Below are 72,089 nucleotides of genomic sequence, written 5' to 3'. Positions count from 1 at the left end.
ATTATTCCGCAGTACCCAGTTGTCCCAGACATCTCTTCCCTATTAACGGCCATTGATTCTGAAGCCACGTTCTTCACTGTCATAGACCTCAAGAACGCATTTTTCAGTGTTCCTATTCATCCAGACAGCCAGTTTCTTTTCGGATTTTGTTTAAATGGAAGGAGCTATATGTTTACACGAGCTCCTCAAGGTTTCACAGAAAGTCCTAGTATTTACAGTCAAGCACTCAAGAGACAACTAGACAACATTCACATGCCAACTGACACTGCCCTGCTCCAGTATGTCGATGATCTACTGATCACAGCCCGTTCTGAACGTGCTTGCGAGCGAGCATCCCTTACAGTCTTGTATTTCCTGGCCGAGATGGGGCACAAGGTGTCCCCTTCTAAGCTTCAATTCTGTGTCCAGCAAGTGGTCTACTTAGGACACTTGCTGTCCAAGAGGGGTAGGCAGTTGACACCAGACCGTATCCAGTTAATAGCGAGTCTTCCTCAGCCCAAGACCCAGAAGGAGGTACGTGCTTTTATTGGCCTTACTTCTTACTGCAGACAATGGATTCCTCAGTATGCATTTCTAGCTAAACCACTGATACAGTTAACGACACAGGAGGCAGCCGTATCGACTGTTCTCCCTTGGACATCTGAACATACACTTAGTTTCAATAAGTTAAAGAAAGTTTTATGCCAAGCTCCAGTTCTAGCGACACCGAACTACAGTAAGCCTTTTACACTTTTCGTTACTGAACGTGAAGGTACAGCATTATCTGTTCTCACACAAGATCAAGCAGGACAATACAAGCCCTGTGCTTATTTTTCGAGCACATTAGATCCTGTAGCCCAGGCTCTGCCTGCGTGCCTCAAGTCAGTTGCAGCCACAGCCCTAGCTATCAGACAAAGTGATTCCATAGTCTTAGGACACTCCTTGACAGTACAAGTTCCACATTCCGTGGAAGTTCTTTTAAACCGAACACAAACTCAGCACTTGACAATTGCACGTTTAACAGGTTATGAATTGACACTGTTCCAGCCACACATAGAAATCAGACGCTGCAACATCCTTAATCCTGCTACATTGTTACCATCAGTTAATTCAAATCCAGCCACGCATGACTGTGTGGAAGTAGTTAACATTACGACAAAGCCAAGACAAGATCTGACAGATACTCCGTTACCAGACCCCGACCTGACACTTTATGTGGATGGTTCATGTATGAGAACTAGTACAGGAGAACTAGTCGCCGCGTATGCAGTGACTACTGACACTGAAGTTATTGAAACACACCGTATTGATACCCTGTCCGCTCAAGCAGCAGAGCTAGTTGCTCTGACACAAGCCTGCATACACGCCAAGAACTTGAAAGTTAATGTTTACACAGATTCACGTTACGCATTTGGAGTTGTACACGACTTCGGAGTGCTCTGGCAGGAGAGAGGTTTCATGACTTCTCATGGAACCAAGATTCAGCATGGTCTCCTTATTCAAGCTCTGTTAGACGCAATACATTTACCGACATCTATTGCTATCATGAAATGCAAAGCACATACAAAAGTTACTGACACTATTTCCCAAGGTAATGATCTAGCAGATCGCACAGCCAAGCTTACAGCACAGACTCCAGACTTTCAAGTTAATCCGACACAGACACATACTCCAGATCCGACTACATGTATGACAGTTAAGGACCCTACACAAGATGTCATAGACATACAGTTACATGCTACTCCCGAAGAAATCAAGAAATGGTCCGAACAAGGAGGGGTCCAGACAGATCAAGGATGGTTAACGAAGGGTAGAGCCACATGGTTTCTCCCCGACTCTATGGTTCAAGTCATTATTAATACCGCACATAGTCCAGCACATTTAGGAGAAAAAGCTATGTTAGACAGTATCCAGAACATTTGGTTCAACAAGCATTTACGAGCTGCAGCCAAGCAGAAAGTCCGTACTTGTATGATATGTTGTCAGTTTAATCCAGGTAAAAGTGTCCCGGTGGAACAAGGTGGATTCCAGCCCCCTGACCACCCTTTTGAAGTCCTCCAGATGGATTATATTCAGATGGAGCGATGTCGAGGTTTCAAGTATGTCCTTGTAGTTGTATGCGCTTTGTCCAGGTGGACAGAAGCATATCCAGTCCCAGATTACACAGCCGCGACCACTGCCAAGCAGTTGGTTCGTGAGTTCTTCCCCCGTTATGGACTCCCTAGAGTCGTATATTCTGATAACGGCCAGCCATTCTCATCTGAACTCATGAAGCATGTTTCCCTTTTGCTAGGGTACCAGTGGAAGTTTCATTGTGTACGCCATCCTGAAGCAGCCGGTCTCGTAGAGAGACATAATCAGACTCTAAAAATCCGTATTGCAAAAGTGTGTAAAGAAAAAGGTGTGGACTGGCTAGTAGCTCTGCCAGTCGCTTTATTTTATATGCGCATGGTCGCACATTCCAGATCAGGTCTGTCCCCGTATGAGGTCGTTTTCGGCCGCCCCCCTAATATGTGGGGTACTCCTAGACCCCGAAGTATTACCGATGTTTCAAGTAATATGCTGACAGATTACCTAGCTTCCTTGATGTCTGCCCTCAACTCATGTCGTTCACAGGTTGCTGCCGCATTTCCAGACAATACCGAGGTGGCACCGCATGAAATCGTTCCAGGATCCATGGTGATGGTCCGCAACTTTGACAGATCAAGTCCGCTGGAGCCTCGTTGGAAAGAGCCCCGACAGGTCCTCCTCACCACCCGTACAGCCGTGAAGTTGGAAGGACGCAAAGGCTGGGTGCACCTTTCTCATATTAAACTTTTTAATGGACTGAAACCCGTCTTAAAGAACATTTCCCAGGATTTGAAGGATTGCCAAAGCATTGTTCTCAAGGACTGTCCCGCAAAAGACATTGCTACAACCCCTCCCCTGTTAGAGAAAACTCCACAACAGGAGTACAAGCTAAAACTCCGGTCTAGTAAAATAAGTCAGTCAGTTTGATTGTCTAAGTCCTCCCCTAGGTGAAACGGTTAGACTGTTTCTGACATGTATAAAATAGACCCCCATAGTGAGAGAGTTAGTCAAAACTCAATCCGATGTATCGTTTTTCTATGTTTCATATTATTTCTCAGCCTTATGATTTCCTGCACCAGTTATGCATTTTTCTTGTATTTCCCAGTTCTTCATGTAAATAAGTCTGCTAATGCTACAGTAGAGCACACGTTTAGTGATCTGCCTCCTCATGAACTCTCTTACCGCCTCGCTATGCGAAATAACTCATTTATCCGTATGTTACATTACTCACACCAGACCAGCAATGCCACTAATTGTTGGGTGTGTGGTCGACTCCCCCCTTTCCAGACGTCGAAGGGAGTTCTGCCACTTTTTCCTTATCCATTCTCACATAATGGTTCGTGTGGAGCATGGTCCACGTTAACGTCATCCTCAACAGATATGTCTTTTCTTAACAGTACATGTTTTCCAGACAAGCAAGGTCTTCCCCACAGAACAGGTTTAGATCTAGAAAATGAAGTGTATAATTTAGGTAACTATTCTTCGAATTTTATGGTCCTGAATGTTCAGTCTGATACTACTCCAGACTTACCTGCTATTTCAGTACTACCAGTCAAAGGCGAATTATGTGTCCGAAATAAGGGTTCCGTACACGTAGGACATAGTGATTGTATTACTATTGTCAAGTATAGTGACAGTGGGAAATCTATTTTTAAAGCTTCACGTCATTCCTATTTTATTTGTGGTCAAACCGCATATGTTCGTCTGCCCCTCGATTGGGAGGGAACCTGTTACATTGCCTTCCTACTGCCACCAGTTTTTCTAGCCCCACCTGATTATCATAGAAACACACATCTAGTACACATTAGACATAGAAGGGAGTCCCCAATTGTCGATTATACTGAAACTGCTCTAGAACAGTATACAGATTTCAACAGAGGTTTCTTTTTCTTTATAGGACCTATCCAGAATAGTAAACTGATCCGTAGGTTAACCAGAACCCTCGAAGCTGTAGTAAATGAGACTGCCTCTGCTCTAGGTAACTTAACCGAAGAGCAATCTGCTATGAGATTTGTCGTTTTACAGAATCGTCTCGTCCTTGACGTCATACTGGCCGATAGGGGCGGGGCCTGTAGAGTCATCGGATCTAGTTGCTGCATTTTCATTCCAAATAACGCGCCGTCTGTTTATTCAGCTATAACCAGACTCCATAAAATTGCCCATCTGATACACCAAGATCCAGGCACCTGGACATGGTCCGGTTGGTTCTGGAATATAATTTCCGCATGGGGATGGAAAATATTGTCCTTTCTAGGTATTGCAGTAGCGATCATATTCAGCTGCTGCCTCTGTATACAATGTGGCCCTGCGATTTGCGGCATTTGTGCTACCTCTTGTATTCCTAGTCCCAAGCCCCGTTCTAAATCCCGTTCCAGGATAATTCGAGACGAGCAAATGATACTGTATGAAATGATAGATGGTATCATGAATATCGATGTTTCCTGATGGAAACGTAGTGACAAGGAGGGAATGTGGAAAAGTAAATTTTGCCATGTTCTGTGTCCCTACGCCTCATCCATCATATGTTATGTGTGCATGATTAAATATGCATATGCATTCCCCATGTCCGATTAATGACGCAATTACAGTTGTGTCCACCTCTAGTATGCCAGTTTCTAGTCCTCGTGAATACTACGAATATCAGGCCTATGTAAAGCTACGTTGCCACGTTTCTCAGTGTGCACGTTATTCTATTATAAAGTCCCCGTTTCTAGGCCTCAAAAGGGCCTGGACACCAGATTCAGCTCCTGTCTCCTGAAGCCTCGCTGAGGAGCGATACAGCCCCCACCTGTATCCTCGACCCTTCACTTACTTCCTGTCTCGCAGTGCCCGGCTCACCCTGGCTCAGTCTCTGAGTCTGCCAAGAATATGTTATGATTCCAGTTATCAGTTCAGTCCTCCTTCTCTGCATTCCTAAGCTACTGAACTGCATCAATAGTTTCCGTCATTGTCTAGCCTTCACGTCTCCACGTTAGAGAAATACTGCATTTAATGGTCATTTAATATTCTTCATCACGCACTACATGTAGAATAATGCATGGTCCAGTCTTAGAATCAAGTTAGCTTTTCCCCTCCTAACTTCTAGTTTATATCAACATGTTCTCTAAACATCAGATACTAGATACTGCTTAGGTACATGTCGCCCTGACTCTCCAGACTTCAGTCTCTGCTCCTAGCACAGAGTTCATAGCCCCCAGCTTCTCCTAGTGATACGTCATTGCTAGTTTACGCGCACCATCAGGTTAGAGGTCCCGGCTCCTCAGGTAGCCCCCTCCATGGTTTCCGCCCCATTCATGACATATTCTGTTACGTTTGCATCACATGTCTATGTATACGCCCAGTTACACCTACTTTCGCCCTTATCTTTCGCGACTGCTACGCGTCACACCTTCTGCTCCACCCACTGCTACGCCTACTGCAATGTAATGCTATGTGTTTGCGTTATGTATATATGCTCATGTATTGTTATTAAAAGTCAGCGCACTCATCCCAGATCCGGCCCCAGCAGCTGCTGGGCCCTGCTATCCTATTCCTATGCAGGTTGTCCTGTTCCTGTCCTTTATGCTGTAATAAACCTGCAAAACTCCTACTACCTCGAATCTTGACTCTTATTTATTGAGCTATCTGTTATGATATATGTCTAGTCAAAAAGAGAGGTATTATTTATTTATTTACCACAGCTCTGCGCATCTTTTTCGCGCAGGCGAAAACCTGATGAGAACTGTAGTGTGGGTTTGGGTCGGCCCTCGTCATTCATTGGCTGGCTCCATAAATGGAGCCTAGCCATTGGACGAGGGGCCTGTCCGTCAATGCCGGACCAGATTCGGGGGCGTTCGAGAGATTCTTTGGCTTTTGCCGACGTCACGCGACGTCAGCCGAAAGCCGGGAACGCCCCCGAATCTGGTCCGGCATTGCCCCGTAGGCTGAATGAGATGCTGTTAAACACACTTCTGATATTAAAATTGCTTCCACGAGTCCTAGGCTGAATGAGATGCTGTTAAACACACTTCTGATATTAAAATTGCTAAATTACATTGATCGTCTTTGAGACATTAAGTATGGCGGGTCCTGCTGGGTCTCAGATCTGGCAATAATTAAAAGCTGAATTTAACAAGATTCCCTGTCTGGCTTTATATTCTTGTCTTTAACTTTATTAGCAAAAACACAGATCAGTTTCAAGACATAAGATAGTCATTTTTGCCCGTGAGCTAAGGGAGCCCACTCCTCGGGAAACTTCGCCGCCCGCCTGCCTGAGCTAGAGACGGGCCGCCGCGCTGCCCGTGGCGACCCGGAAGTGACTAGCCGGCCGGCCAATCCTAGCGCGGCCGGCCGGAAGTGCCCCCCCCCCCCGCAGCCCACGCTTCAAGTAACCGCTCTGGTGCATTGTAGGTGGCGAGAAGCATACCGGCGGCGGAAGGGAATCTGGCAGCGATGCCTTGAAGCATTATATGAGGAGATCTACCTGGTAAGTCGCATCTCTGTCTGGGGTATTTTAAAGGGCAGGGTGAACTGTAGGTGGAAAATGTACTTCTTTGTGGTTCGCTGCGGGAGACTGTTAGGCACCCGCTAATTATCATTTCACATACAACAACCTGTTTGCAGTGGCTGCTGTCGACATGCACGCTAGCATCTCTTGTCACCTCGAGCTGAGGGATAGCTGTGGCGGATTACTTTCCGTAGCTAGCCAGTTCCACCAACAGTAATGGGAAGTGTTGTACTCTGTTGTACTGACAGAGGCAGCCCTCACTGGTTGTGCAGCTTTTTCATGGCTCTAGAGGGAGAGACGGTGGTAGAGTCCAGGGTATGACAGATTTAGCAATCCTCGTCCTCTTCATCACTCGATATAGCTGCCACCATGCTGCTTTAGTTTTCCCCTACACGTGTCACATAGGTCTTATGAGGGAGAATCCGATTTTGCTCATCTCACTGACGTGCCGTTACTCTGGAACAGCAGGTCTTTCAAATTGTTCTACTTGGTTACGTCCCTTCCCTTTTTGTCCAGCCCTCCACATGTATCACCAGTAGGTGATCAGACATTGGTAGAGCATGCCAGCATTCTCATCAGAAACGTTTGGGTGCCAGTTGTGCGATCAAATTTGACCCAAGGCAGCACGGGGCGCAAGATGCTACTATCAATACTTCTTTGGGGGCCAGGTGGGAGAAGTGAGCTGTGAGGAGTGAAGCCAATACTGGTTCTCAAGACAAGTTCAAATCCTTTCTGCCTTGGATTCCCAAGATCAAATGGTGTCCTTGACCTTGCAGGACATGCACTTTAACGTGTTGATTCTGCAGTCCGATTCTCCCTCCAGTTTGTTGTGGGGCTGGAGTACTTAAGTTTACTGTCTTACCCTTCTGTCCTCCCAGGTATTTACAAAAGTGCAATTAGTTGTTGTGGCTCAATTTTTCCATACCTCGTTAACTGGCTGTTAAAGGCTGTCCTATGCCACTTGAAAGCAACAGTTTCATTGCTGTCCACCCTAGGATCTCCTGTCTTCAACCTGTATGGAGGAGTACCTTTATAGGGACCATCCTGGACATGGTGCCTTTGAAGGCTTTTCCATCTTCGCAATAAGTCGGGGAACATTTCTAGCTCATGCCTTGCTTCTGACTCAGATTGTCCTGAGGCTTCTTGGTCTTGTGCATAATCCTTGAGCATCGTACTCGCTGGCACATGTGGGCTCCGCAGTGGAACCTTCAACTTCAATGAACCAAACACTGTGGATGCCTCTTGGACAACAACCACATATCAGACGTTGCAGCCCTTCTATTGTGGGTGACAGATGCTAGCCTGACCTGCGGCATACCATTCTTCCTGTCCTATCCAGAGCTCACCGTATTAATGAACACATCTTCTGAGGGCCGGTGAAGTAACCTGGATGGCGTGGAGAACAGAGATTTCTTATGTAGCACCATCAACATACAACACCCTGCCTGTATGTAAAATCTCTGAGGCTGTGTTTTGTGGCTGCTCAGCGGCATATACCACTGTTATCCATGACAAATTGGTGCTTCAGACTTGAACGTCATTTCTCGCATTCTTCTCTCCCCCACATCTCATTATGGAAGAGGAGAGGCTTCACCATTTGGAGCCTAAATGAGGCCATAGTTATAACAAAGACACGACTGAGAAGCACCTAGAGGACAATCAACTTTCTGTTGTCACCCAGCCTGCCCTCTCTCAGCCTGCCCTCTCCCAGCCTGCCCTCTCCCAGCCTGCCCTCTCCCAGCCTGCCCTCTCCCAGCCTGTCCTCTCCCAGCCTGTCCTCTCGCAGCCCCTCTCACCTTTCGGCCTGGTACCACTGCACCAGCCGCACTACTTCCCTACTGACCGTTCTCCACTTCAGCCCCGTCTAAATTACAAATTCCTGCTCGTGACCCTTTTGCCTGCTTGTGCTTGTTTTCGTGACCCTGTTGCCTGCTTGTGCCTCCGTGTGCCCCTGTTGCCTGCTTGTGCCTCTGTGTGCCCCTGTTGCCTGCTTGTGCCTCCATTTTCGTGCCCCTGTTGCCTGCTTGTGCCTCCATTTTCGTGCCCCTGTCGCCTGCTTGTGCCTCAGTTTTCGTGCCCCTGTTGCCTGCTTCTGCCTCCGTTTTCGTGCCCCTGTTGCCTGCTTGTGCCTCCGTGTGCCCCTGTTGCCTGCTTGTGCCTCCGTGTGCCCCTGTTGCCTGCTTGTGCCTCCGTGTGCCCCTGTTGCCTGCTTGTGCCTCCGTGTGCCCCTGTTGCCTGCTTGTGCCTCCGTTTTCGTGCCCCTGTCGCCTGCTTGTGCCTCAGTTTTCGTGCCCCTGTTGCCTGCTTGTGCCTCCGTGTGCCCCTGTTGCCTGCTTGTACCTCCGTGTGCCCCTGTTGCCTGCTTGTGCCTCCGTGTGCCCCTGTTGCCTGCTTGTGCCTCCGTTTTCGTGCCCCTGTTGCCTGCTTGTGCTTCCGTGTGCCCCTGTTGCCTGCTTGTGCCTCCGTGTGCCCCTGTTGCCTGCTTGTGCCTCCGTGTGCCCCTGTTGCCTGCTTGTGCTGTGTGGGTGTGTGTGGAAGGCTCTGTGTGGGTGTGTGGAAGGCTCTGTGTGGGTGTGTGGGGGGCTTTGTGTGGCTGTGTGTGTGGGGGGCTTTGTGTGGCTGTGTGTGTGGGGGGCTCTGTGTGGCTGTGTGTGTGGGGGGGCTCTGTGTGGCTATGTGTGTGGGGGGCTCTGTGTGGGTGTGTGTGTGTGGGGGCTCGGTGTGTGTTTGTGTGTGCCATTTGCGAGAGATAAAGCTAGTGGCGTTGTAAATGACAATGCCATTTATTTATGTTAAAAAAAACATAAATAAAAATAATGTCAAGAGCAATGCCAATAGCTCTAACTTTAACAAAGGCAAAACCATTGCATTGTAAATGCTTGTTTTCTTGGTCCCTGCTCGACAGATCACCCCAAAACATTCCAGGAAGAAGCTGAGGTGGATGAACTTTTTGGGGGAGAAACTTTTGTGAAGACTTTTCAAATAGGGCCAAAGTTATTATTAAACCAAAGCTTTTTCTATGGAAAAGTAGACTTAACTATAACTCCTTAGTGGCGACCACCACTGGGTAATATGTGTGTGTGTATCTATGCGAAATATATTATTAAACTGTTACATTTTATCATTGAAAGTTTGGTTCAACAATTTTGTTTACATTTCATTAAACAGTAATAACTGTTTCTTCTAAATAATTAATTGTCTCTGGTCCTTTTAGACTTTAGGATGATCCCTTGTTAACAATCCATATTTTTGCCTGGCCTATATGAGCATCACTAAGTGTCGCAGACATGACGCCACCCAAAACTTGTTTCCAGACACATTTAACTTTCTAAAAGTCACCTTTAATCCCTTACCTATCCTGCACTGCTTCTGCGAACACGCTCCAAGCCCTGCTCTTATTCCGGTTTTTCAGGAATCGGTTGGCCCCAATGGGTGTGTGTGCTCTTGTCCATAAGTATACCCTGAAGGTTGCTGCGCGTACTTTTATGCATTTAAAGTGTGTGTCACAGCTGCCTAATTCCACAAAGATTAATTACTCATGTACGTAAGTTCCCCCCCCCCCCACCCCCTTGATGGTGGGATGTCATTTGAGAAGCATTGGAGAGGTTCCAAGTTCAGTAAGGTATCTCTGTGGTTGACGCACTTGCTGCCTGGGAATGTGTGAGTGGGCATGTCACACGTGGGTCACAGTTTCTAACAGAAGTACGACTGCAGAGGTTTAATGCACCTGCTCCAGTGGTGTGTTTGTCAGGGCTTTAAGTGGGATAAAAAACTAGTGGGTCTCTCAAAGGGGCGTGACCGATGTCATTAAGGGCATGGCTTAAAAAGAAGCTAAAAATATGTGCTTAGCATAGAGCGCCATCCGACTGGAATTTTGCTGCTGCTGTCATTGCATCCAGCTATATATTACAACAATTGAGATTCCTCCCACAGCAAGCCAGGACTATTGGCTTTGCCAATGGTTGTTAGTTGCATAAGGTAAATAAGCAACAACTATGGCTTTGGTGTCACATTGAAAATGCTTCAGTTCTGAAATGATGAGATTGTGAAAGAACTATAACGAGTCTCTTCGAAGTTGCATCAAATGCAGGGAATGCGCTTTTCTTTCACCCCGAGAGTGCAGGCAAAAATGGAGAGTCCAATAGGGACCTGTCTCAGCCCCTGCTTTTTCCGGCAGGACCCGGCCCACTTAAAGCCCTGGAGTTTGTGTATGTGTGTGACTTTGTGGTGACGGTTTCCGATCCACGTGAAATAGCTCAATTGGTTAATCACCTTATCCACAGGTCTGTTATTCCAGGCCAATGAGGATTTGCGTTTCCAGTTTCCAAGCTCTATAAAAGGCGCATCACTCAGTTATGCTAAAGCAGAGCTACAGAGAGGGCAGGTTGTGGAAAAAGCGCTGTGTGAAAAGATGTATAATTATTACGAAAAGGCGTTGAGAGTTTACGACTTCAGAAAGGTTGAGGGAAGCATGAACGGAGCCACATGCAAATTAGTCCTCTTAGCGAAAGAGCTCCAGCCGCTAATTATATTTACGATGACGTAAATACCTCCGCGATCTGCTTTTCTAAGCTTTGATTGGGTATTAATTCGTAACTCCGCCCCTTCCCCCATGTTTACCATGCGGACAGAATTACTTGGCTTCCTCTGGAATGCACACCTATGGCGGAACTTTAATGACAACAAAATCCCCACCAAAGCATAGCCCCATTATAGGCACAACACCCCACCCACAGTACAACAGAGTAGGCAGGCATGAATAAATACACAACACAACTTTTGTTTGGAGAAAATATTGCTGCAGGTTTATTCCATACAAAAGTATGCAAATATGGTGGGTTATTTTACGGGCGATCCAAGGGCAGGCAGCTGTACCAACCTATACTGCCCTGCCCGCCTAATGAGCCAAGCACTGTGGAGAACCCAATCAGCGCTACCCTTATAGGCGTGATCCTCTTACTGGATCACATGACACATTGGTCCCTTATTACTCACGCCCCTTTCAGGGCGTAGCGTAGCAAGGCAAGCCCCCGGTTGTTCTGGCCCACAACCGCCAGTAGGACTAACGGGGCGCCGACGTAATTGTTCCAAGACCCTTCCATGAGGGTCCTGAGATTTGGCTCTGGCACCCCTGTTGTGCTCTTGCAGAGGTATCCTTCTGTACTCATATGCTTCCAGATTGCCCTGTAACTCTGCCTGCAACGACAAAGAAAAACATTACAACGTCCTCTGCAGTTCTCCTGCCTGTCCCATTCCGGGTACGCAGTAGGGTGGGAGATGGCATGCCAGGCAGCAAAGAGGACTCAAAAGGGAGTGGGGAGGCCTAAATACCCTCCCCTCCCCACGGATCCCGGAAATGACGTGTCTGGCGCGCCCTGTAAGGGGACTCCTCTTGGAGTCCAGCAGTAGTGAGTGGGGGTGGGGAAGGGCCCAAATGGATCTAAAAGAGCCGCCCTCTTAGGGTCGCCCCCTGTGGGGGCCATGGGCAGCCGCATTACATTTCCTAACTTCTCCTACGAGAAAAAGAATCCACTGTGTAGGTCCCTCCTTCCAGCTTTAGCTCTGTGCTACGATAGATCTTGAGTTGCGTGCCGCCTACTACTACCCTCACTGGACCCATATGGAACTTCATCAAATACAGTGGTACACCAGGTTTAAGGAATATAGCAAAGTTTATACCTATGTGGTGTGCAACATTGTAGTTTTTGTGAAATTTTGGGTAAATTGCGGTAATTACCCGAAATGTGGTTTAGTGCTATCTAACTTGAAAATTTCTCCCGAGGAAATACCTTGTAGAAAAAAAAAAGTCACACTGTACCGCAGGACCAATGGCGATAGCTGATATCCAACCAGAAATGTTTTGGCCTTTAATTGGATGTCTGGTGTAATCTAGTTTGACAGGTGACCCTTGTGTTTACATCTGGACTGCAGCTCTTGCACCCTTATTTGCTCGCAGCCTACCAAACTGCACAGCTGTCTGGTTTGCTAACAAAATCTGGGGACAATCAGAAAGCTTCCCTGGGAATGTGTTCCCCCCATTGGTTACCATTGGCTTTGTGCTTTGTAATTCACGTTTGCTTGCTTTCTATTTGCTGGCTCAATTTGTTTTAGGCTGTCCAGTTTAAGTTTGTTCCTTCCGTTGCCCAAACCCTATTTACTGTATTCTTCTACCAGTACTGGATTTCTGTAAACAGCTCTTGAAATCTTGTTCTTACCTTGTCACATTTGCTGTGCCTTCAAAGAAAGAGGTCAAATGTCATGCTCTTTCATTCAGGGAGTTTTGTCTTTACTTTTTTTTCTCTGACTACAAAGTGAGAGGGTTTATGTGACAGTCATGGCAGGCTAAAGGGGATGTGCCGGAGAAAGGCTAGATATATTTTTCTTTCAGGCACCCTGTGAGAAGTTGGCCTGGCATATGATGTCCACTATTCTAGTGGGCACCTTGCACCATTCCAAACGACCCTTATTGATGGTAGGTTTAAGACAATCTTTAAAGAAAGCTATCCTAGTGGTAGCTGTGGAGAGTAGCCTTCAGGTTAAGTCTTGAAGGAATGTAAAGCAGCTTGTTTTACCAGTCTATAATCTCTTGAATAATCAAATGAAAGAGCACCACACCAGGTATACATATAAAATATATGTATTTATTCTAAAACACACCCCTCTAGTCTCTTTATGAGGCTAGAGGCAAAAGTACAATACAAGAACTTAAATAGCACATAGTAATTAGCACAGTATACGTTTTGCCCTAGGGGCCTCACAAAGCATATACTAAAATAGTGGTATAAGACCACATGAGGGATAGAATTTAGGCCTAGGCCCTGTAGAACCGCTGGGGCAACCAGGAACCACCCAAGGTAGGGACAGAGGAGACCCACGGAGGACGCGTGCAGTGTCTAAACACAGCGGGGAAGCACCTTTGACTTCCATGGCGAAAGTTAAAGTTACAAAGTTAAAGATTAGGGACACTTAGGAGTGGACTATGGTGGAACCCCACGACAACAAAGGGAGAGATAGGGAAAAGAAGACACTCTCTCAGTCCCCAACCAATTATGCATAAACAAGAAAAGAGAGGTCAGATCAATCTCTGGTCAATCTTTCAGAGATCTCTAAAGACCACAAACAATGGAGTCAAATTAAGGTTAACACACCCGATTTGGGTGGTAAAGAAAGCCCTCACACACCGACCTAGTCAGTGTCATGCTTCATCATCGGGCCCCACCAAAGAGGCCGAGTGCCTCTTTGGTGTGCTACGACGCCAGAAAGACTGCGGAGCTGGTTGTGTGGGGAGGGCGTGCTCTAAATTACAGTGAAAATTTTAAAAGTGCCTTAAAAAAGGGTATCAAAAACAAATTTTATTGAGTGATCCCTAAGGCACAGAACAAAGAGTATTAAGTGTCTGGATTTAGTTGCCAAGGTTCAGGGTTGGTTAAATACAGAATATACTCAATCTTTAGTCAACATGTTTCAGCCATAAGGGTGGTTGTTATTTACCAAGGCATTCGTCAGGACTAAACCCCGGCGGTATGGGCTCTCTAATCACCCACCCTAACCTGGGGACGTGAAAGTGAAAATTTAAAAAAAGTGAAAAAGTGCTTAAAAATGGGGGAAGAGTGAATTACTCATTCCAAAAATACTCCTTAAATTGTGGAGTGTTACAGCACCTGTAAAGTGAAGGACACAGACAAACAGAAGACAAACATAAACATTATTAATATGAGCCTTTCTGAATTATCATAGTGCTCCATGAAATGTGGCTTTAAGTGGTATTCCCAAAGTAAACACTGATTTTAAGCACCATCCAGATAGCCCCTAGAGGATGATAGCGAATAACTCTGGGAAGTGAAGTGCTAAGGGTGTACTATTTACAAGAAACGTACTAGAGTGGGGGGATTATTAAAAACAAATGCGTGTACTCCTTATGAAGGGATCAATGGACCTAAAAGGTCTGTGCCCCTCAAGGTGGTATCTCAAGGTAGGACTCTCACTTTATAAAGGGGCGCTACTAGCACCATGGGTCTCGGGAGGGGATCGGAGCGAACCTGGCACATCCTAGAAGAAAGAGAAGAACAATTGCAGTGGCATGTGCACGAGTGGACACTTAGCTCTTATTGCAGAAGAAACCAGCGACCTCGGTAGCGGCGTCTATTCACGCCCTCAGTGCTCTCGATCCGCCTTGAACCTCGTTGTGGCCTCAATACCGGACCCCGAAGATGGAAAGCCGGGGCCGGCAATGTGGTTCTTAAGGACAATCAGTCGCGTGTGCGCCCTGTTTCCGGGTGGGCGTGTCCCGCCGAAAACGAGGCTTGGGACGCACCCGCCCACCCCGGAGGGCTCGGTCTGTAATGAGAACGAGGCATGGTTGCCGTCATTCTCTATTGGAAAGGACCCTTCGATTTAGTAATATTACAGGGGCGGTGTTGTAAAATAAGATTAAATAGCAGCGCTAGTGCCAAAATTAGAGGATGTAAAAAAGCGCTGGTTTTAAAAATAAACCCAAAAATAATCTGGATTGGAGCTGGAATTTTACCGCTACATTGGTCAAAGTGCCAAATATAGAGAATATAAAAGCACTGATTGTAAAAATTAACCCAATATTAATCTGGATTTTAGCTGGAAATTTACCGCTATATTAATCAATGGGCAGTGGTGCAAATAAGCCAATCGTCATAGGAAGGCTTAATATTCACCCTGGGAGCAGACCTAGATTGTCGGACAATCTAGGTCTGCTCCCAGGGTGAATATTAAGCCTTCCTATGACGATTGGCTTATTTGCACCACTGCCCATTGATTAATATAGCGGTAAATTTCCAGCTAAAATCCAGATTAATATTGGGTTAATTTTTACAATCAGTGCTTTTATATTCTCTATATTTGGCACTTTGACCAATGTAGCGGTAAAATTCCAGCTCCAATCCAGATTATTTTGGGTTTATTTTTAAAACCAGCGCTTTTTTACATCCTCTAATTTTGGCACTAGCGCTGCTATTTAATCTTATTTTACAACACCGCCCCTGTAATATTACTAAATCGAAGGGTCCTTTCCAATAGAGAATGACGGCAACCATGCCTCGTTCTCATTACAGACCGAGCCCTCCGGGGTGGGCGGGTGCGTCCCAAGCCTCGTTTTCGGCGGGACACGCCCACCCGGAAACAGGGCGCACACGCGACTGATTGTCCTTAAGAACCACATTGCCGGCCCCGGCTTTCCATCTTCGGGGTCCGGTATTGAGGCCACAACGAGGTTCAAGGCGGATCGAGAGCACTGAGGGCGTGAATAGACGCCGCTACCGAGGTCGCTGGTTTCTTCTGCAATAAGAGCTAAGTGTCCACTCGTGCACATGCCACTGCAATTGTTCTTCTCTTTCTTCTAGGATGTGCCAGGTTCGCTCCGATCCCCTCCCGAGACCCATGGTGCTAGTAGCGCCCCTTTATAAAGTGAGAGTTCTACCTTGAGATACCACCTTGAGGGGCACAGACCTTTTAGGTCCATTGATCCCTTCATAAGGAGTACACGCATTTGTTTTTAATAATCCCCCCACTCTAGTACGTTTCTTGTAAATAGTACACCCTTAGCACTTCACTTCCCAGAGTTATTCGCTATCATCCTCTAGGGGCTATCTGGATGGTGCTTAAAATCAGTGTTTACTTTGGGAATACCACTTAAAGCCACATTTCATGGAGCACTATGATAATTCAGAAAGGCTCATATTAATAATGTTTATGTTTGTCTTCTGTTTGTCTGTGTCCTTCACTTTACAGGTGCTGTAACACTCCACAATTTAAGGAGTATTTTTGGAATGAGTAATTCACTCTTCCCCCATTTTTAAGCACTTTTTCACTTTTTTTAAATTTTCACTTTCACGTCCCCAGGTTAGGGTGGGTGATTAGAGAGCCCGTACCGCCGGGGTTTAGTCCTGACGAATGCCTTGGTAAATAACAACCACCCTTATGGCTGAAACATGTTGACTAAAGATTGAGTATATTCTGTATTTAACCAACCCTGAACCTTGGCAACTAAATCCAGACACTTAATACTCTTTGTTCTGTGCCTTAGGGATCACTCATTAAAATTTGTTTTTGATACCCTTTTTTAAGGCACTTTTAAAATTTTCACTGTAATTTAGAGCACGCCCTCCCCACACAACCAGCTCCGCAGTCTTTCTGGCGTTGTAGCACACCAAAGAGGCACTCGGCCTCTTTGGTGGGGCCCGATGATGAAGCATGACACTGACTAGGTCGGTGTGTGAGGGCTTTCTTTACCACCCAAATCGGGTGTGTTAACCTTAATTTGACTCCATTGTTTGTGGTCTTTAGAGATCTCTGAAAGATTGACCAGAGATTGATCTGACCTCTCTTTTATGGTGGAACCCCTTCAGTACTGGACACTGCGAGAGTCCAGACCCACGGGAGCACCGAAGTACTCGTGTTACCTCACCCAGGGAAGCCGGGTGCATAGGTGTCTTTTCGCGTCGGGTTTCGTCGTCGTTTTCAACGGTGAGCTGCAAAGAAGTGCTACAGGCGACCAGAGGAAATGTGTCCGGATGGATCCCAGGGTGGATCGGAGATCTGAAGAACCTGAAAGCAGAGGGGACAGAGTCTGGGTCACTAGCCAGTGACCAGGGTGGCGACAAAAAGATGCTAGCCAATGTCGGGTGCTTTAAGGTGATGTAGGTGAAGCTTGACTCTTCAGCCACGAGGACCAGGAGGCGTCAACGACAACCAGAAGCTGGATTTGACCTGTTCCATGTCGGATGTCAAGTGCTGCAGCGTCCGTATCCAAATAGGACCCAACAAGCCTTGGCATCAGCAACCCATGCCGAATGCAAAGATTGGCTTCGGTGCAGACCAGCAAGGTCTGAGGGACTCACCCTTCAGAGGGGAGTCAGGGCACGTCTGGAGCAATCAGGAAAGCCCAAGAAGCAAAGGTTCGTCCTTCATGGGGACCCACTAGCCAATGGACTAGAGATCGCGAAGGAGGCTCGAGCTGCGGTGAAGAAAGCGGGCCCACGGAACACTCGTGGAGTGTAGGCCTCTCAGCTTCGGTGCAAAAGGCGCTTGGGACAAGGGCAACAAATAGCCCAATGCACAGCTTCGGGAAACTTTGGGAAGTAGGTGCACTTGCAAACTTGCAAGATGTCCAGGAGTTCCAGTCCCACGTCACTCGTGATGGCTACAGGTCTCAGCTTCACTGGCGACTCGTGTCAGCCTCGGAGATGTCTGGAAGTCCATGTCCTGTGTCACAGATTCTTCAGGATCCGGCGGGAGCCTCAAAAATGCAGAGTGGCAAGATGCTTCTTTGGTGCCTGTTTGAACAGGGGGGTCACTCCTTGACCCCAAGGGAGAGTTCTTCCGTCTTCCAGTCGATATGGAATGTCGAAGGTCAAAGATTTCGTCTTCAGAGTTTCGTCCAGGGTAATCTAAAGTCCTAGCGACTGGGGTCAAATCCTTATACTAAGTTTAGGGGTTGGACTAACTCTAGGGTCTCACCTATGGGAGGACCTGGGGAGGGGGTGGTTCCAACCCTTCCCCTTTGTCCAGTATCGCGCCAGAGCTGGGGTGTTGAGTACCCCAGCAACCTGTTTGAACTGGGAAATGCATGGAGCACCTTGTGTGCCCCAGGCAGTGTGTGAAAAGCATTCACTGAATGCAACCCACCCTGCCCCAATACACTAAAGCCTGTCTGGGGAGGTGCTGGCAGCTCCCTGGACAGGAAACCTATTGTCCACGCCTCCCCTGCCAGAGTTTCATCCAGCAGCAGGAGGTCAGACGCGTGTCTGTGGCAGCAGCATCCATTTTGTGATGCTGAGGCTCTTTTAAACTATTACCAGGAAAGTAAGTGTGTACATGTCTTCTCCCTTTAAAAGGGTGGAATGCTACCCCCGTCGCCAGAACTAGTGAGGGGGGAGGTAGTATTCCAAAGTGTTTGACACCAAACACAACATGTTTTGATAAAGCCAAATCAAAGTTGCCATTAACCGCGAGGATTATAATGCACTTAAGAGTATATAGTATGGCCATATCACAGAACAGCTATAATGAACGGATTCCAAAAGCTGCAGAGGGGCTCAGCTCATGCTAGGGCACCCTCTCACACAGAACCAAGCACTCTGCCATCAGGATTGTCAAAGCCTGCCATAGGAGTGACTTATAGATTAATATGAGTCTGTTTTAAATGGTGGATATAGGTATACTATATCCCAGTAAGGGGTGCTTACACCACCTTACACAGACTGCAAGTGCAGACCTGTGGTGCCATTTTGGAAGGCTTCCCAGGGGTGGCATAATACATGCTTCAGCCCCTGGTAGGCCTCTGGGGTACCTATGCCCTTGGTACCTAAGGTACCTAAGGTACCATATACTAGGGACTCACAAGGGTAACCCAGTAACCAATTTGGAGTGTACCTAATGTACATGCAATCAATTTAGAGAGAGAACCGCTAGGCTGTGGTCCTGATTAGCAGGGCCACAGCCAGACTAAAGTCGAAAAACCAGTGAAACACAGCAAAAAGTGGGGGTAACCATAGGACACAGATCCTACTCTCCTACACACCCAACAAAATGTAAATGTCTGTAAATGAAATGTGCAGATATTTCAGAATATATCAGAATTAGATAGACACATTTTATGGTAATTCTGAAGTGTGGTGGAAACAAATATTTTAATACAGTGAAAACACATCAGTGCAGTAGGTGATGACATTTCCACACATAATCGTTTGTGCGCTGTATACTTTTATCAGTAAAACTGTATGTCTGTGCAAATGTATTGGTCATTTCAATTGAAGATGTGTTGCCTGAAATGGCAGTGCACTGTCACACCATGCATACTTCACTTTAACCCACTTCATTCTACTCTGTACAAGTCCACACCACTGCATTTCACTTTGCTCTATCCCACTGCACTCTACACCACTCCACGCCACTTCACTCTATGCCACTCTACTCTGCAACACTGCACTGTACACCACCATACTATATGCCAATGCACTCTACTCTGTACCACTCCAATCCAGTGCACTCAATGCCACTGTACTCTACCATGCACAACCCCACTGTAACACAATCTACTCTGTTGTAGTTCTATCTAGGACCCTAGATTCGATAGTCCTGATTTATGCCCTTATGTGGTTATAATAAATAATATCCGTATAAAGGCATAAGAATCATATCCATATTTAGTCATGGCCCATGCTGCCCAAATTAAGCAAGGCTACTTCCCCAGGCTCCTAGAAAGTACAACGAGTTCTGTAAACAAACCAAACCTCCAGCAACCTGGGAATTCCCTATTGCTTCTGTTTTGATTTCGTCCTAGAACTCCTGTGAGCACTCTAAGAACGGCCAGTTCTTAGTGACATCTTCATTGACATCTTATGTCCAACCTTACGTCTAAACCCGGCACCTTTCAGGTATAAATATACCAACGTTGCCTTAAGCAAACACACGGTGGTGGTTTTGGAGCAGAGCGGCTATCTACTTGCCCGAGAGCCCAGCTGATGCGAGAGCCACGGACGCCGCCCCTCCTCTTTGACGCACTGAGAGAGACGCTGTCTTTTCTCCTGCCGAGAAATCCTGCTCCGGTGTTTCCAGATACCCTCGCGGGTTACTGGGATATCGAGTCCTGAGAGAGAGATACCAGACCTCCTGCTTTCTAACACCCAGGTACGGAGCTGACTAAACCCTTAAGAGAATTCTTGATTCAGATTCCTTGGCAAAAACCAACTTAACTTAAACTGCTACTTACTTACTCCTTCCCACGTATTAGGCTTAGGTCAGGTACACCGGGGTAGGCGTATTTAGAAGCACCAGTTGAGTACGTTAGTCAATGTATATTTGTATGTATATATTTTATCTATTTTAAAGAAACATATGGCTAAGAAACCATATCAATGCTTTTACACTATTATTTCATAATACTCCTTTTACTGTACGCACTTTACTTTATGCTAAGTATTGCAATTGTGGCAATTCATTTCTCTTGCATGAGAAAGAAGACTGCTCAATAAATAACACCTTTTATTGAAAACGCCCGTCTCTCTTTTCTCTGCACTCTGGTGAAACTAAGTATGCACACTTGACTGAGTGAAATAGCTGTCTATTGTTTTCACACGACTCTAGAGATACACTCTTATTCTGAGGGAGCAAAGTTGTCATGTTATATGGTTGTCAGAAGCTAATCCCTTCTTGTCTATCCAGGGAGGTTAAACTCCTCCTCCTTTATTCGAGAAAGTTTCTAGTGACCTCTGAGCTAGCTGGCAAACCTTAAGTCTAATATAGTCAGTAGAGATCTAGTCGACCTCAGTCCTACGTCTACACTGCTGAATATATTATTCCAATGCGCAGAGCCTATTGGGAATATAGGAACTACACTGCATGGCGCCCAACGTTTGGTAAGGCGATAAATCTAACGCGAGACGTTAGAGTAACTCAGTCGTGCTTTTTCACACAGAACCCTTTTCCCGTAAATACTCCAAAAGACGTCTGGAGTGGGTAAAAGGTTAAAATCCGCCGGAACTTAGTAGGAAGACATTCCTATGTAAAGTTTTTTGGTTTAATCAACATTGAAGGATACAGTGTTCCGAAATATTGTGCATCTAATCTTTGTTTCCTTGAAACTTGATCTGCAACAAAAACCTTTCTGTTAGTAAAAAATGACGGAAAGTGAAGACGAAAGGGAGACAGCTAGAATAGCAGCTCAACTCATAGCGGATGACACAAGTCTCCAAGAAAATGACCCGAGTGTTATAATCATTCCGGTCAACATAAGAAAAACTATAACTCTTAAACCTATAGAAAATGGACTGACATCAAGAGGTGGTATAGTTATATTCGTGATAGAGGCCCATGAATATCGGCAGACAGAGGTATTCTATTCATGGATAAACTTTCCAGCAGCAAACGCTGTAACACATGAATTTCACTATTCAAAATAGAGGAACCTCCGGATGAATACACTCCTTTCGAGGAGATTGAAATCCCACTAAATTACCAAGAGCACCTGCTCTGGTTTAAAGATGCCCTAAAACATAACAATCACATCACCAGGCTCGGTCCACTAGGTAGACCAGGAGCAACGTGGCCGGTTCTAGCCAGCTACACACCACATCCAGACATTGATAAAATGTCAGTACCAGAACTTTTAGCACAGCTAAAACTACTGATTAAAATACATAGACAATTAGTCCAATATGTAATGCGGACTACAACAGTCCAACCAGCAATTAACATTCCACAGCTGACCCCTCATCAGGGGAACACAAACAAAATAACACCACAGAATATACAATCCTGTCTTGGTAAAACACCCGCAAAACGGGAACAAATTCCATTCTGGTTAGCACAAAAAATCACTCAAATAGAGGCAGTATTTCCAGATACTACACCTACTGAGAAACACAGAATTCTGACTATCTGTCTTCCAATGGGGAACGCACCACATGTGGAGGACTGTGACACTTGGGGTACAGTTTTTGCTTCCATTTACACAAAAACACATGGTGTTCCATCCATGGCGGTAATACCAGATGTGCTAAGACAGATTCAAAATGAATACGGTCCAGAATCTGCTTTAACTCTGGGTATGAAATTACTGAAAGACTTCAAGCAGGTCTCGGCTATATTATTAGCCAACATAAAAGGAGAAGCAGCATCTGTGGCGATCCGCCAGAAATTGAAAGAAACAGATATAGCAGAACAGCCATTTGAACTTGCCAGAATCATAGAAAAGTCCTATGAAGAACTAGGTAGAGATAGTTTGGGTGGGAAACCAGTCAAACCCCAACTAACTGAAAATCCTGAAAAAACATTTGTTAAAAATAATTTAAACACTCCAAAAAAGAGTTGGGATGGAAATAAAAAATCCACTCCCAAAGAAAAAAGATTCCAGTCCAGAGGAAGGTCTCCTCAACGAAGAGAAAGATCTCCTGACCGAGGAAACAAGTCTCCCCAGAGGGAGCCCTCTGAGAAAAGATACAACCTTAGAAATAGGGATAATGTGAAAAAACCTGATAGATATCAAGATATTGATACACGCCCCTCTCGATCTTTTCAGACTTCCTCGCAGAAATCGGAAAGAAGAGGACGGTCAGAACACAGGGAAGAGCACGTCAAGTCCAAAGACAAGGAACCTGCTCAACAAAGAAAAAAGTTACAATTTCAAGAAAGAAGGTAGCCAGTATTAAAATAATTAAACATGCCGAGGATACTGAGGACACAACTGAAAAACGGAGAGTGGGCCCAGACAATGCTAGACAGCGCAGCAGAAGTGACAATAGCTCGCAAGATCTTGATGAATCTTCTGGAGACAGTGGACACAAATGAATACATTCAGGTGGAAACTGCAGATACCAGAGTTAGCAAACCTCATAAAATATACGAAATAACACTGCGTATAGAGGGAGATAAGACTAGGAAAGTAAGAGGTCTCTTTTGGGATAACCTTTCGAAAGGCTATGACATCCTTTTAGCTGAGAAAGACTGGCCACCAGAGTTTGTCAGGGAGTGCCCTCATGGCAAAGAAATGATTATGCCTGCTTTCTCAAATCATATTCCAATTCATAGAAAATATACATATGCAAGAAAATGGGCAGTAGCTCAAGCTCCTGCATTATACAAAAATCATGTAGGATGTGATGAGGACTCTCCTCCTCACAAAATCCAGTTAAAATGTCAACCAACTGCACAAAGGCAGTACCCAATTAAACAAGAAGCTAAAAAGCAAGTCAGGGAGATCTTAGATCAACTTGAATACCAAGGGGTGATTGAAACATGCACCTCTCAAATGAACAATCCTTTGTTTCCTGTCTCCAAGCCAGACGATTCATATCGTATAGTTTTGGACTACAGACATCTTAACTCATGTTGCAAAACATTTGCAGTACAAAATTCACACAGTACAGCACTAATGAATAACATCGTGCGAAAAAAATACAAAACGACATTAGGCATCTCTAATGGATTCTTTTGTCAAAACATTGCACCTGAAAGTAGGTACATGACTGCTTTCTCAATAATGGGGTCCCAGGAAATTTCTGTCGACTCCCACAGGGATTCAAGAATAGCCCAGGATTATTCTCAGCAAGAGTAACAGAGTTACTACAAATATATAATGATGAGGCATTATCCTATGTCGATGACATCTATCTCACAGATGATGACCTGGAGACTCACTTGAAAAGAGTAAACACCATAATACTTGGGTTTGCAGCTGAGGGTTACAAATTCAACTTTAAAAAGTCACGAATTGCCCATCTAACTGTCCTGTTTTTAGGATATGAATTATCAAGTGAAGGCAAAAGCCTAGCAGACAACTTCTTAGAGAAGTGCGCTGTACTCCAAGCACCAAAAACGCTGAAAAACTTACAATCAATTCTAGGTTTCCTGAATTTCGGAAGAACATACATTCTAAATTATGAAGAGAGGGTTAAACCTCTCTATGAATTAATAAAACCTGATTTTAAACCAATCAATTGGACTCAAAAACACACAGAAATTTTAAGATCATTGCAAACAGACATGTTAGCTAAAACAAAATTGCAAAAACACGCGAAAACATACGCAACCTTGTAATCCGAGTCATCCCAGGAAGATGCGGATTCACGTACCTGACCTCTAATGAGGGAGAAAAGGTACCAATAGCTTACAAATCACACTTGTACACACAAGCTGAAAAAACATTCATTCTTAAAGAAAACATTGTAAATGCGGTTCAAACTGCTGTAGCAAAAGAAAGAGCACAAGCACAAGGGAAAAGGATAACTGTTTTAACAGCTGAATCAGCCTTTGAGGCATTAACCCCTTCGCTGCTAGGCCTTTTCCCCTCCTGTGCTGAGGCTTTTTTTGGCGTTTTGGAGTAGTGCGCGCTTAGGCCCTTGTAACTTTTTGACCACATAAGGTATCCACGCCAAATTTGCGTCCTTTTCTTCCAACATCATGTGGATTCTAAAGGCGCCCTGGGTTTGTGGATTCCCTTGGAGGGGGCCCAGAAATTTAGCAAAATATAGTGATTTTTTTGTTTTTTTCAGAAAAATGGGAAAAACGGGCTGCAAATGAAAGCCTCTGGGTGTTTCCCTGAAAATGGTATCACAAAAAGGTTTGTGGGGCTGAAATCTCCATTTTCTCAGCTTTCAGGGAATGACAGACTTTTGTCAGAGAACCGAAATTTTTCACTCAGTTTTGGCATTTTTCTGGGACATAGCCTATTTTTGCTATTTTTAGAGCTTTCCACCTCCTTCCAGTTAATGGTAGAAATGAGTTTGAAAGCAATAATGGATCCTGGAAAGCTTTACATTTTCGAAAAGTAGACAAAATTCTGAATTCAGAAAGGGGTCCTTTGTCTAAATCCATGAAGGTTTCGTTATAGAAACTAACAGTTAGATATTGGAATATTTGAAATTTTGTTGAAAAAAACAGCCTTTTGTCTCAACGTTTTCACCTATAACTTTTTCTAATTTTGACAGCTCTTGGAAAGCAATATACCGTTACATCCGTTAGACCTTCCTGGTTGTGGGGATATATAGGACTTGTAGTTTCACCAAGAACCCGACGAACCCAGATCCAAAAACTGAGCAGCAACTTGCAATGGTATTTTTTCATTTACTGGGTATAGTGCACTTTGTCTTGGAAAATGTATACATGGAATAATCTGTATGAAAGACACCTATGTATTTCTGAATTGGGTACAAATTATAGACTTCAGAAACAGTATAAAATTGCACATTTTCAAAGTTGGGAATACTCATACTAGCATGAGAATTATTGGTCATTTTTCATAAAGATTTTTTTTTTACTCAATGTCTTTCATTCAAAGGGAGAAATGCATGAAAGCTCAATTGGTAATAACAGTTGATTTACAAATCTGAATTACCCCAAGTGTCCCGATAAAAACGGTACCTCACTTGTGTGGGTCGGCCTTGTGCCTGCGACAGGAAACGGCGGAAAATGCAACGTGGTCACACCTAAATTTAGCAGTTACAAATTGACCCTTTTTTGGCAAAGTGCCTACCTGTAGTTTTTGCACCCTAGCTCTGCCGGCACCTAGGGAAACCTTGCAAACCTATACATTTTTGAAAAGTAGACACCCAGGGGAATTCAGGATGGGGTGACTCGACTGCCTACCACCAGGTTTTGTTACCCAGAATCCCTTGCAAAGCTAAGTTTTTCACAAAATAAACACATTTTCCTCACATTTCTGTGGTGGAAAGTTCTGGAATCTGCGTGGATCAACAAATTTCCACCCACCCAACGTGCCCCCAGGTCTCCCGAAAAAAACGGTACCTCACTTGCGTGGGTAGGCATAGTGGCTGCGACATGAAACAGCGCAAAACGCAGCATGGTCGCACCTCAATTTCCCAGTGAAATTTAGCACGATTCGGACAAAAAGACTACCTTTTGTTTTTGCGCCGTAGCTCTGCCAGCACCTAGGGAAACCTAGCAAACCTATACATTTTTGAAAACTAGACACCCAGGGAAATTCAGGATGGGGTGACTCGCCTGCCTATCCCCAGGTTTTGTTACCCAGAATCCCTTGCAAACATAAAAATTTGACCAAAAAAACACATTTTCCTCACATTTCTGTGGTGGTAAGTTCTGGAATCTGCGTGGATCAACAAATTCCCACCCACCCAGCGTGCCCCCAGGTCTCCCGAAAAAAACGGTACCTCACTAGCGTGGGTAGGCATAGTGGCTGCGACATGAAACAGCGCAAAACGCAGCATGGTCGCACCTCAATTTCCCAGTGAAATTTAGCACGATTCGGACAAAAAGACTACCTTTTGTTTTTGCGCCGTAGCTCTGCCAGCACCTAGGGAAACCTAGCAAACCTATACATTTTTGAAAACTAGACACCCAGGGAAATTCAGGATGGGGTGACTCGCCTGCCTACCCCCAGGTTTTGTTACCCAGAATCCCTTGCAAACATAAAAATTTGACCAAAAAAACACATTTTCCTCACATTTCTGTGGTGGAAAGTTCTGGAATCTGCGTGGATCAACAAATTTCCACCCACCCAGCGTGCCCCCAGGTCTCCCGAAAAAAACGGTACCTCACTTGCGTGGGTAGGCATAGTGGCTGCGACATGAAACAGCGCAAAACGCAGCATGGTCGCACCTCAATTTCCCAGTGAAATTTAGCACGATTCGGACAAAAAGACTACCTTTTGTTTTTGCGCCGTAGCTCTGCCAGCATCTAGGGAAACCTAGCAAACCTATACATTTTTGAAAACTAGACACCCAGGGGAATTCAGGATGGGGTGACTCGCCTGCCTACCCCCAGGTTTTGTTACCCAGAATCCCTTGCAAACATAAAAATTTGACCAAAAAAACACATTTTCCTCACATTTCTGTGGTGGAAAGTTCTGGAATCTGCGTGGATCAACAAATTTCCACTCACCCAGCGTGCCCCCAGGTCTCCCGAAAAAAACGGTACCTCACTTGCGTGGGTAGGCATAGTGGCTGCGACATGAAACAGCGCAAAACGCAGCATGGTTGCACCTCAATTTCCCAGTGAAATTTAGCACGATTCGGACAAAAAGACTACCTTTTGTTTTTGCGCCGTAGCTCTGCCAGCACCTAGGGAAACCTAGCAAACCTATACATTTTTGAAAACTAGACACCCAGGGAAATTCAGGATGGGGTGACTCGCCTGCCTACCCCCAGGTTTTGTTACCCAGAATCCCTTGCAAACATAAAAATTTGACCAAAAAAACACATTTTCCTCACATTTCTGTGGTGGAACGTTCTGGAATCTGCGTGGATCAACAAATTTCCACCCACCCAGCGTGCCCCCAGGTCTCCCGAAAAAAACGGTACCTCACTTGCGTGGGTAGGCATAGTGGCTGCGACATGAAACAGCGCAAAACGCAGCATGGTCGCACCTCAATTTCCCAGTGAAATTTAGCACGATTCGGACAAAAAGACTACCTTTTGTTTTTGCGCCGTAGCTCTGCCAGCACCTAGGGAAACCTAGCAAACCTATACATTTTTGAAAACTAGACACCCAGGGGAATTCAGGATGGGGTGACTCGCCTGCCTACCCCCAGGTTTTGTTACCCAGAATCCCTTGCAAACATAAAAATTTGACCAAAAAAACACATTTTCCTCACATTTCTGTGGTGGAAAGTTCTGGAATCTGCGTGGATCAACAAATTTCCACCCACCCAGCGTGCCCCCAGGTCTCCCGAAAAAAACGGTACCTCACTTGCGTGGGTAGGCATAGTGGCTGCGACATGAAACAGCGCAAAACGCAGCATGGTCGCACCTCAATTTCCCAGTGAAATTTAGCACGATTCGGACAAAAAGACTACCTTTTGTTTTTGCGCCGTAGCTCTGCCAGCACCTAGGGAAACCTAGCAAACCTATACATTTTTGAAAACTAGACACCCAGGGGAATTCAGGATGGGGTGACTCGCCTGCCTACCCCCAGGTTTTGTTACCCAGAATCCCTTGCAAACATAAAAATTTGACCAAAAAAACACATTTTCCTCACATTTCTGTGGTGGAAAGTTCTGGAATCTGCGTGGATCAACAAATTTCCACCCACCCAGCGTGCCCCCAGGTCTCCCGAAAAAAACGGTACCTCACTTGTGTGGGTAGGCATAGTGGCTGCGACATGAAACAGCGCAAAACGCAGCATGGTCGCACCTCAATTTCCCAGTGAAATTTAGCACGATTCGGACAAAAAGACTACCTTTTGTTTTTGCGCCGTAGCTCTGCCAGCACCTAGGGAAACCTAGCAAACCTATACAGTTTTGAAAACTAGACACCCAGGGGAATTCAGGATGGGGTGACTCGCCTGCCTACCCCCAGGTTTTGTTACCCAGAATCCCTTGCAAACATAAAAATTTGACCAAAAAAACACATTTTCCTCACATTTCTGTGGTGGAAAGTTCTGGAATCTGCGTGGATCAACAAATTTCCACCCACCCAGCGTGCCCCCAGGTCTCCCGAAAAAAACGGTACCTCACTTGCGTGGGTAGGCATAGTGGCTGCGACATGAAACAGCGCAAAACGCAGCATGGTCGCACCTCAATTTCCCAGTGAAATTTAGCACGATTCGGACAAAAAGACTACCTTTTGTTTTTGCGCCGTAGCTCTGCCAGCACCTAGGGAAACCTAGCAAACCTATACATTTTTGAAAACTAGACACCCAGGGGAATTCAGGATGGGGTGACTCGCCTGCCTACCCCCAGGTTTTGTTACCCAGAATCCCTTGCAAACATAAAAATTTGACCAAAAAAACACATTTTCCTCACATTTCTGTGGTAGAAAGTTCTGGAATCTGCGTGGATCAACAAATTTCCACCCACCCAGCGTGCCCCCAGGTCTCCCGAAAAAAACGGTACCTCACTTGCGTGGGTAGGCATAGTGGCTGCGACATGAAACAGCGCAAAACGCAGCATGGTCGCACCTCAATTTCCCAGTGAAATTTAGCACGATTCGGACAAAAAGACTACCTTTTGTTTTTGCGCCGTAGCTCTGCCAGCACCTAGGGAAACCTAGCAAACCTATACATTTTTGAAAACTAGACACCCAGGGGAATTCAGGATGGGGTGACTCGCCTGCCTACCCCCAGGTTTTGTTACCCAGAATCCCTTGCAAACATAAAAATGTGACCAAAAAAAACACATTTTCCTCACATTTCTGTGGTGGAAAGTTCTGGAATCTGCGTGGATCAACAAATTTCCACCCACCCAGCGTGCCCCCAGGTCTCCCGAAAAAAACGGTACCTCACTTGCGTGGGTAGGCATAGTGGCTGCGACATGAAACAGCGCAAAACGCAGCATGGTCGCACCTCAATTTCCCAGTGAAATTTAGCACGATTCGGACAAAAAGACTACCTTTTGTTTTTGCGCCGTAGCTCTGCCAGCACCTAGGGAAACCTAGCAAACCTATACATTTTTGAAAACTAGACACCCAGGGGAATTCAGGATGGGGTGACTCGCCTGCCTACCCCCAGGTTTTGTTACCCAGAATCCCTTGCAAACATAAAAATTTGACCAAAAAAACACATTTTCCTCACATTTCTGTGGTGGAAAGTTCTGGAATCTGCGTGGATCAACAAATTTCCACCCACCCAGCGTGCCCCCAGGTCTCCCGAAAAAAACGGTACCTCACTTGCGTGGGTAGGCATAGTGGCTGCGACATGAAACAGCGCAAAACGCAGCATGGTCGCACCTCAATTTCCCAGTGAAATTTAGCACGATTCGGACAAAAAGACTACCTTTTGTTTTTGCGCCGTAGCTCTGCCAGCACCTAGGGAAACCTAGCAAACCTATACATTTTTGAAAACTAGACACCCAGGGGAATTCAGGATGGGGTGACTCGCCTGCCTACCCCCAGGTTTTGTTACCCAGAATCCCTTGCAAACATAAAAATTTGACCAAAAAAACACATTTTCCTCACATTTCTGTGGTGGAAAGTTCTGGAATCTGCGTGGATCAACAAATTTCCACCCACCCAGCGTGCCCCCAGGTCTCCCGAAAAAAACGGTACCTCACTTGCGTGGGTAGGCATAGTGGCTGCGACATGAAACAGCGCAAAACGCAGCATGGTCGCACCTCAATTTCCCAGTGAAATTTAGCACGATTCGGACAAAAAGACTACCTTTTGTTTTTGCGCCGTAGCTCTGCCAGCACCTAGGGAAACCTAGCAAACCTATACATTTTTGAAAACTAGACACCCAGGGGAATTCAGGATGGGGTGACTCGCCTGCCTACCCCCAGGTTTTGTTACCCAGAATCCCTTGCAAACATAAAAATTTGACCAAAAAAACACATTTTCCTCACATTTCTGTGGTGGAAAGTTCTGGAATCTGCGTGGATCAACAAATTTCCACCCACCCAGCGTGCCCCCAGGTCTCCCGAAAAAAACGGTACCTCACTTGCGTGGGTAAACATAGTGGCTGCAACAGGAAACGGTTCAAATTGTACGGTGGTGAATTTACATTACCTTATTGCAAAACTACCTTGATTTTGGGGGGGGGGGCATCTGAGTTTGTGGCCCGGGGCTCGGTGGTATTCTTTGCAAAGTAGCAAACCCAAACAGTTCTGAAAACTAGACACCCGGGGGACTCCAGGGAGGTATGGCATGCATGGGTCCCCCAATGTTTTCCTACCCAGAACTCTCTGCAAACCTTAAAATTAGGTAAAAATTGCACTTTTCCAAACTTTTTGGCGTGGGATCGCCGGGTCGGCAAAAAAGTCATACCACCCTGCGTTCCCCTTGTTCTCCCGAGTAAAAGGATACCTCACTTGTGTGGGTGCCCCAAAGCAGAATACGCCAAAAATAAATTTTGAAAAAAGTAGTTTTTACTCATATTTACGTTTTACAAATTAAGCACCCCAGCCTAAGTCACATGCCTTTGGCCCACCCACACAAGTGAGGTATCATTTTACTCGGGAGAACAAGGGAAACACTGGGTGGTAGGACATTTGTTCCGGCAGCGAGATCCCACCCAAAAAAGTATGGAAAAGTGGGTTTTTTGACCAAAATTTCAGGTTTGCAGGGGTTTCTGGGTAGGAAAACATTGGGGGACCCACGCATGCCATACCACCCTGGACTCCCCTGGGTGTCTAGTTCTCAGAACTGTTTGGGTTTGGTAGTTTCCAAAGATGCCTGCCAAGCCCCGGGCCAAAAGCTCAGGTGACCCCCTCAAAAAATAAGATTATTTGGCTAAAGGTAAAGTTTTTGTCTCCACAGTATGAATTGGGCCTTTTCCTAAAGCAGCCGCTATGCCTACCCACGCAAGTGAGGTACCATTTTTATCGGGAGACCTTGGGGAACGCTGGGTGGGAGGTAATTTGTGTGTGCCCAGTGATGCCACGCTTTCCCACACTAAAACGTGTGAAAAAACTGATTTTTTACCATGCAAAAAATGAGGTTTGCAAGGGATTCTGGGTAAAGGAACGTTGGAGGATCCACGCAAGCCATACCTCCTTGGAAGCCCCCGGTTGTCTACTTTTCAGAAATGTGTGGGATTGGTAGGTTTCCCTAGATGGCTGTCTCGCACGGGGCCAAAAGCCCAGGTAACCCCTCTTGCAAAAGCTGGTGGACTTAGGGGTTACCTGGGTTTCTGGCCCCGTGCGAGACAGCCATCTATGGAAACCTACGAAACCCACACATTTCTGAAAAGTAGACACCCGGGCGCTTCCAAGGAGGTATGGCTTGCGTGGATCCGCCAACGTTCCTTTACCCAGAATCCCTTGCAAACCTCAATTTTAGCAGAAAAAAATCAATTTTTTCACACGTTGTAGTCTGGGAAAGCGTGGCATCACTGGGCTCACACAAATTTCCACCCACCCAGCATTCCCCCAGGTCTCCCGATAAAAACGGTACCTCACTTGCGTGGGTAGCCATAGTGGCTGCAACAGGAAAAGGTCCAAATCTAACAGTGGTGAATATAAAATACCCTGAAGCAATATAACTTTGATTTTTTGGGGGGGAGGCACCTGAGTTTTTGGCCCGGGATGGGTGGTATTCTTTGGAAAGTAGCAAACCCAAACAGTTCTGAAAACTAGACACCCGGGAGAGTCCAGGGAGGTATGGCATGTGTGGGTCCACCAATGTTTTCCTACCCAGAACTCCTTGCAAACCTTAAAAATAGGTAAAAATAGCACTTTTCCAAACATTTTGGCGTGGGATCGCCGTGCCGGCAAAAAAGTCCTACCACCCTGCGCTCCCCTTGTTCTCCCAAGTAAAAGGATACCACACCTTAACAGAGTTACTCAAAAGTCAAACATTCAAGCACGGCTATCTATTCCTCAAAGACACACACATACAGGTTGGATTTGGCACGAGGGCGAGTGATGGTTCAGTACATAAAATTTTATTAACAAGATATTTCAAAAAAATGAAATGCTCTGTCAATAAATAAATGCATAAAAACTGAACCAGTGACTCGCAACTCGTGAGCTGTAAAGCCACGACAAGGCACCAACCGTTTTACAGGCCATTCACGCACCTTTCATACCTGATACAAACCAGACCATTGACACCATCCGAATGGAAAAGCAACACATAACAACAATCACAATAAGGGGCAAGGTACACCCTACTGCAGAAATTAGAAAAAAAACAATTATTACTGCACACCCATCTAATCCGCAAGCACACACACATACTGGTTGGATTTGGCACGAGGGTGAGTGATGATTCAGTACATACAATTGGATACGCAAGTAATTTCATCAAAAATGAAATACACTGCGTATAATTGAAAGTATGATAAACTGAACCACTGACTCGCAGCTCGTGAGCTGTAAAGCCACGTCAAGGCACCAACCTCTTTACAGGCCATTCATACACCTTTCGTACGCGTGACACATACAAAACATTCACACCGCCAGCCGCGGACCCATCACATTTCAACACTCACACCAGCAAACAGCGCCATTCAAGGGCCCATCACTTTCACACGCCCACATTTCTGACACTGCAACTACACAAAATGATGGACTGTGTGGAGTGTCACTCAACTAGCAGTGTGTGTAGTGACCAACAGAAAGTAACTACTCACACACCGCCTGCCGAGCGCCAGTCCACCCACACCACCATCCAAGCACCAGACCATGCACACTGCCAGCCAAACACCACTCAGCGCACACCGACAGCCAACTACCACTCCACACACACCACCAGCCAAGCATCACTCCACGCACACCACCAGCCAAGCGCCACTCCACAAACACAACACCATCCAAGCACCACTCCACACACGCCGCCAGCCAAGCACCACTCCACACACACCGCCAGCCAAGCACCACTCCACTCACACCGCCAGCCAAGCACCTAACCATACACTCCGCCAGCCAAGCAAAAATCCACTAACCCCCCCAGCACAACTCCAATCCATGCACTATTCCAGCCAAGCACCAGACCACGCACACCACCAGCCAAGCGCCTGTCCACGCACACCAACAATCCAAGCACAATCCTGCACACACCACCATCAAAATTAGAATTTTTTAAAGAAATACCACAAATCAAATGTAGAAACCTACAAATCTGCTAACACAAATTCAAAACCTAAATGCTTTGCACTAATGCAAACCTAAAAGCAAACAAAAAAATATTACAGAAAACAAACCAGACAGTACACTTACAAGCTCAATGAAACTCCCAAAACTTCTTTTGTGTGTGGTACGATTTAAAACAAGCTGGCACACACAATCCAGGATTTGAAGGACAGTCAGGACAGTGCATACGAGACTCCCTCCGCACTTCTCTTCGCCAACAGACTCTACATCTTTTAGTGGGTTTGTCTTTTGCAGTTGTGGGAGGAATGTATTCTGGAAAGTGGCGATCTTTCAGTCTAGCCACTTCCTCCACCACTCCAAATCTTGGCACACTTGCCTGTTCCACTAGTACAAGGCTGCCTATTATAGTCTCCTGAAACTTAACAAAAGGCATCTTTGACTCAGGACAAGATTTCTGGAAAACAACAAAAGCATTAAAGGATGCCAAGTGGAAAAGATGGATAGCCAACTTCTTGTACCAAACGTAAGCCTTTCGAAGAGCAGCATAAGGTTCCAACCTCTGATCTACTCTGTCAACACCACCCATGTGCCTATTATAGTCTAAAATGCACACAGGTTTACGCACTTCAGCAGTCTCACCCCGAACTGGCAGAGCTTCAGTGCTTTCGTCATGGATAGTAGTCAGCATGTAAACATCTCTCCTGTCTGAAAACTTCACAGCTAGAAGCTTCCCACATCGCAATGCAGTAGACTGTCCCCGCACAAGCCTTTTGCAAACAAGTTCTATTGGAAAACCTTTCCGGTTACTGCGCATCGTGCCACATGCAACAGTGCCCACTTTGGCCAACTCCTTGAACAAACGCACACTAGTGTAGAAGTTATCTACATATAAATGGTGGCCTTTGTTAAATAATCGTCTACCTAGTTCCCACACAATTTTCTCAGTCACTCCAAAAGTGGACGGACAAGCAGAAGTGTTAATGCTGGAATCCTTACCGGTGTACACCCTGAAATTATAAACATATCCAGTCTCACTGTCACACAGCATATACAGTTTGATGCCATAGCGTGCCCTCTTACTAGGAATGTATTGCCTAAAAACCAAGCGGCCCTTGAACAACACCAAAGACTCGTCCACAGCTATTTCTCTTCCAGGTGCAAACATCTCAGGAAAACGATCAACAAAGTGATCAAGGACAGGCCGAATCTTAAAAAGACGGTCACAATCAGGGTGATCGCGTGGCAACGCTAAATCATTATCAACAAAATGCATCATGCGAAGAAGAAGCATATATCGATCACGAGTCATAAGTGCTGGAAATATAGATGTTGCCATCAAGGGACTAGTGGACCAATAAGAAGACATTGATGGCTTCCTTAGCAAGCCCATCAAAAAAGTTAATCCCAAAAACTTCTTCATCTCTTCAACATATGTGGGAGACCAATGGGTAGCTCTGGAATGGGGCTTAAGGCTGGCACTGTGGTCCCTCAAATACTGCTCTGCATACAAATTAGTTTGCTCCACAATCTCCTGCAAAAACTCATCGTCAAAAAACAATTGAAAATATTGAATTGGCAAAAAATTGTCAGTATCCACTCTACACCCTGGAACACCAGTGAAGTCTGGCAATTCCGGCTGCACCATGCCAGGGGCAACCCAGACGTCATCACTAACATGAGGAGAAGAAGCCACCCTAGCCTGCAGGCCAGATGCCTCTTGCTGCACTACATCAACGGGAACACTAGCATCCCCAGATGCCTCTTGCCTCACTACACCAACAGGAATACTAGCATCCCCAGATACATTTTGCATCTCTTCACCAACAGACGAACTCACATCCCCAGCTGCCTCTTGCATCTCAACATCAACAGAAGAACTCGCATCCCCAGATGCCACTTGCTGCTCAACAACAACAGAAAGACTAGCAGCACCAGATGCCTCATGCTGCTCAACAACAGGAAGACTAGCAGCACCAGATAACCTTTGGCGCACCACAGCAATGTGAAACCTTTTGGGCGCAGCCTTTACCACACTTGCCTGTTCCTGACGAGAAAAAAAGGGAAACCTTGAGGACCTAGGCTGCCGCTCACATGGCTCTTCCCTCTCTACCGGCACATCAATGTCCCTCTCTACCACAGGCACTTCATCAGCACTAGAAGAAGAATCATCATCCGATGATACCATGCGAAGAGAAAACTCACTGCCTGAATCTTCTGCACCTAACTCAAGCTCCGAATCGGAGTCAGTGTCTGGACCATGGTCAGAGGAAGACTCAAAAAGCAAACTAACAACCTGCTTAGCAGTAATCCTGCGAGCAGCCATTATCCTTACAAATCAAGAAGACTACACACACAAGTGAACAACAACCTACACTGTGCAAAGGAAGAAGTAAACAAGGTAGAGTCTTCACACAAAAATCAATACACTCAAAAACAATTCAAATCTAACCAAATATAAGAAGACTCACCAGCACCTACTCTGCTGAAACACAGCAAAAAGAAAGGAAATCCCACTGGAAAGAAAAAAAAACAAGTATAGATTAGACAAAGTACACATCAAGCAGCAATACAAAAAAAAAGTTAACAATCAAGAAACACAAAGCCACACAAACAGCAATAACTTCACTTTTCATAACAACACATTTATCTAGGAAAAATAGTACAAAAAACATTTACTTACCAAGCACATGCAACTACACAAGCTGCAAAACCAGCATTAACCGAACCACAACCTACACCAATACAAACAGCAAAAGCCTGGATCAAAAACAAAGAAGAAAAAAAATAATTTAATACTACATTTCACAAACAACATAACAAATGAATAAACAATACACAAATTTACCCCCAAAATCACATCCACACAGATGGGCCATCAAAAAGGGCAAAACGGACAAAAGTACGGGTTGATTTGCCCACCGGGGGGGGGGGGCCAGAACATCTAAATTTAAAATCCGACCCACCTGAAAGCGACCCTTGCACAATGGGTCACTTCCTACAATCTAAAATAAAATCCCTGGTGCTAGTGAGGGCATTTCCACCGCACAATCGCAATGCTGTGCGCGACCGTGAGCCAGAAATGCCCTGCAAAGAGACATCAGAAGAGAGGAAAATCACTTACCTCTCCCCTGAAGCCTCTTTGCAAACCCCCCCAAATATCTCAAAACCAACCTAACACCTCCAGGCGCAGGAAGCAAATGGCTTCCCGACCGCCTGGGAATCCCTGAAGATGTTGGCGCGTGCTGTGCGCGCTGACATCATCAGGGATTCTCATGGGGAGGGGGACAACAGAATTACTGTGGTTAACTGCGATGCTGGACAGAGGCACTTGCATCCTTGATTTTCACAAGCGCAATCCTAAAACAGTTCCTATGACCAGGAGCTTCTTTCTCCCCATCTGCTGCTCTCAACAGTCTCTGACCATTTATACACATAAGAGGCATGTGAACTCACACAGAAGATCCCCTATTGGCAACGCCCACCAACTAGCGGAGTGCACCATCTTTCCTAAATTTACCCACTATGATGGACAGCTCACTCAAGGGACCTGTGCACACATTGGTGCGATGGCATAGTAACACACACGGACACTGGAGACAAAGCAAGCGCTCGAGTTGCAGCACAAATTCAGAAAAACATTCATCAGCCCAAAAACATTTGTGACCTTCCCACTATGATTCACAGCTCACACAAGGGACCCCTGCGCACATCTGTGCAATTGCATAGTAACGCACACATGGACACTGGAGACAAAGATGGGGCTCGAGTTGCAGCACAAACTCAGGAAAGCAATCATCAGCCCAAAAACATTTGTGAACTTCCCACTATGATGAACAAATGGTCTCTGCTTCCAGATACCTAAGAGCGTTGCTAGTTTATTCAGATAACAACCAACACACACTGGGGTCGATTGTGAAAATATGGTATTGTGTACAAAAAAGGGGAGAAATGCTCCTCTTTTAGGTGTCCCCTCACTCACCAGGGTTGCCCCACGGTGACATGCTTCATCATTGGGGCCATCCCAGTCCTCTACGGGCTGGGGCGTGCTGCGACTTGCGAAAGTTACGTAGGAGCACTTTATTAGACTATGTGTGGTGCATGTGTATTTGAGGAGTGGACTATGTGATGTGTGAAATACCTGCCCAGTAGGTTTACAATAAACTTTATTCTTGCCTCTAGGTGGTAATAAACGGGGTGGAAAGATAGGCTGCCCTAAACGTAATGTGTCCAGATGTACCTATCAACTCCTATCGTCGACATGTTTCGTGCATACCCCAAACACTATGATGGACAGCTCACACAAGGGACCCCTGCGCACATCTGTGCAATTGCATAGTAACGCACACATGGACACTGGAGACAAAGATGGCGCTCGAGTTGCGGCACAAACTCAGGAAAACAATCATCAACACAAAAAAATTTGTGAGCTTCCCACTATGATGGACAGCCCACTCAAGGGACCCCTGCGCACATTTGTGCAGTTGCATAGTAACGCACCCATGGTCAATGGAGACAAAGATGGCGCTAGAGTTGCAGCACAAATTCAGGTAACAATCAACAGCCCAAAAACATTTGTGAGCTTCCCACTATGATGGACAGCTCACTCAAGGGACCCCTTCGCACATGGCATAGTAACACACACATGGTCACTGGAGACAAAGCATGTGTTTGAAAAGCAGCACACAAAAAAAAACCATTCATCAGGCCAAAAACACTAGTGAGCTTTGCCTAGGCAGCACAGGTGTGTTTTTTAGCCACTTCAGAAACACACATCAGTATAAGTAATGAAGGACAGAGGCACTTGCATCCTTCATTACAATGAGCACTATTATTTTACTTTATAAATGACCCCCATCGGCATTTTTGTAGAAAAAACGGCCTTTCAACAACATTGCAGCAAAGAGAAGACTTCATAGATAATGTTCCCCCAACAAGGGGAGCGACCCTTCCCCAAGGGGCCGCTCCCCGAACTACGAAATTGATCATCCATGAAAAAAAAAAAAAAAATCCCTAACATTCCTGCTGCACGATCGCACGATCGTGCAGCAAGAAACCTCTAAAGTGCCCTCGAGGGAAAGGAAAAGCCTTTCCTTTCCCTCGTTAGAAGTTACAAGCAATCTCCCCCGCCCCAGCCGCAAAACAAACCTCTTTCCCATCCGACGCGCAGGAAGCAAATGGCTTCCCTGCGCGTCGGTAAACAAAAGGAGCCTCCGGTGACGTCAGCGCGCCTCGCGCGCTGACGTCATTGATGACGCGGGCGGGGAGGGCGGGGGGAGGCAGGGGAAGGTCTTCCCCTGCCATCCCCGCAGAAACTAAAAAAATCGGGCTGACTCGGGGGGAGCGCTGGCGCTTCCCCCGAGGGTGGGGCTCATGACGAGCTGGGCTCGTCATGAGCGTGCGAGGAGGCTACGCCATGACGAGCCCAGCTCGTCATCAGCCCCGAAGGGGTTAACAAGCCCACGCAATATGACTAAGGTGGCATTAGATCCAAAATGGATTGAATGGGAAAATTCTCTTGCTACAGAAGACGTGAAATACTATTTTGACCCGGAAATGAAAAAATAAAAAGATCTGAAATATGAATTAGAATATCCTCTGCCAATCGAAATTCTGCCTCTAGCACAGTACGCCTGTATAATATATATACAGACGGATCAGCATAACCCGCAGTTGGGGGTAAGCAAGCTTACAGTGCTGCGTGCGCGGTTGTTAAATGCCGGTGGCACGAAGGAATATTGAGACCATTGGTAACTATGACTCAATCATTAAAGGATAGTTCGGATCAACGAACTGAACTACTAGCTTTAAAAATGGCGCTCGATATTGCTGATCGCGAATTCCCGCACTAATAGTGTGCGATTCGCATTACTGCGTCAAATCTTACAATAATGACTTGCAGAACTGGGTTCAAAACGATTACAAAGATGACACAGGTGCCACAATAAAGCATAAAAAGCTTTGGGAACAGGTAGTTCTTTTGCAGAAGGAACTACAAAAGACTCACGTGATACATACACTGAGTCATCAACGTGATGGCGTTCACGTTGCAGGGAATTCATTGGCTAACACAGCCACAGCGGAAGCAACCAATCCGGCTTCCGTAGCAACAAAAAAGCGTTCAGAAAAATACATAGACGGGGAAACCATGCTGGCGGTAATAACGTCTTCAAAAGGCGACTGTGCAGCACTACCCGTGAACTATCCACTCAATTATACATACATAATTGATGCAAACTCCGTTCCTTTTGCTCGAATCCCTGGAGTGGGGGATAGAGTGATTCCAAACACGAACAGGAGAGTCGTGTTAATAGCAGACGCACACATGGGTGAAGGTCTAGGGCACCAAGAGATCAAGGAATCTCTGAAAGAATTACAATCAGAATACTGGTGGCCGGGGATGAGCCTGCATAACTACAAATTTGCAATGGTCTGTCAAAACTGCAACAGAGATCGCAGTGGCGAACCAGCTGGAGTAATGCCAGGACCCTTCTTTTAGAAAGCATAAGGCTATCTATACGCAGAAATCCAATAGGAGAAATGCGTCCCATTTATGTTTAAGACTAGATTCACTTAAAACGTAGACACCAGCGCTCGGCTGACGCCAGAACTGTTATAAAAGATTTGCGAGTCCATATCGGCACATACGCAATTGGCATGCTACATTCTGACCAGGGTCCTGCTTTTAGCTCTCGAGCTTATAAGGAGGCCATGACCAGCATGGGCATTGCATTGCGGTACTCTTGTCCCTTCCATCCTGAGGGAAATGTGATAGTGGAAAGAAAAAACCGGGACATAAAGCAATCTATAACGGCGAAGGTATTAGGTTCGGGTGATGGGTGGGTCCAACATTTAACAAGTGTCCAACGTAGTCTTAATAATCTGCCAAGAAATTCTCTGAAAGGTTTCAGTCCGTACGAACTATTGTTCGGGACTAGAATGCATATTCAGGACCTCAATAGTCAGACTTCAGTGGTAAAAGAAAAATGATTTGATATCAAAGATCGTTTGGCTATTTTACAGGACTTAAATGAAACAAGAAAAGGCCTGAGAATCGTAAAGTTAAAACAGCAGCCAACAGCCACTGAAGATAAACCACCTGTCCCAGCAAGGCCTGTCTGGATTCCAAAGATTGGGGATCTGGTCAGAGAAAAGATCGCGGTGAAGAAGGAATTTGGGCCTTCTTACAGAAAAGCAGTACCTGTCTTAGCTGTCAGCGGAACGAGATCAGTTGTACTACCGCCCCTTGCTGGTAAAAAGGAGAACCGAGTTGTATCCATCGACCTGGTAAAACCACAATCATGTGGCCAATAATAAGTAGTAGGCCCAGTGGACTCCCAAGAAATAGCAGAGTACCAAAACTTGCTACAATACAAGAGGTTCAAACTGAGAGACTAATCACATTTGATAAACCTGCAGTGAATAAAAAAGGACTATGCAACAATGCCATGGAACTTGTGCCTCTTGAAACCCAAATTGCAACAGTTCGTCAAGAAACACCAATCTACAACGATGTAGCCTCAGACTATGCTAGTGAAACAAAGAAAAATCCAAAAGCAAATGAAAATTCGGAAGCAATTCCAACAATTGACAGAACTGCATCTGGCTACTTCATCAATTTCGATAACTTTTCTGAAGATCCAAGCGAACCGGAAGAAACGCCAGCAACAAAAACTTTTAAAGACAAAGTAACAGAACTCTTTCATCAACTCAAAGAAACCTATCTGATTTCTCCATGGATTGAATTTTGGATTTTGTTAGGTGTACTTTTCCTCCTGCTTTGGCTCATCATGGTTCTTTGTTTGGGAAATTTAATTGAAGTTAAATACAGTACAATGGACACAGCAAGTCAGAACATCAACTTGGTCCTAAAGCCTCACAAGTCATCTCACATCGAGAAAAGAGAACTATCATCAGTGAATGTCACAGCCAATCCAATACCCGGTGGGGTAGCATGGGACAAAACGGACTATGAAATCTATGGCCCGGTTGAGCTCTTGAAATATCCATACCAGTTCAAGGTTTCATTAAGTGACTTTGTAAAACCAAGTACATTCTCTGATGATTGGGACTTTGAAAGTATTAATGATATGATGTCAGATTTAGTAATGTCAGCAAAATTTACAGAACATGGGGCCAGATGTAGGTAGGCTTTTACCAGTCGGTAACGGCCGATTTCGGCCGTTACCGACCGGTAAATGGATTTTGAGATGTAGGGGGCATATTCTTACAGAATCGGTAAATTTACCGATCGGTAAATTTACCGATTCTGTAAATTACCGAATCTGTATTTTTACCGATTCTGTAAATTTGAGATGTAGGTGGGACTCTTCTGAGTCCCACAAGCCTTACCGAATCGGTATTTTACCATCAAATCCAATTTGATGGTAAAATACCGATTCCGGTGTGCATGCACATGTGTGCATGCACACCTCTGCCATGTGACAGGCAGACCTGCCCTTGGGGCATGTATGCCTGCCACATGGCACCCGAGCCTGTTTTGGGGGGGGCCAGAGGGTGTCAAAGTGACACCCCCTGCACCCTTGTGAAATTCGGTAATTACCGATTCGGTAAATACTGAATCGATAATGCCCATTCATTCCTATGGGCTTCAAAGCCCATAGGAATGAATGGGCATTATCGGTCGGTATTTACCGAATCGGTAAATACCGAATTTTACCGATTCGGAAAAAAAAAATCTGGATTGTCCTACATCTCCCCCCTTCATATTTACCGACTCTTAAATACCGAATCGGTAAAATTCGGTATTTAAGAGTCGGTAAATATTATTTACCTACATCTAGCCCATGATTACTTACAGGGTTCATCAAATTATGAAGAAATGTATTGTTATAATCACTTTGCACATCACTATTTGCATAAATCTGCTCAACCTAGAAATGTTTTTAATTATAATCAATGGGAACATTGTGCAACTCCACCTCAAAGCAGTTCGAAAACATTTTAGGAGAAATTCCCATACTTCTCAGGGTTTAACACAAGTGATGCAGAAACGTTTTATTTCAAAATGTTAAATAAGACAGAGGTAAAAACAATGCTGACAAATACTAAATTGATCTATTCGGAAACACTTTATGAAAAAATGATTACATTCGGTTTTGATTTCTGGAAAAACAATATTGAAACAAAAACCATCTGGGGTACAAAAGATTGGCAGGTACAAGGCCTAGATGCATTATTTAGAGCCTACATGATCCCAGAACAAATAATATTCTTGAATGATACCATTCAACAGACTACTTGTCTTGGCCTAGCCAAGATAAAAGAATTAAACAAACCGTCTATTCCAAAGCCAACACCTGACAGTAATAGCACTACAGATGTTGAGATAGACGTATCCCATATCTTTAACCAAAACAGAACACATCCTGATTGGAAAAAATGGTTGATCTGGCCCACAGACAAAAATAACTGTCAAGATAGATTCCTGAACAAAATACAGGGGTTAAAAATGACCAGGCCAGACCCTAGATACTCCCAGAGACAACATCCAGGGATAGTTACAATATACAATGTAGGAAAACTATGCCTTGAGTGGCTACAAAAATCCACACTGGCTGAAATTAAGCAACACTTGACTTTACTTAAAGACGGTGCTGACTTGCGTGATTTCATAATGGGACCACGCAAACAGCGTCAAAAACGTTTCATAGAGGCCGGTATATTCGCTGCGTACAACGAAGCTTGGAAAGTAATGCAAATTGAAACAGCAGAAAAAATACGAGAAATTGATCGTATTAATTTGGAAAAATCACTTTCTGTTGTGGACAATGGGTTAATGACTCTGTCCTCCAGAATATATTCACTGGACAGTATTGTATCATCTGCTATTGATATAATAGAGCAGGACTTGCTAATGTTACAACACGGTCAGTCCCAATTACGTTCTATTGTACAGCTTGGCTGGACGTTGCAAAATCTGCGTTCAGGCTACGTGCCCTGGTGTTTAATCAACACAACGTCATTATTCTCTATCTTTAACCTTACTGATACACAAATCAGTGTGGCACAAAAAGGAGCAGACTATATGATTCTGAGCATTGAAAAACTTGAGAGATTACCATTGACAATGTCAGAAAGACCTGTCATTGAATGGATAATACACGGAATAATTACAATTCCGATAACAACTTTCCAATTTAAATACTGCCAAGAGTATATACCAACGGGCCAGTATGAAAGGTTGGGTAAAGGGTACATCAAGTCATCATGAAAATTACCTTATACACACACATGTTACAGTGAAAATAAACAGAATGTATTTCTTAGTGGTAATAATTGTAAACAATCACTAAGTGGTATACTTCTGTGTCAAGGTATTAACCTGCATGGGGCCTGTGAGGGGACTTCAAATAACCTTTCATGTCACCAGCATGGCACACCTGCAACACGAATAGAGCCATTCTTTAGACGGCTTTCTAACGGGAGCTATATTCTAATAGTGGACCACTTCTGTTGTGGCATGGTGCCAGGGAAAGCCTATCTCGTCAGCGTGAGTTCCATGGTCACTTGCTGTATGCAAGTATTGTATCCAAACAGCACTCCAGATACAGAGGCAACAATTTGGCCTTCTTTGAATATCTCTTCTATTCAAATTGATACTTTAAGCAGAATAAAGTCTGTTCTTTTACAGACAACTGTGCCCTTAACGTCATCAAAAGAAACGCATGATCTGCAAGTCGCAAGGACAACGGCAGAGATACATAGCCTTTTATCAACAAATTGCCCCGTGCATTTCGCAGAAATGCTAAGCCAAATCCTAAATATGTCAGATACCAGTGGCATCCCACATGTATTTAAGACAATTTTTCCGGGACTGTTAACACCCTTCGAAACAGTTCTGGGCATTTTTTTCCTAATTTTGTCCATTCTGTCTTTGGCGGCCTACCACTTCTTTTGGGACTCGTAGCAGGAATTTTATTTTTGATCCTTCTGCTCCTATATGGCAAGCCAAGTCACAGACAAGACTCCGGCAACAATGGAAGAAACGATCCTAGCTATACGCTATCGGGACCACATAACTAAAGTCCTTGGATTAGCCCGGCTAAGAGATCTGAATATGAGCTGGTTTCTTTCATTCAGACCCATCTGGCAGAATTGCATCTTACCTGTGCTTCGATGTGTGCTATGCGGAGAAGAATGCGTGTTGGACGTCTGTCTTACACTACCATCAGCAGTACCATTGGATACAGATACTTTGCTAAGTCCTGTAACGGCTCATGCATCGTGTTGTCCCCAGCGGCTACCCATTCTGATGACAGCATTCGTTGAGACTTCACCACTACGATTAGGGGGTAGTGAAGTACGAGGTGAGAGCAGCATCACCCAGGTACAACCTTCTGTGAGCATTGCTGATCCTGACATCGATGATAGCAATCATTCTCTTGACTGTACTGTTGCGGCATTTTCAAACTTGGTCGAACTTTCACCTGAAGCCGTAGACCAATTTTTTGAGAGTCTGTCTGAAATGATGTTCTCCCCTGAACAGAAAGAATAACTTTTTAAGCAACGAGCACACAGCATTCCCTGAACTCTAAATTCGGCCTTCAGCTTTGATAAACAAAAGCTACTGAAAACATTTGGAACTAATTTTTTCCCCTGAAAGCGAAATTATTTTTTTTCCACTTCCAAAATATTTACCTTTTTCTGGCACATGTACTCTGCTTAAAGTAGAACTATTCTTAGAGAACAGAGCTTCTATTTTAGGAACTCTAAGTGACAATATATTACCTCAGCCTCTAGCACATGTACAGCATTTTGTATTAATATGTGATGGAATGGTCTCGACCTTCTCTTCTGTATTAAGAGACATTTCATGTGTAATTTTCGCAAGTCATTCAGCTGATAATTATATGCAATCCTTATTTTTCTGAATGATAACACTGCTTGAAAAGCGTACAGTACCAATACTCATTTTCAATACTCATTTTCGTGTATTACCATATACCATTTCAATATGCAAATTTATGTATTTTGGGGTGGGTTGGAAAGCACATGCATCATTATATGTTTATATGTTTACTATTGCTTAGTTTTGAGTAATGAGGGACATTAGATCGTGGAGTGGGTGTTGTAGTTCTATCTAGGACCCTAGATTCGATAGTCCAGATTTATGCCTTTATGTGGTTATAATAAATAATATCCGTATAAAGGCATAAGAATCATATCCATATTTAGTCATAGCCCATGCTGCCCAAATTAAGCAAGGCTACTTCCCCAGGCTCATAGAAAGTACAACGAGTTCTGTAAACAAACCAAACCTCCAGCAACCTGGGAATTCCCCATTGCTTCTGTTTTGATTTCGTCCTAGAACTCCTGTGAGCACTCTAAGAACGGCCAGTTCTTAGTGACATCTTCATTGACATCTTATGTCCAACCTTACGTCAAAACCCGGCACCTTTCAGGTATAAATATACCAACGTTGCCGTAAGCAAACACACAGTGGTGGTTTTGGAGCAGAGCGGCTATCTACTTGCTCGAGAGCCCAGCTGATGCGAGAGCCCACGGACGCCGCCCCTCCTCTTTGACGCACTGAGAGAGACGCTGTCTTTTCTCCTGCCGAGAAATCCAGCTCCGGAGTTTCCAGATACCCTCGCGGGTTACTGGGATATCGAGTCCTGAGAGACAGATACCAGACCTCCTGCTTTCTAACACCCAGGTACGGAGCTGACTAAACCCTTAAGAGAATTCTTGATTCAGATTCCTTGGCAAAAACCAACTTAACTTAAACAGCTACTTACTTACTCCTTCCCACGTATTAGGCTTAGGTCAGGTACACCGGCGTAGGCATATTTAGAAGCACCAGTTGAGTACGTTAGTCAATGTATATTTGTATGTATATATTTTATCTATTTTAAAGAAACATATGGCTAAGAAACCATATCAATGCTTTTACAGTATTATTTCATAATACTCCTTTTACTGTACGCACTTTACTTTATGCTAAGTATTGCAATTGTGGCAATTCATTTCTCTTGCATGAGAAAGAAGACTGCTCAATAAATAACACCTTTTATTGAAAACGCCCGTCTCTCTTTCCTCTGCACTCTGGTGAAACTAAGTATGCACACTTGACTGAGTGAAATAGCTGTCTATGGTTTTCACACGACTCTAGAGATACACTCTTATTCTGAGGGAGCAAAGTTGTCATGTTATATGGTTGTCAGAAGCTAATCCCTTCTTGTCTATCCAGGGAGGTTAAACTCCTCCTCGTTTATTCGAGAAAGTTTCTAGTGACCTCTGAGCTAGCTGGCAAACCTTAAGTCTAATATAGTCAGTAGAGACCTAGTCGACCTCAGTCCTACGTCTACACTGCTGAATATATTATTCCAATGCCCAGAGCCTATTGGGAATATAGGAACTACACTGCAACTCTATGCCACTGCACTCGGCGCTACTCCACACAGCGCCGTTGCATTCTGCTCTGCAGCACTCTACTCCACTCCATGCCACTGCAATCTACTCTGCACCACTCCACTCTATTCTGCAACACACCACTTTACTCTGCACCACTCCACTTTATGCCACTCTACTCTGCAACACTGCACTCTATGCCACTGAACTTTATGCCACTCTTCTCTACACCACTGCGTTCTACTCTGCATCGCTTTACTTTATGCCATTCTACTGCACTCTACACCAGTGCACTGTACGTCACTATCCTCTACGCCACTCTACTCTGTATCACTCCACTGTGTGCCGCTGCAGGCTACGCCAATCCATTCTAAGACACACTAATCTACTCTACGCCCCTGCAATCTCCTCTGAAACAGTGTCCTTTATGCCACTGAACTCTATGCCACTCTATTCCACTCTGTGCCATGCCAATCTACCCTATGCCTAACAATATACACTGTGCCCATCCACATAACTGGATTCTATGCCACTGCACTCTGTGCCACTGTACTCAATGCCAATGCACTCCACAGCGCTTTACTCAAAACCAGTACTCTCTTTGCCATTGCATGTTACGCTAATGCACTCTGCACCAGGGCATTGTACGCCACTCTACTTACCTGTGCAACACTCTATTCTACGTCACTCTACACCTTTGCACTCTGTCACTTTCATCTGCACCACTCTACACCAATGCCCTCTACACCACTCTACTCTACACTGTTGCTCTCTACAGCACTCTGCAGCACTGCACTCTCTGCTAGTAAACTCTATGTCACTCTTCTCTGCACCACTCCACTCTATGCCATTCTACTCTGCAGCACTGCAGTCGCTGCTACTGCAACATAAACCATTGCACTTTACACCACTACTCTTTGCCACTGCACTCTAGCCTACACCATCCTACTCTACCCTGCTCCTCTCCACTCCGTGCCACTTCACTGTATTCTGAAACAATCTACTCGAGGCCATAGCACTCTACGCCACTCTACTTTACTCTGTACCACTCTACTCTATGCCACTCCACGCCAGTCCACACTATTCTGCACCACTCCACTCCACTCTACGCCACTGCACTCAACACTGCACCACTCTACACCACTTTACTCTGCACCACTCTACTCTATGCCACTGCACTCTAAGCTACTGTATATCATTGCACTCTACGCCAATGCACTCTACACCACTTTACTGAAAACCAATGCACTCTATGCCACTGCACTCTACAGCAATCTACTCTGCACCACTGTACTTTACTCCACTTCACTTTAGGCCACTCTGCAACTCTCCACTCTGTAATAGTCCACTCTATAATGCTCTTCTCCATTAAACTCTACTCCTCTCTATGCCACTATACAACACTAAACTGATCCACTCTACAACGTTCTATGCAACTCCCCCATGCCATTCCATGCCACTTAATTCTAATGTATTCTATGACACAGTACTCTGCTCCACTCGCTATATTCCACTCCACTCTGTTACTCCTCTATATGACTCTCTATGCCACTCCACTCTGCTCTATGCCACTCAACTTTACAACACTCTACTCTATGCCATTCCACTCTCCTACACTACTCCACTCTGTGGCACTCCATTATTATCTACTTTGCTCTATGCCACTCTACAACACTCTACTTCACTCTATGCAACACCCTCTATGCCACTCCACTCTGCTGTGCAACTCCACGGCTCTCAATGCCACTCCACTCTACAACACTGGACTCCATACTGCAACCTTCCACTCTACGACACTCTACTACCTACACGATACTCCACAACGATCTACACCACTCCATGAACCTCCACTTCACTCTTCTCCACTCCACGCTACTCACCTTCACTCTACACCACTCTATGCCTCTCCATAATACTCCACTCTGCTCCACTTTGACACCCACTCTACGCGACTCTCCTTTACTCTAGTAACTTTTAGCCATGCTGAACAGCAGCCACACTAGTGTACAACATGGCGAAACCATATTGGCAAAGCCAATAGCTTTTGCATAGATGAGACCTACTGGTATTGCCAATGCTTGTTAGCCATTGAAGGGACACAAGGATGATCATTGCCAGAGACATTCAGGACTTCTATCCATATCATGACTCCTGTCTCCTTGCTGATAGACAGTGTTACCTGTGCAAGACACTGCTGTACTCACCTGTAGCAATTTTCAGCAGCCCAACCCTGGTAATTTGTTCTCCTGGAATTAAGAGGCCGCGCAGTGTCAGACACTACTACCTTCTTGCTGGATGGTCAGGTTGGCCTACTGGGATGGCCCAGAAGTGAATCATCCAATGGACATTTAAATTAAATAGGGGCCTCCTGAGCATGTCGATGCTGAGTGCGATAATCTTTGAGGTGGAGCATCTCTTGGCAGCTCAGTTCGAGTGATCCCACGGTCAGGCACTTGGAGTAGCTTACAGCAAGTTCTACTTCATCCTACCTGCCATGGTAGGTTTGTCTTGCGCCTTTGGGTGGCCACTGAAGACAATCGTGGCTCCGAGAGTGGCACCTGCTTACAGAATACCAAATGTTTCGTCCCTATTTATCCTTCTTCAGGGCTTGCACCATGCCCACGGTGTGGATACCCGTTCTGCTGTTGGACGAGCTCTATGATGAGTGCATAGTGAATGACACAGTCCCGGAGGACCCACCAGCCCGCAGGGCCGACTTGTTCTCTCTCTACTATATGTACATCAAGGTGAGGACCATCCATGAGGATAACCCCAGCCCTGGACCCCAGTCCTACACCCCTTCCTTTCACCTACTCTCCTTAGACTGCATCTACAACCAGGTAAAGAAATGTTAATCACGTTTACCCCTCACCTGTGTATCTAACACTCCAGTACCTCCAGTCCCACCCTGAGAGACACATTCACTAGCGCCAAATTCCAGCACAAGCCCGAAAACTAAACCAGCCTTCCACTTACCACATGAAAGTCAGCTCCAACCCCATGCCCCAGCCACTGGCCACAGACCCCAACCCTTTTCCACTATGTTAGCCCTGGAATGTGCACAAGATCAAACTGCTATTCCGCGCTCTAAAGAGGAGGTACAGTTGCATACCAGTACTTACCATGAGTAACTGGCATTTGCCAGCACAACCCTCGTCCTCTGGTCAGTTGCCAATGTGCACAGTTCCTCCCTTGTACCTCCAACATCTTTTACTGTCCCCCGTGTCCTCCTCCTCCTTCCCCCTACACCCAGAGTTTTAAGGCACTTCTCAGGTGAGTCACTGTTTACCACTGATGTCCCAAGGCGGCGGCGGGGAAGTTAAATTACTCAAAATGGATATTGACTCGGGAGTAGCAAGGTCAATTAGCTTTGCACAATTACATGGTCAAACAAGCATTGGCAGAGCCAATAGGTCCCGCCTATACCCGATCTATTGGCTGTGTCAATGCTTTTTAGCCATGTTGCACAGTAGGCCAGCTCCTTTGCAGCATGATTAAAACTATTAAAAAAGTGCTATGATGCAGTCAAAGCTAGATACTTTATTCGGTGTGTTTCTTTTTTTAAAGTTTCAACCATGCTTCTCAGCAGCCACGCAGCCGTACAATATGGCAAGGAAAACATTTAAAAGCCAAATAGCAGAGCTGTGCAGCATGGTTGAATGTAAAAATAGCACTATAAAGCGGCCTGCGTTGACTGTTTCATAGACCTATTTTGCCATGTTTTACAACATAGCTGAAAAAACTGACAGTGTCAATAGATCTTGCTTAGACGAGACCTACTGGCTTTGTTAGTGCTTTTCTTTTTGTAGTGTTTATATACCACGAACTCAGCTCAAGGGCACTGGAGCGCTTTACATGAGCACCAGGCCACATTTTCTATTGTTTAGGCACAGAAGATTAAATGATATGCCCGTAGTCACGGGCTGTTTGGCTGAAGCTTCAGCACTGGAACCTGGTATCCCAGTGCCAAAGTCGACAGCTCTGGCCATTACACCACATCCTCTCTCCTGTCTACAGAATGATAGTGGAAAAACGTTCAATAAATTCTGGACATGAAGATTTTGTTGCAGCTAGTACCAATATATGTATGTTATTCTCATTTTTAGGAGACAACTCATAACATGTGCCATTTAACTCACTCAGTACATAGCAAAGCTGATAGTATTATTTATCATGTGCAATAAATAATGCACCAAAATCAGACCACTCGTAATGAGGGTATAAGGGCCTGCATGATGTAGAAATATTCAAAGGTATTTCAAAACTACTGCAGGCAGGATCGATATGCGAATGGAAAATTATTTTAAAAAGTGAAAAGTTGTTTTGGAAAAAAGCCATGTTTGTAAAAGAAAAATACAAGGACAAGGGAAATAAATTTAGAATAGATTAATTTAGTGGCTGTAAAATCAAATCCTACATATGGGGTGTGGGTGATTGTGTATAGAGCTAAAATACTATCTTATGTTATCACAGTTGTCTAAGTAGATTTGTTTTTCAGTAGTTATTGTTGAAGTTGAGCATGACAAGGATGACAACATTATGCCAAGCATTGTGTCAGGGACGCTCAACACCCCCCCCACAGATGCTAGCAGTATGCCAAGTATTACTACCTTTATGACTGGTCTAGCATTATGCCATAGTTTGGATACTTCTTGCAAACAGTGTCCACAATATGCCGAAGATTACTATCATGCCAATATGCCACAGCTGCATTACACTGGCGACTAGTGCCACCATTCATGGGAAGCCCATAGCAAGCTGGAAATTACCACCATTATGCTAGCGCCAGTAGTAACCCATTTGTGGGCACCATCTTGCCAAGGATGCCCACAATGTGGAAAGAGTCACCAATGTCATATTGAAAAGAAGTATTTAAACCAGGGATGCAAGCTAGCAATATGCCAAAATTAAAACCACTGTGTCGTGATTAACATTATGCCTTTGTAAAGTGCCACTGTGGCAAATATGCAAACAATACTTCACAATTGCCACCATTATGCCAGTTCTACCCCGTTACTTCATAGATGGTCTACCACATGCTCAAGATGCTAGGGATCATGTGAGTGGCTGTTAGGGATGGCCATGGCCATAGTGACCGATACTAACACACCTTACTCATTCTCTCACTCACACACCTGCATGAGGACTTATACACACATGTAGGCACAGACACATGCACACAGCCACATACACAGACACATGATACCCAAGCAGCAATCTTTTTGGCACTTACCTGTCTCTCAGCTTCTGTGGCAAGGAATGTGATGGGCAGTTTTGCATGGATAGAAATGTCAATCTCTTTCTGAGACTGAAACCGAACAGTGATTGACTGACTGACCTTTGTGTCACGGGATAGAGTCAGAGAACTGAAGGCTGTCGTTTCTTCCCCTCTGGAATATGGGGTGATTGTTAAGGTTGGGTCGCGATAGCAGGGGACGAGGTACGGTGAAGGTTTACCTTTACTCCCACGCCGACATGATCTATGAAAGGTGGAAATTATATGCGGAAGAGAGAGTGAATAAGTATGTGGATGAGTCTTTTTCATTATGCATGTAATTTGTGATATTATAAATTAAGTAAAGTGTTATTGTATATGAGTGTTGTAAACTGTGTACCCGGTGAGCATTAAGGTTGAGTGAGGGTTTAGTTGGTGTAGTCGCATCTGGATCGCAACCACTCTCGGAGAGGAGATTGCCTCCGTCCAATCTTCATCATCTAATTCTCCACCCCATCAGCACTCCACTGTGCTCTAACATGCCTCAGTGGGTCACCCCGTCAGTACTCCACTGCGCTCTAACATGCCTCAGTGGGTCACCCCGTCAGTACTCCACTGCGCTCTAACATGCCTCAGTGGGTCCTCCATATGATTAATGAGTTTTTTATATATTAAAGAAATTGTCTTCTCAGGGAGGTACCCATCTAGCACACGATCTTCCAGCGGAGAGGCCTCAGGAAGTGTAGCATCCCTAGGTAAGTGTGTGAGGAGTGCGTGTCTAACCTGGAGGTACCGAAAGAACTCGCTATCATGCAGGCTGTATTGCTGTTTGAGAGAGGCAAAGGTATGTATTTCACCCCCTCCCCACATATCTTTAATCTGTATAATCCTGATAAGATCCCATTTGTCAAATCCCTTGGCCTTCCACACACTCCCTAGCCTCTTTGAGTTCCATAGGAGGGTGATCAAGGTGAGTTTCCCTTCCCAGGCAAGATGTCTATTGACCGCATGCCACACTTGGACAGCATGCGCCGTTGGACCCACTAGGGAGAACCTTTTCGGTCTAGCATACAGCGCTCTGGTGAATTCACCTCCTGTTGCCAACCCACGGTCCATGGCATACCTTGGATCCCCTGGAGGCCCGTAAATAACATGGTTCACCGCAGCGAGCTGAGAAGCCCAATAGTATTTCCGCAGGTTTGGCAGTCCAATCCCACCGCCGTACCACGGGAGAGTGAGCTTAGAAAAAGCAATGCAGGATCTTCCATCTCAGAGAAGCTTCCTCTGGAGAGCCTCAAACTCTTTGAAATAGGATGCAGGCACTGGGTCCATTGTATTCTGTAATACATACAGAAATCGGGGAAGAGCCATCTTCTTAAACAAAACTGCCCTACCCAACAGGGAAAGTGGAAGAGCCTTCCAGTGCTCCACGTCCCTCTTGAGCCTGTCCAAGGGGGTCCCAGATTATCGAGATATCTTCTCTTTGGGTCAAGAGTAACGTATATTCCCAGATACCTAAACCCTACCTGCTCAGTCTGTGACTGCGGGAGCACTGGCAGCTCACCCCTGAGGACAAAGAGCACCGATTTCGACCAATTAATAGCAAATCTGGAATATCTTCCGAATATGGCAAGTATGTCTAGAAAACTGATCAGAGAGTCCCTGGGGTTAGTGAGGTAAAGGAGGATATCATCCGCGTACAATGAGATTTTATCCTCCCACTCCGGTGTCCACCGCAGGCCTTGTATCGATCGGTCCCATCTAACCCATGCCACCAGAGGTTCCAAGGCTAGAGCACAGAGGAGCGGGGACAGGGGGCATCCCTGCCATCTGGCCCTTCCAAGGGGAAAGTCGGACGATTTATAGTTGTTGACAACTAATCTGGCCAAGGGAGCAGCGTACAACAAACGTACCCAGCTGACAAATTCCGGTCCAAAGCCCATCTTCACCAATACTGCGAACAGGTAGGATCACTCGACCCTATCAAACGCCATGGTGGCGTCCAGAGACACCAGAACCACCGGCTCGTGAATCGACCGGGTACAACCCAATATCCCATGCAACCTACGCAGATTGAGAGCTGTGTTACGGCGTGGCATAAAGCCCGACTTGAAGTACTGGGTTTTTCAGAACCAGTACTGAACCGGTAACCCAGCGGGTTTCTCAAGGACAACACCCTAAGACTTCGGGTTCTTCCTGTTTCAGACTACAGAAACACAGAGTCTTCTAGGTGAAGTCAAAGATCGAATTTATTGGCTGCAACCAAGTAACAGGTATCCTAGAAGTACAACACGGTGTATATTCTCAGGAGACTGCTCAATCTTACAAAACCAGCCTTCTCTTTTTATACAAAATATTATGCTTCAGGCAAACATTCTTTAGTTTACAATTGACCATTCACATATTTTCACTACAAAGGAAAAGCAGCGTCATGATGACAAGCCCATATTTTAGTTTGTTCAGCCCACAATCCATTATCCGGCAAGGCCCAGTATTTTCATCAGATATCGACGGACACCCAATAAAAACGGGCACCTCCTCCTCGTAAAGCAGGTCATAAAGTAGGAAACAGGGACAGGTGTGTGCAAGATTAGGTGTGGTCTGTGTGCGATGAAAGGTTTATGGCATGTTGTGCCCTGATACTATCTCGCCCGGCCACTGGGAGAGGAACTGACCGAACAGGTTATGGCCTTGGGCAGTGGAGCCAACTTGCCCAGGTCAAAGAGAAGTCAGCAAAGTTGTACGTGTCCTTCAGAGTCCGGTTTGGCCTTAGTTATTGGCCTATGTGAGGGCAACTCACAAAATGGCTGCCGTACACAAAATGGAACCCAAGGGTTCAGGACAAAACCGATGGTTTCAGGGTGAAATCGTCAATCGAATATGACGAAAATGCTTGTGCATAGTGTACTAACCATTCTCAGTCTTCTGATATCAAAATCATCATGCTACGATGATGTTTATAACACAGGTCCAGAATTTTCAGTACCACAGTCCCTCCTTTTGCCCTTACATAGGAAAATAACCTATACTCAAGCTAATCTGAGTCCAGGTCTATATTCGTAAAGTCATTGAGATGTTGCTGTAGCATCATCCTATTACTTAGCTCGTCCCTCGATACAGGCTTCCTTACACATAATGTAGCACAGAGGCCACATATAGCAGGAGCACACTGTACGCACAGACAGAACAGGAAAAGGACGGCTAAGACCATCCCAATGACCATCAGAATTTTCCATCCCCAGCCGGATACCAGTTCCCAGAACCATCCCATTAACGACCAATCTCCTTTGTCTACATGAATAGATTCGGAAATCTTATGCAGTTTGGAGATGTCCTGGTACACTGTTGGAGCGTTATCTGGAATGAAAACACAGCAACTCGATTGGATCACCCTACATACCCCACCTCGGTCTGTAAGTATGACGTCTAACGCGACCCTGTTCTGAAGGGTCATAAGACGATCCGACTGGAGCTCAGCAGTCAAGTTACTAAGGGCACCGGCAGTTTCAACCACGGTGGATTCAACCACCCTTGTCAATTGCCTTATGTTCCTGCTGTTAAGCATGGGTCCCCAGAACGGCAGAAAACCCCTCACGTAGTCTCCAAATTCTTGTTCTGCACTGTCCTCTTCACTGAAGACACCTCTAACTATCCTTATTTTATGGTAATCTGCCGCCGCTGTGTAGGTGGGAGGCAACAGGAACGAAACAAAGCATGTGCCCGAAAAGTCAGGGGGCAACCATGTATAGGCTCTATCATGGCAGATGAAATAGGTACCCTTAGCTGCTAAGAACGGAGGGGAAGTCTGAGACGCAAAAACATATGTCTCAGTGCAGACACTCTTCCCTAACTGAGCTCTGGGATTCTTGCCAATACCTTGCAGACATAAGTGACCCTGATGGGGTACAATCCAAATCGGAGAAGATCTCTTAGCTTGCTGTTTCTCACTCAGAGTAACACCATATCTGGTCACGTTCCATCCTACATATACTAGTGTCTCATCTATTGGGATAGTCTCATAGGAGATATCTTTCTTAATCATATCTACTATACCCTTAACTAGAGCACTATTCTTAGGATTGTCTGTCACAGAACGTAGGGGGTAGACTTCATGTGCGTAGATGAACATTGTTCTGTATGCCCACACGGAACCATTGTGGCTGAATGGCAGGACCAGATAAGGGATACCTTTATCCGTTGTGTGAGGCATAAGACCGCACACCCAACAGTTAGTCGTGTTCATTACTAGATGGTGTTGGTGCAAAAGCTGAACGAAGGAGTTATTAATAAACTCTAATCTCCTAGCGGATTCATGTTCAGGGAGAGGTTGAAAAGAATGTGAGGAAATAGTAGAAGGAGGAGGTATGGGCGATGAAGTGGGTGCAAATGTCACTCGAAAAGAGAATAAAATATATCCTATAAAAAACATCATTATACTGAACAACATGAAAATACATAATATCAAAAAACGTTTCTTGGTCATCATTCTGCAAATTCTGGCTTTAAAGTTCATTTGTTTGGCAGGTCTCTCCATCTCGAAAAACTCCATCCTCTCTAAAATGCTGCTCGCAATGGTAGGGTGTTCTATGCTAAGGAATGCTTCTGTCAGTCCAGGACAACTCCCTTAGACCAACCAGAACCGTCGACCTAACATCTTCAGCTGCACCCCAAAGACTTGGGCAACCGCAACCCTACAGCTGAACCCGGATGGTGGTTCGAAAAACAAAAATAAAAAAGTTTCTCAGATGAGAGAGCTGCACTTTCAAAATTTAGCAAAGAAAAGGAAAATTTTATTGGTCCATAGTTCTCGGCCTCAGATTATAGCGTTTCTTCCCATGTACTGTCTGATCTTGAAACAGGTGTTCAGGCTCTGTAGTGTCCAATCGATTTGATGGTGGCACAGCTTCTTGCAAGAGATTGTCACTTTCTTTTTCAGTAATTGTTCCTTTTAGACGTGCATCGCTGAAAGGCAGAAAACAAGGCACAGTCTCAGTCTCAGAGTCAGCAACACCCTCCTGGACCCACCAGTCGTACGGCAGAGGCAAAGGGACCCTCTTGCAATGTACGCCGTGGATCCAGTTTTTCTTCCCCTCTACTCGAACAGCTGATCTTGTTGAGAGAAGAACTAGATGAGGGCCGGTCCACCGGGGCTGGTCATTCTTTGTTCGCTGGAAATTCTTGACCAGCACCCAGGATCCAGGATCGATCAGATGCCCTGGAGCTTCAGAGACCTGAGGCAGAGTATCGTGAACCTGTTGGTGTAAAACACGCAATTTAGCCGTCAATTCATACAAATAGTTAAGCAGTACAGGGTGTTCGATCTCACTGAATTTCTTCGGCCTTGGCACTCCCCATATGTTGGCCGGACGGCCGAACACAATCTCATAGGGACTAAGTCCCACTCGCGAATGCACAGTCATTCTGGTTGAGAGGAGTGCTAAAGGCAGAGCGTCAGGCCATTTAAGACCAGAGCTCGCTTGGATTTTGGCCAACTTTAGTTTTAATGTGCCATTGTAGCACTCTACTAGTCCAGCTGATTGGGGGTGATTTGCAGCGTGGAATTTCTGCTGGATACCTAGCCCTTCGCATACTTTCTTCATCACTCGACCCACAAATTCACTCCCATTGTCACTCCAGACCATTCTTGGCATTCCGAATCTAGGGAAAAACTCTTTGACAAGGGCTTTAGCTGTGGACATGGCAGTGTTGTCCTTCAGGGGATATGCTTTTACCCATCTTGAAAAGGCGCAAACAACAACGAGTATGTATTTCAAATTGTTGCACCTTTCCATGTGGATGAAATCTAGCTGCAAAACCTCGAACGGATACGTTGGAGGCGCAAAATGACCAGCTGGAGTTGGGGTTCTCCTACCAGGATTGTATTTCAGACACACCATACAATTCTTGACCACATTCTCTGCACACTTAGGAATTCCAGCAATTTGCCATACTGGAGCCAACAACTTACAAATCCCTTTCACATTGATATGAGCCATTCCATGGGCCATCGTAACCACTGCAAGCACATACGCATCGGGTAACAACCATCTCTGATGTTCTGACAATTCAACCCAACAACCATTTGCATCCATTTTACCCGTACTTTCTCTCCACACACTCAACTCTTTCTCTGTAGCTTCAGCTTGAATAGATTTCACACTCTCTATCGTGTCTTCACACATTCCAACGTCACCAATCCATCTTGCTGGGCCTGCAACATACATTCGACTCATCACATCCCTTGCTGTTTCTTTTGCGACTTCATCAGCAAATGCATTTCCACGACCAATATCATCAGTCACCTTCTTGTGTGCACTGCATTTGACAATCGCAACTTGCAAGGGCAAAGTAAGTGACTCGAGAAGTTCATTCACCAACTGTCCATGCTGAATCTTAGCTCCATGCGAAGTCAGGAACCCACGTTCTTTCCACAATCGTCCAAAACTATGGGCCACACCAAATGCATACTGGCTGTCGGTATATATGGTCACTGTCATTCCTTTCGACAACACACACGCTCGTGTAAGTGCAATCAACTCTGCTGCTTGAGCTGAATTATGTGGGATACGTGCAGCTTCAACAATCGTATGCAAGGTCGTGACAGCATATGCCGCAGTCGTATCACCATTCGGAAGCTTGAAGCATGAACCATCCACCCATAAGGTACCATCACACTTCACAAGAGGAGTGTCTTTGAGATCTACTCTCCCTTTCGTTTCTTCTTCTGTTCTGAGAAAACAATCATGCTGTTCAGAAGCATCTGTCTCTGCTACAATCGGCAACAACGTAGCTGGATTCAACGTGTTGCATCTTTTTATGTGCACATGACTCGCTAACAATGTTAACTCGTAACCTGACAACCGAGCACTAGTTAAGTGCTGTGTCTTGGTCCTATTTAACAACGTGTCCACTGCATGTGGAACCATCACAATCAATGTATTATTCATCACTAAACCAGCAGACTGCCGAATAGAAACAGCTGCTGCCGCAGTGGCTCTCAAGCAACTCGGCAACGCTTTAGCTACCGGGTCCAAAGTCGACGAAAAATACGCGCATGGACGCTGTTTGTCTCAGAACAACTGTGTCAACACTGACAATGCACAACCTTCTTTCTCAAGGACATACAACGTAAAGGGCTTACTGTAGTCGGGGGTACCCAGCACAGGAGCCGAACATAATGCATTGCGCAATTCGGAAAAGCCTTTCTGACACTCTTCAGACCATGGGAGGGGATTCGGTGTATCTTTACAAGTTAATGCCACCAAAGGTTTGGCCAACAAGGAAAAATTCGGTATCCATTGTCTGCAATAGGATGTAATACCCAAGAAAGCACGCACTTCTCTCTGTGTTCTTGGCACACTCAATTTCGCAATTGCCTGAATTCTTTCTGGGGTCAGTTTCCTTCCCTCCTTCGATAAGAGATGACCTAAGTAGGTCACTTCTTGTCGACAATATTGCAATTTGGAAAGAGACACTTTGTGATGCAGATCAGACAAATGACGCAACACTAACAACGTGGCTTCTTTACATATTTCCTCAGTGTCTCCAGCAACAAGCAAATCATCAACGTACTGAATAAGCGTAGCGCCATCAGGTAAAACAATCGTATCAAGCTGTGTTTTTAAAGCTTGACTATATATTGATGGACTTTCACAGTAGCCCTGGGGAGCGCGTTTGAAGCGGAAGCTTCGTCCTCCTAAACTGAAGCCAAAAATATCCCTACTCTCCTCGGCAATCGGGATGCTGAAGAAAGCATTCTTCAAGTCAATCACCGAGAACCAGGTCGCGGAAGCTGGAATCATAGTCAATAGGGCAGTGATATCAGGGACAACTGTAAATTGTGGCACAACTATTTTATTCACCTCTCTTAGATCAATCACAAACCTGTAAACAGGTGGCTGAGAAGGATCAGTACGCTTCAACACAGGCAGAACAGGACTATTGCAAACGTTACCTCTTGTCTCTTCAATTACGTATTTTTCAATCAGGTCATAAATTATCGCAAACAACTCTTTTTCACCTTCGCTAGAGATTCTGTATTGGGGAATTTGTGGCATTTTAACATTGGCTTTCAATGTCACAACATATGGTGGTATTTCCAAAAGACCCACATCATTAGGACCTGTAGCCCAAAGAACATCAGGAAGAGATGACAATTCCGTCGGAAGTCTATCCTTTGACAAATACATCGGAGAAACCACTTTCTTACCCAGTGTAAGTTGTACTCCCGAAGGAGAACAGTACAAGGTCGCATACAATCTTTTCAACAGATCCAATCCTAACAAGTTCTCACCACAACCTGTTGTCAGAATAAGGGGTGCTTCTAATTCACGAGTTCCAACAGAAAGTGACATAGGGCTAGAAACCGGGTTTCTAACCGGGGCGCCAGAAAAACCTACTGAAGCATTCATTTCGCCAGACAAAGGTGCGCCAGGGAGTTTAGAGTGCATAATAGAAGTCTTTGTGGCACCAGTATCCAACAGAATAGGCTCTAACACACCTGATGTAATCACCTCAACGTAAGGCCCACTCTGATCTACTGGAATTGAAACAACTCCCTCTCTTTGTCTATGGCTGTCCTAGCAATCATTACCTTCCATATTCTCATCTTCTGCATAGTAGTCATCAGCATAGTACTGAGCTGTTCTAACAGACGCGTTATTCTGCTGATCAAACCTATTCATTGAATTCTGCGGCAGAAATGAACGCGCGTTCTGGGGGAAATTTCCACGTGCTCTACCTCTAGGCGCTTGTTGAACACCTCGACCTCTTTCACCAGAAGCGCCATTCATACGCTGTAGCAAAATAGGGCAACCGTACTTGAAATGACCCTCTTCTTTACAGTATGAACACTGATTGGGACCTACAGGGACACGCTGTTGAGGATACTCGAACTTTTGCGAATTCCTCTGAAACTGTTGAGGTTGCTGATAGTTAGTCTGACCACCACGTGGCGGAAGCGCTTGCTGTAAAAGAACCTTAGTTTTTAACTCTTTCGTTTTCTTGTCTGCTCTATCTTTTTCATCTTTGTCTCTATTTTCGTAATACTGGGCAGTAGCCAATATCTGTGCTGAAGAGGAAACTGCCCAAGAACTTTCTGAATCCTTTAACTTCTTACATAACTCGGGAAGCAAATTATGCACAAACTTGTCAACGAACAACCGTTGACCACCTTCCGTACTCATATCTTGACCACTGTGGTCGATAAATGTCTCTTCAAACCTGGTGAAGTAATCAGACACGGTCTCATCTTTCTTCTGCTTACACGCAGACAATTTATCCCAATTCACTCGCATCGCAGGCATCAAAGTCTTCATGTAAGTAATTATTCTACCAGGGAGTTCTGCCACTAAAGGTTCGGGTTTAGCACCACCAACTTGTCGATCATTTGCAGCACTAATATTAGCCCATGAGTCACCTAACTCTTGATCATGATCCGTATGATGAATCTTTCCCCATAAAGGCTGTGGAACAACATTTCCAAACAACATGTCTATATCCGCTAAATTCATAATGCAAGAGCCTGCAGTCTGTGACAATTCCTTATAGTACCCTGCAGGATTCTTACGGGGGTCAGGCAATGTCTGTTTAAGGGCCAAAACTTCAGCTCGCTTCCATGGGACATGTACCCAGACACTCTGAAAATGTGCTGGTACAGCATCCACGTGATTAGCTAGATCAGCCGCAACGGCGTCCTTCCATACCGGAGGAACTTCTCTCATTGGGTACTGTCTTACCTTCTTTTTAACGGAGGAATCAGACTCAAATAGCGACCGAGAAACACCTTCAGTCCGGTACGACAATAATGTCGCAACTGCTTTCTTAACATCTGAACCCACAATTGCGCCTTTCCCAAACTCGAACCGTAGATGACATAACTCAGGCGTATTAGACTCCAAATCATTCTCCTCTAAATTTTCACAAAGGAAAGTACACATTTTATCAAAAACGTATCTCTGCTTTCGTGCTTCCCACTGATAGAAGACATCCATAACAGACTCTAGCTCATATCTCGTCGGGTCGGTAACCCATTTATGTGCCAAATAATTCAATGTTTACTTCTCCCTAGAACCAGGCAGTTGAATACGTAACTGTTTATGCTCTGAGACAGGGGTTACACTTGTTGCTCCAAAAAGAGGATACAGGAGGCTAGCAACAGTGCTAGTCATTCTCTGGCGGACAGAGGGAGAAGTCGAAGAAAGGACAGGCGGAAAAGCAGAGTGAGTCAAGGCAGACGCAGAGGCAGTGTCAGGAGGAATATCAGGAGTGGCAGTCGATATAGTGGTCAAAGTTGTAGGAAGTAAAGGTAGAGCAGATGTCAAAGTCGGTGGCCCTTGAGGAGGCTGCACCGGAAGAGTAGGAGCCAACTGAAGAGCAGCTAGTGGTTGTGGAGGAGCAGGAGGCAATACAACCAAAGGTTGCGCAGCTAAAGGCTGCGGAGGTGCCGTAGCACTCTGTGCATAAGGGGGTGGCGAACTCAACAAATGCGACATTAGATGGTCTTTTTCAAGGTCCTTTGCTGCATCTTGCTGAAGAGGCGACAAAACTGGATAACATTTATCAATCACCATTTTACGTTGCCTGTGCAACTGCTCACTTGCCTGTTCTTCTTCGTTATCTTTATACTGCATAGCAGCTTGCATTATTGAAATACCCTTTTCTCTCTTATTTTTCTTCGCTAATTTACTTTCCTTCTGTTTGGCTTCCTTACGCCATAGGCGGAAAGAGTCAACATCGCCGGCCGGGCTTTCTTCTTAAACAGTTTGACCTCCAGATTATCTAGGATTTCCGTGTCAAAGCTACCGTATTGGGGCCATTTTAGAACACCATCTTTTCTGGTGTATCGGATCCATATTTCATTATATGTGATTGGGCCTACGCCATGTTTCACATAAAGTTCATAGGTCGGAGTTCCAACCGGAGGAACCGGGCACGAGTCCTCCAATCGGGAATCCCTATTACCACCAAGACAAAACAACTTTCCAAGTCTGCTAAGACCAGGCATCTTCGCTCTCTCGTCTAGCTTCAAACTTCAAAGGATTATCGAATACGATAGTCTCGTGAATACACGAGTCCCTCTGCTTTGGTACTTGCAAGTTCCAAATCAAACATCCCAAGGGGATACCCAAAATAAGAACCAAACTAAGGACTGGGAGACGCTCCACTTATACTTAACTGAGGTATCGATGACGTCACCAGAAGACTCGTCTATCGTTTCGCTCTACCAAACATCAAGGGTCCAAAACAGGGCGATAGTCAGGGCAGCAGTCCTTCGTAGCCGTCGGGAAGCGGGGAACCTCGCAGCAAAGACTTTCGGACCACGTCGACATCCAGGGGTCGATGAAGTGGCGGCCTTCCTCCAGAATTTTCACACGAAGCTCCTCACGAACCTCTGGCTTGGACCGGTACCGCTGAAATCGCCCGACGTTGGGCGCCAACTGAAGTACTGGGTTTTTCAGAACCGGTACTGAACCGGTAACCCAGCGGTGCCAGGGACAACACCCTAAGACTTCGGGTTCTTCCTGTTTCAGACTACAGAAACACAGAGTCTTCTAGGTGAAGTCAAAGATCGAATTTATTGGCTGCAACCAAGTAACAGGTATCCTAGAAGTACAACACGGTGTATATTCTCAGGAGACTGCTCAATCTTACAAAACCAGCCTTCTCTTTTTATACAAAATATTATGCTTCAGGCAAACATTCTTTAGTTTACAATTGACCATTCACATATTTTCACTACAATGGAAAAGCAGAGTCATGATGACAAGCCCATATTTTAGTTTGCTCAGCCCACAATCAATTATCCGGCAAGGCCCGGTATTTTCATCAGATATCGACGGACCCCCAATAAAAACGGGCACCTCCTCCTCGTAAAGCAGGTCATAAAGTAGGAAACAGGGACAGGTGTGTGCAAGATTAGGTGTGGTCTGTGTGCGATGAAAGGTTTATGGCATGTTGTGCCATGATACTATCTCGCCCGGCCACTGGGAGAGGAACTGACCCAACAGGTTATGGCCTTGGGCAGTGGAGCCAACTTGCCCAGGTCAAAGAGAAGTCAGCAAAGGTGTACGTGTCCTTCAGAGTCCGGTTTGGCCTTAGTTATTGGCCTATGTGAGGGCAACTCACAAAATGGCTGCCATACACAAAATGGAACCCGAGGGTTCAGGACAAAACCGATGGTTTCAGAGTGAAATCGTCAATCGAATATGACGTAAATGCTTGTGCATAGTGTACTAACCATTCTCGGTCTTCTGATATCAAAATCGTCATGCTACGATGATGTTTATAACACGGGTCCAGAATTTTCAGTACCACAGACTGGTCTGGGTTTATCAAACTGGTGATTACTTTAACCAGTCTGGTAGCTAGTAGCTTCGCGAGGATTTTAGGCTCTACATATGAAACCAATTTTAAATAGCTCGCCCGGTATGAAATAACCATAGTGAAAGAGAATAGGTTTGGCTTTCCTAATCTGCATTTATCTTCACCATTTAAATTGAATGCCACCTGTGGACTTTTGGGCACAAAAAAAAGTGAAGGCTTCCTTCATTGGCATGCAACTTGACTCGCTGCTTTAAAACATTCGGCAGGCATTAAAAATATGTGGAAATAACAGTTTGTAGACATACCGATCAAACATTGCAAGGAGAGCCGCAGATTCAGAGGGCAGGCACGGCAGCATTGAAACGCTGGGCATGCACAGATGATGGCAATTTATGGATGAAAGAAGAAATAGTACTCAAATCACAGCACGACCAGCGTACCAACACTAATTCAAACAGATCAATCAGTACTCGGTCCATGCTCCAAAGAGAGAGCAGGCAGTGACATTTCACATGTACTGGCCAATTAAAGAGCCTGTATAGACGAGTGACGTGAAAACAACAAATGGGCAAGCAACGGGTTGGCTCCAAGCCCTTTTCTGTATACAACAGTGTCTCATAGGCTAGACAGATGCGCTAGCGAATGCACTCGCAGGGCCGACCATAAATTTTGCAGCTCAGTGGCGGGTGTAGAAGTTTGAAAATGAAGCGGCAAAACATTAAACTTTGAATTTCTCATGAGCAAAGGAGTGCAGAGAGTGAGCACAGCTAACTGGAGTAGGGTTTGATGGTTCTCGCCTACCTAGACAGGCTGTTAAAAATTGGGGGCAATGGTACATTCCCAGCATAACTTATTTAATACAATGGCCAAAAAACTAAAGTTTCCAGAGGCATATTTGAGAAAGTTCTTGGTTTACTGAGAAAGCCTAAACCCCCAGGGGTGAAGACATCAGACAATAGAGCTTGGACGGGGCATCTCAACAGCATAACCTTATCCCATGCCTACTGTTTCTGTCTCATCAGTGCTTGCTTTCTCCCTTTATTCCTACTCGTCTACCTCCTTTCACCATTTTCTGCCTTTGTGTCTGTCACTCTGGGTTATATTTCGATATTTTAAAAAATGAGTGTCAGTGTCTGCCTCTTTGAAACCACTAGCACACATTTAGCACTTCGAGTGAGAAGGCACTGTTTAAATAATGTAGTTTACTAAAAACAAAATAAATAAATAGAAGAGAAGTGGTTAACGTAATTAGCCATCACAGTACATCAAAAGCATTCTTTCATTGACACTACTTGCTGAAGTTCTTATTTTACTCTCGGCTAGTCAAAAACTGCCTGCTCCAGACATATCTTTTCCCATTAAAATCCAGTTAGCCATTGATAGTTCCTTAAAGAATTCCTATAGCTTTTTAAGCCAAAACCTGCTCAGGGCCCAATCATCTGAAAAGAGAATGTTTGTTCAACAATATCTTTTCAAATAACTATGAGCAGCTTGGCATAATATGGCATGTGCAGGTTGCAGCCTTTGTGAACACATAGGCTAGGCCTGCCCAGTGGTGTAGCAAAGCTGCTATAGGCCTTGGGCAAACATGAAAATAGAGACACATCCATTGCTGGAACAGTAAAATACAGCCATAATTCAGATGCAGTGGGCCCAGGTGCCACTGCACTTGTTACAAAATGATAGGTATGACCATGGGCTTGCAAGCAAACGTGCTAATGTTTCCATGATCTAATAATGGTGCAGATTAAAGGCATTAATTTTAAAAAACGGAAGAGAAAAGGCTGAGACAACTTGTACTTGGTCATGATCTGTTTTATGGATCCAGCAACACATTCGTCTTTGCAGAGGAACCGGATAAAAACCTGCATTTCCCATCTTAGAGTCGTACTAAAAAGAAACATTATTGCCCACTTTATATTGTACACGTTTTATTTTGTTTCTCTCAGACTCTGCAAAGAGATATACTGAAAGATCCATAAACAAGCCATAATTAGAACACATCTAGAAATTAAACATGTCAGCTCAGCACACAGCAATCAATTCTTTAAGCCCGCAGTTATTAACCTTTTGGCTCCTGTGAACCCACACTGACTCACTACTGGAAGCAGGTATCCCACACCCAAGCAATGTCTATGTTTCGAGCCTCAAAACAATACACACAGATACAGAAACAAGCATTCATCAAGCAAAAACACAAATTGTGCAAAATGTTATTCAATTCACTATCAACAAAATGTGCAAAACAATCGACATTTTAATGGGGAGGTTAAAACTTTTCAAAATGTAGGGGCCTATTACGATGGGGGAAGGACAAAGTCCACCCGCCAACGCATCGGGTCACGGAACCGACCGCCCATGTCGCAGCGGTCCTGCTATATACATTAGGATGCGCCCGCCACACTGGCGGGCGCATACTGCATTTCTAACATTGCGGCGGGTGGTGCTGTCAGCAGCACCCGCTGCAATGTCAGAAAGGCATGTCGTGCATTTGCATGCACAACGTGACAGGTACCACGCGGTGCCTGCCACCTTGTGCAGGCAAATGCAGGGGAGGACCATAGGTACCCCCCATGTGCATCCCCCACCCCCCTCAACACCCTGGGGGCCCGCGACGGACCACCTAAAGCAAAGACTGCATGCCTTTCAATTGCGGCGTTGCCGCCATGGAAAGGCTGATCTCCACCAACATCGTAAAATGGATGGCGGTGCCTCGCAGACACCGTCACCGTATTTAACATGTTTTCCGCCCGGTCAACAAGTCTTTCTGGTGTGGATGGCGGGCGGTTGCGAATTGCCCGCCATCCTAATGGGCCCCTAAGTTTTATGTCTAAGGCTGAAGCAATATGCTGGATTTCATGTCACTTTGTCATTTTCGCTCCTAATGCATGCTTTCTTTTTTCAACACATACCAGTGCTTCATTTCAGTCCATTTATCGTCCATACAAGAATCCATTTGCTTTACTTGCGCCGGTCTCAGTGAATCAAGATAAGGATACCAACTAAATCTTTAGCCAATAATTTGAAATGTGTTCACATTTAAAAAAAAATCAATTTTGCTTTTAATTTATCTGTCCGTTATTAATCTGCTAATAATACTTAATTTTCAAAACAGTTATGAAATCCCTTGAGTAGGCCTCATGGACCGCCAGGGGACCCATAACCACAGGTCAAGAACTGCTGCTTTAAGCTACGAATCAAATCAAAAGCGGGCATGCTGCCTGCACATGTTGACATGCCACCTGCATTTGTTGATCTTGGACCAAGCACAGAACCCATCTCCTGACGGTCTGATCTAGGGTCAAGCAGGGATGGAGAGGGGGCGTTACCTCCACACTTTTCTCTTAAAATTAATATCTGCACCTTTGCTTTCTCTGGGCTAGCCTTCCTCGACTGACACTGCATGCAACTGAAATCTCAGCTGCCTCACAGAGCTGTGCAGTGCACTCATCTCTAGGATGACCAAGCGTCGGGAAATTTCACGGACCGTCCGTTATTTGGATTTCACGTCCGTTGTCTGTGATGATCCCACTTACGGATGCCTTTTGTCCGTATTTTGGGGGGGAGGGGGGGCAGGTTACAGCGCCCTGCACTGTTTACCTTTGAGAAGCCTCAGTGTTTTGTTTTTCATAGTTTTTTATAGCGCCAACTTGACTTGAAGGTATTGGGGATCAGAGCGCTTTACATGAGCACCAGTTGCATTACACAGGACACATTAATTTTTTGTAGGCACAGGGAGATTAAGTGATTTGCCAAGAATCACAGGATGTTGAGCGTCATTGCCGAGACTTGAACCCGGTTCCCCAGATTAGAGGTCGACCGCTCTAGCTGCTGTTCTGAGAACTCTCTGCTAGAGCCGCCTCGCACTCCTCGGTGCTCAAGAGCAGCCCCTCCCCAGTCTCTCACAGACTGTGATGCACCCATTGTCATTCTGTATGCAGACTCGTCTTCGCATACAGAATGACAATGGGCCAGTCTGGGCAGTTAAGGCATGTAGTAGGCCTGAAGGCAAGGAAGAAAAATGTAACACATTAGATGGTAGTAGCATTGTCGAGTTACTTTTAAAAAATGACACATGACTCAGCAACTACTTCAAGACAAACACGAAATACCTGATATGAATGATCAGTGGCAGCTGCATTGCTACAATTTGCGACATGGGTGTTTACCAGGAGACCGCCTAAGACCACGGTGTGTGTAACTGACAATATTGCCTCCATGATTCAACCAAGTGCCTAGCCTAATGTTGGCAGGTAAACAAAACAACATTACATTAAGGACAAGTGTCAAATTGAAAATGATAATAGCTAACATACATTAAGATCAGAGAGTCCTCAAGACAGCCTTAAGATATTATAGATTGAACGGCTAAGTCAATAATCATTTGCATTGCTCTGTGGAACATTCCATTGCATCTTTCCTTTACTCACTGTTCCATTGCAGAAAGTGACCAGCCACAATCCAATCAGTCTTGGTCGGACTGCGGCTCGAACTGCTTATCCATGTGTACACAAGCGTCTCCTGCCTGTTGTAGCAGATGGAACTTCTCTTTGAGGTGCAGCTTGCGTGCTACATGTCAGTATTGCGCTACGAGCTGTGGGAGCCACATCTGTGCATACCCATGCCCTATGAAGACATTTACTGAGAAGAGCAAAACAAAAGTGACAGATAGAAAACGTTGCAATACCAAACAGTGATGCTGCTCTCACTGGCATTCTATTCCATTATTTCTTTGCTCGTTGTGCCGTTACTGAGACAAACTAATGACATACAAACTGGCCCCACCCCAAAAGGGGCAGAATGTTCTTAAATGCAATGCCAAGGGCCCCTGAACGAGAAGACTAGCAATCCCAAGCTGTCTTCTGGAAATGGGACAAGGAACAACAGAATGCTATTGCTATCTCATCCGCTTTCTCCTGTTAATACGAGATAGGGTGACCAACCATCGGTCTCGGGCAGGGCATTCTGTCCAGGAGTTGTTCATTTTGAAATAGCTTGCATAGACTGGAAAGTTCTTTGTGCCCCAGAATGTTTTTTAGCTGCTAATAAAAATGTCAGTTTAATTATGGTGATTAATGTACCTCATAGAGAGATCTGACTTTACCTAGTCCTAGTTTGACTCAAAGTAGCCAAGGAATACCGTGCCTCTTGTAAAGCACAAGGTGTAACATGCAGATCAACTAAATTGTTTTTATGTGGATAGCTCAGTTGGTAACTGCTGTTGTCACATAATTCCCTTTGCTACCTGCCTTTTTTCCCCACAATCTTTCATTATCCCAAGATGGCTAAATAGGGTTCTTTTGGATAATAAGAAATAGTTATTAGTAAAAGCAACCCCAACCAACATGTTATGTTTTATATCCTGAGTTTCTATATTTCTCCAGGCCACACGCTATCAAGACATAATACCTACCAATATGGATGACCCTTACACCTTGTAGCCCTCATTGTCTTAAATAACATTTCCTGTACATTGAGTTACACTTTTATATGAGTCATTGTCTCTATATAATATGTGTGTGATTTAATGCACTCTGACACCCTGCTCTACATACTTGGTATGACTGGCACTATAAAAGAAATTAAATACCCATGAGAGAGGTTCTAGGTGAAGGAGAGGGGCACTATTGGCGGATGGCCATACCCAACATTGGGATAGTCCACAAGAGGCTGGAAGAGCAGGGGGCTGATTTTGTTACTGGGGTCCGGTTTTGTAGCTCTGCAGCAGTTTTAAAAGCACTTTAAAGTTCCTTCTATATCCAGCAGTTTTTGAGCAACAATAAAAGTGTCAAAATAACTGGTGATTAATGTAACTGCTGGAGAGAGATGGACGTTAATCGCAGAGGGTTAATATGCCTGCTGCAAAGAATGTGTACCATCCATACCAAAGAACGGTATTTTATGTGCACATCTCAGTGGGTTTCTGCTTTTGTTTCAGAGATTCTTTTGTTACTGTGAAGTTCATAGATTACAATCATAATCTAGCAGAATGAGCTATGAACTGCCATCAGAGAGCTGCATGCAAGCTGCATGGTACAAGTTAGAAAGTTATGTCTTCTTCCCAGTCTTTCATTAGCCTAATGTTGCTAAAAAAGGTATGTTTGGGGAGAAATAAATTCTTATCATTAAAGTCAACCATGGTGTTTAGTTCTAAATCCTGAGTTTGTGCTTCTTCAGACCAAACACACTTAAAAAGTGCCAACCGGTATCGGTAACATGTGTATACTACACCTTGCAGTCCCCTATGCCTTATGTAACATTTTTTATACACTGATTTATGCATGTATGATTCATTGTGTCTGTATGTGTGTGTGTGATGTAAATTGATACAACACCTTATACTCGTATGAGAAGGGCCATAAAACAAATGAAATACATGTGAGAGAGGGACTACGAAGAGTAGAGAGGAACTGTTGGTGATAGTGAGGGAATCTCTGAAGAGCCCCAACAAAGATTGTCATATCCTGGTGCCCAGTAAGGTCATCATTTACTTTGCTTTAGAAGCTAATACAGTTGAATATCTAATGACAAATGTGTTGTAGAATGCACCATGTATTCCCAAATTTTCTTGGGGGTGTGAAAACAAAGACTGTAAGCTGTCAGTATTTTGTAACACACAACAATTTTTAAATACCTGTAAATCAAATCAAACAGCATTTGTAAACACTGTCGCCCCTAGGAGTATCTGGGCACTGTGTCTCAGTCAAAGAGCCAGGTCTCAAGTCTCTTTCGGAAGTGTGCCAGCGAGGGGGCTGTAGGGAGCTGGAGGGGAAGGATGTTCCAGGTCTTGGCAGCAATATAAGAGATGGAGCGGCTACTTCTGTGGCTGCGATTGATGCAGGGGTGTGTGTGAGGGCAAGTGAAGAGGAGCGCTGGTGTCTAGCAGGTTGATGGAAGTTCAGTCGATGGTTGAGGAAGACAGGTCCTAGGTCATGGAGGTCATGGAGGGCTTTGCAGGCATGCGTGAGGATCTTGAACTGGCATCTTTTCTGGATGTGGAGCCAGTGGAGGTCTCTCTGGTGGGGGCGATGCGAGTTTGCTTGGGGAGGTCCAGGATGAGTCTGGCTAGAGGGCTTTCCCAGATTCGAAGCGGCTAGTGACAAGGGTCTGGGTGACAGTCTTTATGGTGTTGGTTGTGATCCATCTGAAGATTCTACAGAGCATCCAAAGTGTGTGGAAGCAGGAGAAGGCGACTGCTTTGACTTGTCGCTTCATGATCAGTTGGCTGTCGAAGATGGTGCGGAGGTTGCATGCATGGTTGGTCAGTGTGAGCATTGGTATGAGTTCTGCAGGCCACCAGCTGTGGTCCCATTTGGAGGTGTTCTTCCCAAAGATAAGTACTTCAGTTGTGTCGGAATTGAGTTGGAAGCAGTTGTCTCTCATCCATTTGGCTACGTTGGTCATGGCATTGCAAAAGTTGTTTTTTGTGTTGCAGGGGTCCTCAGTGAACGAGAGGATCAGTTGAGTGTCATCTGCGTAGGAGATTATGTTGAGTCTGTGAGATTTGATGACATCAGTGAGGAGTGTCATGTTGGTATTGAACAGGGTGGGGCTGAGGGATGATCCTTGTGGCATGCCGCTTATGATGTCTTAGGGTGCGGGGGTGAAGGGAGGCAGTCAAATGCTCTGTGTGCATCCTGTAAGGAAGAAGGCGATCCACTTGAAGGCACCTTGCT

Source organism: Lissotriton helveticus, chromosome 1_1 (genome assembly GCF_964261635.1).
Source record: "Lissotriton helveticus chromosome 1_1, aLisHel1.1, whole genome shotgun sequence".
Lineage (NCBI taxonomy): Eukaryota > Metazoa > Chordata > Amphibia > Caudata > Salamandridae > Lissotriton > Lissotriton helveticus.
Note: the sequence above shows the minus strand (reverse complement) of the source record.